At 37.1% G+C, this 72,089-nt stretch overlaps 2 pseudogenes; both read left to right on the forward strand.

The window, feature by feature from the left end:
* The first annotated feature begins 15,905 nt into the window (after positions 1-15,905).
* On the forward strand, positions 15,906-26,966 carry LOC149254706 (protein NRT1/ PTR FAMILY 5.6-like; annotated as a pseudogene).
* A 2,835-nt stretch (positions 26,967-29,801) lies between these two features.
* LOC149254707 (protein NRT1/ PTR FAMILY 8.2 pseudogene) lies at positions 29,802-30,215 on the forward strand (annotated as a pseudogene).
* The last annotated feature ends 41,874 nt before the right edge of the window (positions 30,216-72,089 follow it).

A 72,089-nucleotide genomic window follows, 5' to 3' on the forward strand; every position in this document is an offset into this window, starting at 1 on the left:
TAAATGATTGGCATAGTGAATAGTGAATAATTTTTTCCATACTATGGCATGTGATTCTTTGTCAGTTATTTATCCATTAGGCATCTTTGTTAGCATTACCATCACATTTTGTGAATTGTGGAGTTAGGAAAGGAATTTCAAATTTGAAACACCCATTAAATTTGATAGCTTCTACAACTCTATGCGCATCTTGATTATTTTAAAACGTAATGTGGCTGGGCATGGAATTTTCTTGGTTGTATTTAACAGGACAAACACCTTGTGATGGGAAATTTGTTCGTCAAATTTTGTAATTCTATCCCTAGATGGAGTAAGTGAAATGGGGAAAGAAGTTTAAATATTAAATTCTAGGGGACAATCTGTTTGAGTGTTAAATTCAAAATATAAACGTTGTAGTATACCACCTCTCATTTGACCAAGAGTCTATTTCAAAAACACATTATTTAGTTCGAATTGATGCAGGGTAATCATAGAAAGTAGAGCAACAACCTACAAAAATGAAAAGATGATTCATAAAGGATATTGCATTGTAGTATATGTTCTTTGTATTTTTCTCATTGTTGCAACCGATCTTGAAATAATCTCTTGAACACTCGGTGGTCACTGAATTTTCTACATGTGATTTCTCTACCAACAATTTTACATGTGATCTTCATCCATCATCAGATCATTAAGGGAACCTTGGATAACCGTTAAAAGTGATATCATAATCTGGTATAAGGGTTTGAGCAATTTAGTTGAAATTGGTATTATTGCTTCTAAAAAGTAATTATGGTTCTTTACCAAGGTATGTAAAAACATAAAAATTTCCCCTTCTGCCCAGAAGATAAACTCCTCACTTAACCCTTTTCCTATAATATCCTTTCTAGAAGACGGTAAATTAAGCATTCTAGCTGTGGCTTTCTCAAAAATTTCTAAGAATATTTTACTATTATAGGGATAAACAATTATCCCAATCTTCTTGTGAAAGTTCTCGGTAAGTAAAAATATAATATAAAGGTCATAATGGAAAACTGGTAGGGTTGCATGTAGCAACCCCTTTTGTATTATAAATTCGTCAAAGCTAGCAAGGATACCAAAATCCAATTGCACTCTTAGAGTATATATATCATTGCTTTCTACTACAGTATCCCTAATTTGGATTAGGGGGTTGATAAGGATTTCACCTAAAGGGTCATGAATCATCTCTTTATCCTGAATTGGCATGAAGACAACTTATGAGAAAACTAAAATTATCTAATGGTGGAAGTTGGGGTACTAACTTGCCTCTTCAGGTCGGTCACTTTTCTTTTTATCACGGTTCAGAGGGTTCGACAATGCAGTAGGATCAACTAGAATGCGAGTTAAGTTTTGAATTTACCCCTTTCATTAAACCTTTTGTATTGGCTAGCCAATTTGGTTGCTACAGGTCATAGCAACAACATATCGGGCCAGCTCGGGGTTTTTAACTCCCATGCACCTAGCATTCCAATATATCATGGTAGTTGTTCATATGCATTACTCACAACCATTGGATCATATTGCTCGATGAAAAGACATTATAAAAGCATCATCTTCTCATCCAACATGAAACATCAACCATTGGATGGAATGAGTGTGGGTCGTCAGATCACCTCGGGAGTTAAAAGCACATTTAAATGTGTGTGAGTTTGTGGGAAATGCACCTTATCAGTCGTAAGATTGAGGGATTTACAATCACTTGATGAATTTGGATGCAAAGATTTGAGTGATGGTTGAACAATATGATGGGAGGTGTTAGCCCCATCATTGGGTTGACATGGTGTCATGCTGATGGGTATTCATTGTAGAAGAATGCCAGAAAAGCCACCACTTGATTGATGTGATACCGCCTATCAAAACGAGGAATCCTACTTCTTTGAATATAATTTTTTTTAGTAGTCCATTAACCATCATAATTTTGATGCAAAACCTGTTGGATACACAAAGGGGATGTTGGATTCACCCCTTAATTCTAGTGGCTAAAATTCTAGGTCATTGGACAAACTGTCAGCTTCCCAAAATAGAAAGGTCGGAAGTGGTAGTCAGATGTATAATGTAGCAGTTGGAAGCACAACAGTAGTCGTCAATTTTTCGACCTCCAAAGATCAAAACTGGTCATTAGATATAGAGCACATCCTTCATATTATTCCATTGGTGTTTCGATAATGGTGCATCAAAAAACCTAGTGGGCTTACAACTTGGCCTTTGGTTCACCACTAGAGGTTCATCGACAATCTGATGCATGTCGTTGGAATCTTATCGTCGAATTTGTGGACTTCCCAGTGGGGATTCATCAAATATCTTATGAGCATGGGGTAAGATACCCGATATACCATTCATATGCTATTTTTCATTTATTCGACTAGAGGCTAAAATATTTCCCATCAACTATTTCATGCCTCATTGTTGGATTCTGATCGTCTAATTTGTGGATTGTTTGGCAGGATGTCATGGGTTATCTGTTGGACGTCACGTCAGATACTTGATGGAGTATTCATGTTCTTGTCGTTGTTTATCTGACTAGAGGCTATAGGAGGATATCTGATGGCCATTTTTCCTTCCAATTATTTGACCAAGTTCCACTAACAAGCCTAGAAAATGAGGCTCGTCACAGTCACAAAAAAATTATTTTAAATGCCCAACACTAGGTCATTAGATTTTAGTGGACTATGTAGTAGTGTCACAATTTTCCCACCACTCATTAATAATTCATGGATGATATTAAGTTATTTGGTGAGCCAACTATTCAAGAGATACGAGGATTAGTATGATCCTCTCAAATTTTCAAGTTGCCTCTGGCATGACGATAAATGGGGAGAAATCTAGTATGTATTTATTCAATACCAATAATTTGGTGCAAAGGAATTTGGCGAGAAATATTGAATTTCAAATGGGTTCCCTACCAACCAAATACCTTTGGCATCCCTCTTGTCGCTAATTCACTGCAAGTTTCATGTTGGTTGGAGATAATGGAAAAGATCTCTAGGGGGTTGGAAAATTAGACCTTCAAAGCATTGAATCTTCCCATTCACATTACTCTACTCAAGGTTGTTCTACAAGCCATTCTGATTTATAAGTTGTTAATCTACTTGAACCCAAGGGAGTATATAAGAATATCATTTCTAGTTTTTATAAATTCTTGTGGCAAAGGGATCAACAAGCCAAAAAATGGACTCTAGTGTAGGTAGTTGGAAAATTAGACCTTCAAAACGTTGAATCTTCCCATTCACATTACTCTGCTCAAGGTTGTTCTAAAAGCCATTCTTATTTATTAGTTGTCAATCTACTTGAAACCAAGGGAGTATATAAGAACATCATTTATAGTTTTCAAAAATTCTTGTGGCAAGGGGGTCAACAAGCCAAAAAATGGACTCTAGTGTCTTGGGAGAAGGTGTTTTTTCCAAAATGGGGTGGTGGTCTTGGTTTGAGGGACCCTAGAATTCTTTTTTTTTTTTTTAAAAGAGTCGGTTGCTATATATTGATAAAAAAAAGTGATAAGGCATAAAGCCGTACAAAATTTGCTTCAAGAGCATTGCATGTCCAAGGATAGAGCATGAGTTTCCTATCCCTGAGGTGATTTCTGAAGATTCTAACTACTGAAGAGCTAATACTACTATAGATCCGGACGAACTGATGACACAAAAATTTGCATTTGCAATACATAATTAGTCAATGGAAATATGACTGATATTTCTCGCTGTAGAGTCCTCGGGGTGCTGCTCTTCTTCCATTGGCTTCGCGCTTGAAGATGTTGATTTCTCCTTCTGCTTTGTTTCCAAAATTTCCCTTAGAATTACCAGCGACTCCTCGGCATGGATGCATCTGTTGTTGAGCCCGTTGAACTGCTCCTGAAGTGAGTGAACCCTGTGGAGAAACAGATTCATTTCTGTACGGTATTTAGCATGGAGATTTCTGAACTGCTCCTCGAATTTAGCTTCCACACTTCGAATCTGCTCAGCATGTCTAGCTTCCATATGTCGCACTTGATCTTCCAGGATGCGTTGTTGAGTTCTGACCTCGTCGAATTCAGCTTGGAGGTCGCGGCAGTGAAAACATTGCTCAGAGCGAGCCATTGCAATAGAGGGATAGGTTCTAGGAGGAACAGATTCACAAGGATGGTCTGATGAATCCTTCTTACTGCAAAGGATTAAGGGCCGGGTAATAGTGCGCAAATTATTGACAGAAAGAGAACAGAGAATCGATCTCGCCGCCTTTAGTATCAAAAAGAGGTAGATAGGAAAAATATGAGAGATAGTGCGCAGAGCTGAAAGATAATTTCTTGAGGATATGGGAGATGAGCGCAGGTTCTTGGCAGAAGAAAGACAGAGGGGCGAGCCCACCGATCTGAGTTTCAGAGAGAGATGAATAGGAAGAACCTGAAATCTTGAAAATAGGAGAGAAGAGCCGGAAAGATGCAAGCTGAGAAAGCAAGATGAGAGGCAGGGGGACGGCCAGCAAGGTAGATGAGAGTGAAGAAGGGGATCTGGATCTCCAGGTTTCCCTTCAAAGCTTTCCCTGAAAAAGACCGAAGGATTAATTAGAGAAAATTTATGCAAAGGATAGGGAGCCGATACCAGAGCAAACGGTCTCCTTCGTGGCTGATCCTGAGCGCTTTCTCCACTTTCACGGGGCTGCTCTTGGTCGCAGAGATGATAGACCATGAAGTGCTTTCCTAGACTCGTATTTATGGATCGGTTCCAGCTGCAGCAACCTGGATTCTTATCAGAGATCCGATCCTCAGTGATAATTAGATATTTTCCAATATCTTTAGGACGATTGTCTGCAGTAGCAGAATCATTCCTCCGTCCTTCACTATAATTATGAAAATCCCTTGGGATGTCAGCTGATCTGAGGGCCGTATTCTCACTGAGATTGCTTGAGATTTTCGAAATTTGCCCAAGGGCAGTTTTTGCTATCCCCTTCACGCGCTTGCTGAGTTTGCGTGCTTGGGTATTTCCCGAGTCGTCCTGGTTCATGGCAGAGGTTGGAAGAAGGCTCGTTGACTGTGCCTCAGTGTTCCTTCCTGATGTCCAACTGCTTTATTAGCATGTTTATCCGCTTCCCCATTGTATGTGCGAAGGATATGGCAGAATCGGATTTTTTCAAAGTGATTGGTGAGGAGGCTGATGCGTTGAAGATGCTGTTGAAGACTACTGTTTGAGGATATCCTGTAATGGTTCATGTAGCCAATGATTATAGAGGAGTCTCCTAGAACAAGTGCATTTTTGATTCCCCTATTTTTTAGTTGCAGCAGTCCTTGATACAGAGCAAGAGCCTCGGCGTTATTATTTGTTTTTTCCCCTAAACTCCATTCGTAGCTGCATATTTCTTCTCCTGATTCGCCTAAAATAATACCTCCTGCACCTGCTGGTCCTGGGTTGGACTTGGAGGCTCCGTCAAAGAATAGGATTGGACAATTATTACTCGTTAGCCATCTTTTAAATTCCTGAGATGGTAGCCTTATTTCCCATTCTTTGGTCTTATGATTGAGTTTCATGACTTTTCTCTGAATTCTCTGATGATGGCTTGGATTGCCTAGAATATGCCTGATCATGATCCGCTCTTCAATTGTATAATCAGTTGCTTTAGTTATTCCTGAGCATTTAACAATCATCGTCTCCTGAGCCAGAAGGTGAGCGCTGCTACATGTTTCCCAGATATTGCCTTCTTTATTTTGGAATATTTTCTTGTTTCTAGTGAGCCAGATTTTCCAGAGGAGGTTGTGGGGGATGATGTCCCAGGTTCTTTTAACAATCTTGCTTCGCTTATCTTTCCAAGGACAATTCCTTCTCCAGTGTTGAATTGTCTCAGCAATGTTTTGCTGGGGATGCCAAGTTATGCTGCCCAGGTTGGCCATGATGTTCCAGCATTTCTTCGCAAAGGCACAATCAAGAAATAGGTGGTGGATGGTTTCCTCCTCGGAGCAGCAGTTAGGACAGATTGAGGGACCATGTATCCCTCTCTTTCTCAAATTTTCCGAGGTGAGAATTCTACCCTTGAGCAGCAGCCAGATGAAGAATTTGACCTTTGGGATTGCCTCAGAATTCCAAATTATTTTCCAATGATTCCAGATGGGAGCCTGATAAGTATTATTGCAGAGGAATTGGTAACCGGATTTGATGGAGTAACCTGAACCCGTGGGATCCCATCTAAGCCCATCTAATGCTCCTTTTTTTATAGGGGCTCTGTTTTGAAGATTTTTAAGAAGAACTTGGAAGCTTGAATCCAAGTTTGGGGGAATAAATGGGAATTCCCAGCTAAGCCAAGCACCGCTCTCAGCATCCCATTTTGAGATTTGGTCCAGCCTTTGAAGGCCTTTGCTATGAAGGTAAAGGATGATGGGAATGGCATCTTCAACAGTGTTTAATGGTTGGAGGCCCATGATTTTGTCAGTGGCATAATTGATACTGCTTCCACCCCCCGGAATCTTTGAGGTGTTTTGAATAAGAGTGGGGATTGCTTTCTTGCAAAGTTGCCAAATTTTGGTGGAATCTCTTATAGGAATATCAGATTCAAGAAGTCTTTGTCTATGGTCCGAAAGATATTTGCATTCAAAGACCTGTTTCCACCAGGCTTTTGGTTCACTTATAAGTCTCCAAGCCATTTTAATCCCAAAGGCGAGATTCAGAATCTTGGGCGTTCTGATTCCCAATCCACCTCTGTCTGGAGATTGAATTACATTTTTCCAGTTGACCAGATTGTATCTATTTTTTTCTTTTTTCCCTCCTTGCCATAAAAAATTGCGGAGTGCAACTTCTAGCTTGTTATGGAACGAAGCAGGAGCTTGGTAAAGAGTGAAGCGATATAAAGGTAAGGAGGAAATACCTGATTTAAGCAGGATAAGTCTGCCCGCTGGGTTAAGCCATTGGGTACCCCATTGCTGAATCTTCCTTTTGACTTTGTCGATTATTTCATTCCAGGTGGACGCTTTGAGAGCACCCAGGGTGACCGGCATCCCAAGATAGGTGAAGTGATCCCAGTTTTCTTTATAGGCTACTCCAAAGATATTGGCAATATTGTGAGCTGTTTGATTAGAGATGTTCCATCCATAGATGCAGCTTTTCTGAAAGTTAACTTCTCCTCCAGAGCACTCCATAAATTGATCGAGGAGGTTTTTGAAACGCCTTGCTATTGTGGTGGAGGCCCCGCCAATGAGCAGGGTATCATCAGCAAATTGTGAATGATTGATATTTTTGACTCCATTCCCAAACTTGATACCAGAGATGAGGCCGACTCTTCTGTTGTAATCAAGGTTGCTGCTGAGGGATTCAGCCATCAAGATGAATAGATAGGGTGAGAGAGGGCAGCCTTGCCTTAGTCCTCTTGAAGATTGAAAAGCTTCACAAGGGCGACCATTTATGAGAGGCGAGATCCAGGGACCAGAGATGCAAGCGGCAATGGTGCTTATGAAGTCAGAATTAAAGCCCATTTTTCTCATGACAGCGTACAAGAAGGAGTGTCTTACTCGGTCAAAAGCGTTGGCTAAATCAAGCTTGAGGACGAAACCTTTCTCTTGTCTAGAGGTGCTAGAGTGAATAGCTTCTTGAACCAAAGAGATGGAGTCGTGAATTTGCCTATTGGTCATGAAACCCCCCTGATTTTCAGATATGATGGAAGGAAGCAGAGGCTGGAGTCTAGCTGCTATGATTTTTGCAAAAATCTTATAAGAAGTGTTGCACAAGGAGATTGGTCTAAATCTCGAGAAGGAAGTGGGCCTGGTTTCCTTGGGAATGAGGGCAAGAAAAGTTGAATTTGTAAAACCCCCCATTTTCTTTTTTCTTTGGATTCCTTTCATCATTTTTACAAGATCTTTCTTTATCAAATGCCAATGGTCCCTGTAAAAATTAATAGTAAAGCCATCTGGACCTGGAGATTTGTCTGGTTGAAGAGTCCAGATTGCTTTTCTTATCTCTTCCTCAGTTATATCGTTGTTCATCCTCTCATTTTCCTCAACAGAGATTTTCCCTGGGAGGTGCCGAAGAAAGGCCGAATAGTCCATGGCGCTTTGATTTTCAGTGAGAAGGCACTTGTAATGTTGGAAGGCAGCTCTTTTAATAGCTTCCTGATCATCATGCTGGTTACCTTGACTATCTGTAATAGTAGTAACAATATTCCTTGATTTTTTTACTGTAGCCTGCTTATGGAAGTATGCCGTATTTTTATCGCCTTCCTTTAGCCATATTTCTCGCGACTTGAGCCTCCATTTGATTTCTTCCGCCCTCTTAATTTGAGTTAGCTGTCCCTGCACTTCCCATTCCTTACTTTTTAGTTGATTTGTGTATCCATGATCTTCTATTTGTTTGTGAATATCTTCCAAACTCTGCTGCATTTTTTCTTTTATTTTTTCTGGTTCTTGGTAACTGACTTTTGCCCAATCCTTAAGAGCTTTCCTAGTGTTTCGAATTTTGGTTTCCCAAATGTAGTTTGGAGAACCTTCCACGTGATTCTTCCAGGTATCTTCTATAATTGACTCGGCCTCGATGCTATCTCTCCACAATGGATTGTATCTGAAAGGGATTGGTCCCAAATTAGCGTGAGATTCCAATGTTAATAAAATGGGAAAATGATCAGAGGCTGTGGCGCTAAGAATTTTGGTGTGACCTGCTGCAAAGGAGGAAAGAAGGGTAACATTAACCAAAATTCTGTCCAGCCTTTCCATAATGTTACCTGGTCCCAGACGTCTATTGTTCCAAGTGTATTTTCTATTTTTAGGAATGATGTCCATCAATTCGTGTTCAGCCATGATAATTTCCAGCTGCCTTCTGAAAGGGTCGGGGTTGAAGACGCCCCCCCTTTTCTCATTAGCATGGAGAATTAAATTAAGATCTCCAGCAAGGATAACATTTGAGTTCTGTTCCTTGTCTATTTCCTGCTTCAATTCATTCCAGCATTGTTCTTTTTCCCGGAAATGGTTGGGAATATAGACATTGTAAATAATTAAATCCCAACTTTCTTCCTTGTTGACGAGGTTGGTTCTAATCCAATTTGGATTGAGGACAGAGGATTTGCAATTCCATTGCTGCTTATTCCACATGGTGGTGATTCCTCCAGAAGCTCCTCTGGAATTACTACTGATCCCTATAAAGGAATTTTGAGCTTCTATGATTAACTGCATATCAATCTGATTTTGCTTGGTTTCCTGAATTAGAACAATTTCAGGTCTTTCTGAATGAAGAAGGTCTCTTAGGGCGGCTGATTTAGAGGGGTGCCCCATACCCCTGCTGTTCCAAGATAAGAGCTTCGTCATAAAAAGTTCGAGCGAGGAGGTGCTCGCCTCTCAAATTCTTTAGCTGCTGTGTCTTTCTCTTGAGAGCCTATAATGAAGGAATCCATGGGGGTTTGTAACCCTAAAGCTATGTCCTTTTGCGTGCTTTCTTCCCGATGCTGCTTGGCTGATTTTCTGCCTGGTCCAGATTTCTTAAGGGTATCACCGGATGCACCAAGGTCCTTGGAGGAACTTCTGGTAATTCTGATGGGCTGATTTCCATGGGCTGGCTGAGATGGATTCGGGGCGATCAGTAAGGGATCAATACAGGTCAACACTGGTTGATCAGGATGAGGGCCATCATCGGGCATTTTCGATTTATTTTTGGATAAATTCCTTTCCACTGATTGCGGGGGGGAAGCTTGGTGAGGGGAGGAGGGAGAGATTCTGGGGCCTTTGGGGGAGGGTGGGGGAGAAGGGTGGTCCTCTGAAGCAAGGGATCCAAAGGGGTTGGAGGACGAAGGGAAGACAGGGGGGGAGGGAGGGGTTCCGGAGTGAGGCGCCTCAGGCTCAGGGGGGGGGTTTGATTTCTTCTTTTTCCTTACTATTTCCCATGCTTCCTCATGAGTTCCAGAGTTATTGATATTGGTTTCAGATTTAGATTTAGGACATCTATTAGCAAAATGACCGTACTCATGACATACCTTACACTTGAAGGGAAGTTGTTCATAGTCCACCTGTTGAATATGCGTCCACTGGTCCACTCTGAGTTTAACAGCTTCTGGAAGACCTTTGCCCAAGTCTACCTCAACACAGATCCTCGCACATGCATACATATTTTCCTTTGGTTCAGATCTGTCCACATATTTACCTATTGCATTTCCAATCGCCCGAACAGTTTCATCAGCCCAGCAGTGAAGCGGCAGGTGCGGAAGGCGAACCCATACAGGAACTGCGTTGGGTACATCCATTTCTGGATCGAAATCCGGGGTCCAACGATTGAGATAGAGGCCTCTTGTGTCCATGAAGTACGGCCCATTCCTGAAAATTAGGTTGCGATCCTCCACTGATTCGAAGAGAAAGGTGAAAAAACCTCTTCCACAGAACCTTATGGCAATTTTCCCCTGGACCATGGCATTCCAATTTCTCTCCACCCAACGTTGGACGGTTCGAGGGGAGGGCCATAGCCCCGTAAACTGGCCAACCAATCCCCGTTCAGCTAAGGCTATAGCCGATCTCCTTGGAAGAGAAAGAGGAAGAGGGATTTCCGGAATTTCATCAAGTTTTTTGATAAATTTAGAGGCAGAAGGTCGGATCCTTTCAGAGTTGTTCTCAGGGACGAGAGAAGCAAAGGCTTTCTCAAAATCGGGTTGAGAAGAGGCATGAAGATCCATCGAGCTGGATCGCTCGGCAGGAGGAAAGAAAGGGAGGGGCAGGAGCCCCAGGAAAGAGAGGCGCAGCAGAGGGCTGCCCTCAGGGAAGCTCGAGCAGCAAGAAGCAGGCAGGAGGCCCAGGAAGCAGATCAGTGAGGGGGGCGCAGCAGGGGAAGCCCGTAAGGGCCAGCAAGCCCGGCAGCAAGGCTGCCAAGCTCGAACGGGGGCGGTCAAGGGTTACAGAGGCGGGGGAGCTCCATCTCCAACGCGCGCGATGGTGATTTTTTCCGAGGGACCCTAGAATTCTTAATGAAACCATGGGAGCCAAATTATGGTGGAGATGGCTCCAGGGAGGTCAAGAGTTGTGGAAACTAATATGGAATAATAAATACAACCAGGTTGATCGCTCAAGCTAATAAAGTGTGATAGTGATATTTCCCATCAGGGTCATCAATATGAAATCTAACATTGGAAGAAAAGCCTTTTATACAAGATCACCTGTTCTAGGAGATTACATATGACGGAACAACCAAGTTTTAGGAAAATTCTTGGCAACAACTCCCAAGGATGGAGAGAGGGGAGGAGTTAAGATGTCTTAAAGAGTACACCATAGGGGCAAGGGCAATATTAGTCCCTAATTTCTGGAAATAAATATCCTCGCAAGATTAGTGGTGAGAATGGAAATGCAGGATCACTAGGATGAGGAACATTTTTCACAGGAATAATAGATTATGGATACACAACTAAAATACAAAAAGATTTAGGTAGTGCGAGGGGGAGACAAGATGAGATGGGGATATCAAACATAGGGTGTGTTCACCATCAAAGAGACTTATGGAATTATGGAAAATCAGAAGGAAATCCCAAAGGATCCCCTCTAGTGGAAGATTTGGGAAGGAAAGTTATGGTCAAAGGTATTGAGCTTCCTCTAGTTAGTTGGTTGACGTTGACTCCTAACATGAGACCTTTCGAGGAGAAAAGGCTATATAGGACCATTGTGGTTCCCCATCTCTCAACAATATGAGGAAAGCATTAACCATCTGTTCAACACTTGTGCAAGCATGGAAATTCTCTGGTCCAACCTTTTTGGGTATTTAGACTGCTCCCCTAAGATTTTTTGGGAAACAATTGAATCTTGGCACCCCTCTCTTTTCAAAAATTTGATTGTGAATGGGGCGTGTGGTTTGGTTTTGGGTTTCGTTTTGTGGAACGTATGAAAAGAACACAATAGAATCATATTCAAGGATCTAAATAACAAAAAGGATTCTATATGGAAATACATGAAGCTTAATATGAAAGAAATGATACTGAATAAGAAGTGGGCAAAAGACGGTTGGAATGTGGAAGGCGAGGAAGCTCGAATTTTAGGAGACTTAGAAATCTTGGAAAATATGGTAGCATTAGATGTTTCTCAGTGACTTAGTGGTCTTGGCTTATCTCCAACAGCCTTTACCCTTCCTCCATAAGGATTGATCAAGGTTAATTTCGATGGGGTCTCTAAAGGAAATCCTGGGCCTGTTGGGTATGGGAGAATATTTCATGATGATCGCGGCCATCCTTTTATGTTTTATGTTGGATACTTTGGGTATACTAGTAATAACATGGAAGAATTCAAAGCTCTTTAAAGAGGTATATTCCTAGCTCATGAAGTGGGATATAACAAGTAATAGACTAATGGAGATTCATAGTTGGTTGTGAATGTGGTTAAGAAAATAAGCAATGGATCTCTAGTTCAAAAAGTCATTAAGAGTTCGCGCCTTGATCTTTTGGTGAATAGAACTCAAAACCTAGTGCTCTCCTTCCATTTCATCACCACGGCACATTCAAAATGAGTGAGGAACAAAGCAGTGGATTTTTTGGCGAATTTGGGAAGCCAAGATTCTAGCCTGGGGCTCACTCAAAATTGGCTACCCTAAAATTTCAATATTTGGACAAAGCAGTTGAGTAGTATCCTGGAGAGTGACACAAAGTCCCCAGTGGAGGTAGATGATTGAGGTCAAATAGGGGATGGGGTAGGGGCTAATCCCCATCTCATTATTTGAACTGGGGTACATGTTGTGTATGGGCAACATGCATAACATAACACATGGAAGTTTCGAGATCTTGGGTGGTAGGTTTATATGCAGGATGATGAGATTAATATTGGTGTTTGCAAGCTTGGGTATGGGTGTTTGTGATTGTGGAAAAGGATGTGAAGATTTTTCACAGGTCACCAACCTGTACATGTTCCTTAGATTATGGTACTCTGCAATAAAGGGTTTTGTATGAAAGTGCGGATTTCGGTGTGGTATTGTTGGAGGCCAGTCATACCAAGTTTGGGACCTTAGTGAGGCTAATAATAGGGGTTTGTGTTGCCACTAGAAAAGTTGAGAGCGATGAAGGCACACCCTAAATTTGACAATTGGTGGGGTGTTTCTGAGCTGGTGTTCTGCATCAATCAATCTGGTAAGCTTCCTTGGTTTTTCCCTTGGCCTTCATAGTGTAGTTCTTTTCTTTAGTCAAGGGGGGGGGGGGGGGGGGGGGGAAGTCATTTAGCTATGTTTGCATCTTGCGCTCCCATTTTTTGTTGAGGGAAGCTTGGGTTTTAGAGGCTACAAGGTCAATTGTGGTTGCAATTGAGGGCCAGAAGCATATGTGTCGTCCCTGGGGTTTGAGTTGATTATATGGGAGTTTGGTATGGCTTCAAGGCCCTCCATTTGAGGGCGGAGATAGGGTTTGACGTGGTAGTATGCATAGGGAGCCCAATGTTCTTTTCCAAGTGTATTTATGTTTATGCGATTATCCTGTAAGCGAGACTCCCCATCCTAGTGTTGATGGTTGTAGACCCCCTCTCTGATCTATAAAAAATGGGTCATCTTGTTTGTAATCATAGCTTTTGGATCAACAATTCTATTATGGGGTTTTTTTTGTTAATTTGGCTAGTGACAAAGTCATTGGGGGGAAGAGGATGTTTCCATCTTGTGAAATCAATTCAACAAATAAAGGTAACATCTCTTGCTGCGGGTTGCCTTTCTTAAGAGAGGTTTGGAATTGGCTTTGCCAGAAATTTACTGTCGGGTACTAGGGTTTGGAGGTATTGTCTGGTCTTCGTGTATTACTGGAGGTAAGTTGTTGGTATCAGTAGGCTAGGGTTGGTTTGAAAATGTACAAGATGTGTGACAGAGTGCATAAAGGTATAGGACCAAGAGGGCATTGAGTTGAGCACATTGTGGGAAGTTGTGGAGATGGAGGGAGAAGGAGGAATGGAAGCAGAGTTAGAGGAGGAGGTGGTCCATAATCTCGCCCTTCTCTTGGTCATGTAGTTCTTCCTTCACCTTTTGGCACCTTGAAGTGCTAGTTGTGGCATGCCACCCTTCTCCTTGAACAACTAGGACAAAACCATCATGATGATCGTAATTAAGTCATAATTTCATGAATGAATTGTAGCACAATCAATGGAATATGGAGGATCGTTTGACTTCACTTTGGTGGGCCAAAGGAGACTATCTGAGATCTTGGAACACATGGATGGAAGATTGACTCATTTAGAATTCCATGTCCATGGGGAATTGAGGCCTCCAGATTCACTAAGCAACCATGTGGTTAATCCTCTTGCACTTTGATTTATGTGGGTTTTCTTTATCTTAGGGATCTTTTGGACATTATGGTCTTTCTGTTTTTGGGTTCTTAGTCAATTCAAACACTTTGTAATTAGTTTTTATGCTTCTCTTCTGGCCAACAAATTAGGTAGGAGAGAGGCCGAAAGAATAGTGAATATTGGACATCCATGGTGTAATTATTGGATGAATTAATAGAAGCATTTAGCCGAATATATATATATATATATATATATATATATATATAGACACACAAACCAACAACACATATCAATATCAACATGTCAATACATCAATTTATAACAATATATCAGTTTATACATGTGCTCATTTTGACGTGGCTTAATATAATATGTTATTGTCTAGTAAAGTTTGTACAATGGTCATGTATTTTGGTGGATAGTGTGGCTAGAATCATTGAAAATGGGTTTATAAAGGCTCTTATCTATGACTGCATACATGATGGTATGGATATACATTTTGTTTTAGTTGGTATATATACATGTATATATATCATACATATACCTAGTGTATACATCATCATAACATCTCAACATATATATTGATATCTCATAAAATGATCATTTAGTCTATTAGTTAGACTATGTCTTTTATTTTTGGTTGAGAGTGATAATGAAATATTATTACTAAATTGTAATGTCAACAAAAAAAATCTAGTAAACATAATAAAAGTGAGATTATTTATATTTTATAATGTTTTTAATTAAGAAAAACTACAAACCAAAAAAATATGTTTATAAATAAATTGACTTGCGATGAGTGTTGGAGCCAACTACTCTATGGAGTACGATAACTATTTATTCACCCAAATTACAACGCGTTAACCATTTGAGTCTGCATTTATTGCCTTGGACAGGTATTATCTGCGGGTCGGTTTAGCCTATTAGGTTGAATTGATTGGAGTCGTCTATCAATGCCTTGAGTTCCATATAGACAGCGTGGAGATAATGAAAGATGCCAGAGTTAAACTTATGGCTTTAATGAAATCATTATGACAATATATAATAGAGTTGTAGAGTTGTTTTTAGTGGGATTTTTTGGTAGGTTTTTCTAGGTCTAATTTTTCTAAAATCTAACTAGAATTTATTGAAATCACAAATTTTATTGGTAACCCCTGTACAATCTAAGTGCCGTAGGAGTTTTTTAGAGTGCTGAATCTATACATATGGTCAAAAAATCAATTTAAATAACACAAATCAAATTTTAACCTCAAATTTTTCCACCAACACGAAAAAATCTAAAAAATCACACTAAAAACAACTCCATAAACAATTCTGATAACAAATCTCAATGTCCATCTTTGTAAACAAAGACAGATAGTAAGACCCAAATAACCAGATAAGTATGTAATGAGAAACTGCGATTGAAATAAGGGTGGCCCAATGGACATGCATCGGAGACAATAAACAATTAGGATGGACATGCATCAGAAACAATAAACAATTGCAAGTATTATAATTAGTTTCAACGTGTAATTACCACAGGATACAATTATATATGATTCTATATTGTCATCATCTAGCCCTATGGATTTGGCTGTGTGAGAGGTGGGGATGATTCTCACATGGATCTGTTTTAAGTCCAAATCTTTATATATATATATATATATATATATATATATATATATATATATATATATATATATGAGAACGAGTATATGGAAGTCAGTCGTTAGAACAGTTTGAAAATTTGGTGGTGTTAGGGATAGTTATGAAATTTCAACCTTTCAAGGAATGGGTGGAGTTTTGGAAGACACCCTTGCAACCAGAGATAGGAAGAAATGATGAGCAATTAGATTGGGTTAGTAATGGATCAGTAGATGTCAGAGGAAGGCCCGTTCTCAGGGAAAAATCTAGTGGATGGAAGGCTTCTATTTTCATTCTTGGTAAGTATTCTTTAGCTTAACATGATTTTTGGATATGGAATGTAAGGACAATTTAATGTTGCCCGCTGAGTGATTATTAGTACTTTTATTTTGTTGGTATATTTTTGAAATATCTGGAATTTTTTTTTTGCTGGTGCAAGAGACGAACCTTCTATAGCATTAATTCAAAAAATAACTTACATATATTACAACCACTCACGCACCGAGTGGACACAAAACCAAGGTGTTGTCTACTAATGGTACTAACTTATAACCCAAAACAAATGGACGACAGACCCGAAAGGAGACAAACGAACAGACAAAAGCTTAACGAACAGTTGTCCGTAGCAGCACTCTCTAAAAATGCCAAAAAAGACATGATCTAAACTATATCATAAACCAACGGCGGAGATGAACATCTGACCAGGAACGGCTAACCGAACTTAACACCCCGGCCCCACAAAGATGCCTGAAAAAGCCCGACCGTTGATCTCAATCAACAGATCCAACGGCGGAAAAGAAAATCGCACAACCCCACATGCCGCTATTTAACGTGCGATCACGATGGTTTTCCAAATGGTCCCCCTGCCACGTGTTATTCACTGAATGGGATCGCTGCAAAAAAGGTGAAACCGCTTCCTGCTCGCGGGGCTTGTGATCACTCCAAAACCGCTCAGGATACGGAAAACCTCTCAGAGGCGAGAGATTAAGGATGTCGGGGGCGCCAAGAGCTCCCTGCTCCCGACCGCACGACAAACCAACTCTGCCAGTGACATTGTGAGAAGAGGCCACTGCCAGCCTATCTGAAACCCTCAGAGAAAAGCCACCCGCTTTGCCACCACTAAAGCCCTGATTGAGCTCACTTCTCCAAACATTAAACCGCCACAGCTCACTATTCGCTGTAAAACCAAAAATGTACACTCCTCTGCTCATCACGCTTCTGAGTTATCTGTGCTGCCCTCCATGGTCCTGCTTCTGAACATCAACCAATCTTCCTCGGCCTGATCATGGCATTTCGCCTTGAGACTGAGTTGAGGTAGCTCTTGCCATTTTGTTGCAAACTTTTCTGCTACGCAATTCACTCCTTGATTAGCCAGGAGATCTGCCAGCTTATTGGCCGATCTTCGAACATGTTTAAAAGTTATTGTACGGAGGCCTAGAAGGTGGTTGTGGATCCATTGAAAGATCTGGATGAGCCTCCAATTCTTTGAGACCTTTTCCGGTGCCGTACCCCAGCTGATTCTCTTGGCTGAGTTAATGATTAACTCAGAATCAGCTTCAACAATCACATTGTGTCAATTATCTTGAAGCAAGAATTCTAAACAATGTTCCATAGCCAGAATTTCTGCCATATTATTGGTGGCCTTTCCAAGATGACCATGGAAAATAAACAGGATGTTTCCTTTTTCATCCCTTAAAACTCCGCCATGACCCGCTGTGCCCGGGTTGCCCTTTGAGGCTCCGTCAATGTTGAACTTCAAAAAACCCTTGGGGGGAGGTTGCCAAAAATCGAGCTCAGAGTCTCTAAAGAGATTCTTCCCGCCCAGGCTCTGAGGAATAAAACCCTATAATCCTAGCTGGCATAGAATCCTCCACTCAGGAGCCGAGGGAGGATTCTCAGGGAGATTTCGGACAATAGAACCCACAGTCTCTTGAAGCTGTTTTAGGATCTGATCAAAAAGGTAAAGGGGTGGTTTTTTTTCCTCCTTGAAAATCCTGTTATTCCTTTCTTTCCAAGTGTTCCAGATGATGAAGCCCGGCGTTAGAGCCCAGGCAATGCTAAGGACTTCGTTATTCGTAAAATTGCTTCTCCACTTGCTTAGGGTGTTGATGATGCTTCCTTGGTCTCTATCCGACTACTGGAAGATGGAGGCGAAAGAATCCCACAGCTTGGAGGAAAAGGAGCAGTTGTTGAGAAGATGCTCCGTTGTTTCCTCTTGCACTTCACATAGCTGGCACCTGGAAGGCCCCAAAACACCTCTTTTCCTAATATTGTCCCAAGTCAAAATCTTCCTGTGTTGCACCAGCCACATGAAGAGTTTAATTTTCATCCAGCCTTGTTGTCTCCAAAGTCTTTGCCATGCTTTGTCCGGAGCCTGGGAAGCCAAACCAAGGAGAATTATTTTAGCATCCTTAAGATTAAAGGTGCCCTCATTGTTACTGCCCCATCTTAGCTGGTCATTCCCTTCTAAAATTAGAATTTTCCTTCGATCTAACTCTTGCATTAGCATTTCAGCTTTGTCTTTTAAAGGGTTGTTATCCCTAAGATCAAATTTCCTCCATTTTCTCCACTTTCCTACACTGTTGGTTTGATCCCAGAAATCCTTAACTTTGATTAATCCTTTAGCATCTGCCTCTGTCTTAAGCTCCTTCAATTCTTCTTTTAAAAGAATGGGTTCCTGTTGCCATCTGTCCTCCCAAAACAGAGCTAAGTTTCCCTCTCTAATTTCCCAGAAACCATTATCTTGGACTAGACCTCTATTGTCCCAAGCCTTGTTCCATATGTATGATCCCTTGATATTACCATCCATTCTTATGTGATCCTCACTTGGCCATGAACTGGCATATTTTTCTTTCCAAATTGTAGCCCACTGAGCCTTTGGTTCTTTTAGCCATCGCCACCATAATTTAGCCCCTAGAGCTTTGCTTAAAATTTCAGGATCATCCAATCCTAGGCCTCCATGATTTCTGGGTTTGCAGATTTTTTCCCAGGCTACCAAGGCCCATTTTTTCTTTTCTTCCCCCTTTCCCCAAAGAAAGTTTCTTTGTATGTTTCTGAAAAGTTGCAAGACTCCTTTAGGAGCTGGGAGAGCAGAAAGCATAAAAACTGGGATTGATTGTAGAATAGCCTTTGTGAGCACTAATTTGCTAGCCAGGTTTAAGGACCTTATCGTCCATTTTCTTATTTTATATTGCAGTTTATTGATCACCGGTTCCCAGATGCTTTTGTGAAGAGGCTTAGTAGTTAGTGGAATCCCCAAATATTTTGAGGGGAGAGAATCTCTTTGAAAGCCCAGAATTTTAGCAATGTTCTTTTGAATGGAAATATTAGTATTGAAGAAAAAGATCTTGGATTTGGAGAGATTAACTTCCATACCTGAAGCCTTGGAAAAATCGGTTAGGATCTGTTTGAATGCATGAGCTTCTTTAACTGTGGGGATTCCTTGCAGCATGGTGTCATCCACAAACTGTTGATGCGTCCAAGCCTGTCCCCTATCAGAAAGTTGGAGACCTTTGATCTTACCTACTTCTTTAGCATGTTTGATAGACCGACCCAATCCTTCCATCATGAGGATGAAGAGAAAGGGAGAGAGTGGGTCCCCCTGTCTGAGGCCTCTAGAGGGTAGAAAAGTTTCAGAAGGAGAGCCATTGACCAGAATAGAGAAACTGGAGGAGGTGACCAGGGCCAAGATCCATCTCACCCAGTTGTGATCAAACCCAAAAGCTATGAGTATTTTCCTGATATAGTTCCAGCTCAGTTTATCATAGGCCTTAGCAATGTCCAATTGCATGATCATACCAGCCTTTCGGTTGATAGTCAGAGAATGAACCACCTCATGTGCTTGAATGATATTGTTGAGAATTTTCCTTCCTTCCACATATCCAGATTGTTCCACAGAAACCAGGGAAGGAAGGAGAGGTTTGAGTCTATTGGCCACCACCTTTGATATTATCTTGTAGACCACATTACATAAAGCTATTGGTCTAAACTTGTCAGGAGTCTGAGCAGCCTCCTGCTTGGGGATAAGGGCAATGAAGGAAGTGTTCAGAGCTTTTAGAATAGTTTTATTCATCCTGGAATCTTCTACCACATTCAGAATATCCTATTTAACAATACTCCAGCAGGCCTTGAAGAAATCAACGTTGAAACCATCTGGGCCAGGTGCTTTACCATTTTGCATTTCTTTGAGCACTTCACTGACTTCATCTTCGGTTACTGGCTTGTTGAGGTTGAAATTGTCCTCACTGGACACCAGCCTAGGAATGTGTCTTGTGAAGTTTCTGATGGAATTCTCTCTGTCATAACAAGTTTCTTTGGCAATGCCTTGAAAGTGCTTGACAAGAGCTTTTTCTATCTCTGCATGAGAGTTGTGAAGAATACCTCTCTCATCCTTGATCACTGAAATTCTGTTGTGAACTCTGTTTGCCATAGTGGATCTATGGAAGAATCTAGTATTTCTTTCTCCCTCTTTGAGCCATTGAACCCTCAATTTTTGCCTCCAAAATATTTCCTCTTGTTTGCATAATTCCTCCCATTCTTGATGGCAGTTGGTGACCTGAACATTCCTGGTTTCATCAAAGCCATCTGTGATAAGGGCTTGGTTGAGTTCCTGCATTTTACCCTCTACTGCTTTTTTAGCTACAAAAATGTTGCCATGTTCATTCTTGTTCCATTCCTTGAGCCTAAGCTTGATGTGTTTTAGTCTTTTTTGAAGAAGGAACATTCTGGTGCCCTGAATGTTCAAATCTTCTGACCACCATTTGGCAATGTTACTGTTGAAATCTGGATGGGAAAGCCAGATGTTTTCAAAGCGAAAAGGTCTATTCTTTGGAGTACCAATACTCTGCACCTCCAGATGAATCGACCAGTGGTTAGATCCTCCAAAGGGTAGAATTCTTGCTGATATTTCCTTATTATTGAGCATAAGGTCTTCAGATATCATGAATCTGTCTAATTTTGAAGCCACCTGAGATTCTCCTCCTCTTTTGTTGTTCCAAGTAAATATGCCATTACTAGTTACAATGTCCACTAACTTCATAATATCTGTAAAAGACTGAAACTTCAGAGAGTCTTTACTTTGAACTCTGGTTCCACCTTTTTTCTCTGAAAGCGATTTAATCATGTTGAAATCTCCTCCCAGTATCCATGGCATGCCTGCATGTCTGTCTCTGAGTTCCTCCAGAGAATCAAGAAATTTTAGTTTTCCTTCCAGTCTTTGGGGTCCATACACATTAGTGATCAGGTAGGTTTCCTTATCTCTGATAGGCTGGATGACCACAAAAAGATATTCTCGAGATGCCTCAGCATCTAAAATATCTATTTTCTTAGGATTCCAAAGGGTGAGTATACCTCCTGCTGTATTCTCCGCTTTGACTTCCAGAAACTCATAACAATTGAGCCACTTGCTATGAATCTCTTTTAATTTTTGAATGGAACATTTGGTTTCCTGGATGAAGATCACATCCAGAGCTATTTGTTTCATTCTGTTACTAATCAGTCTCTGTTTTCTTTTACTACCAAGACCTCTGATATTCCAAGAAGTGAACTTCATTATTAAAGATTGGTAAAGGAGTAGCTAGTTAGGTCTTTCATCTTACCTGAGTCTATCATTAGCTTTCCACATTCCATTAATAGCTCGTTCTGCTTTTTCCTACCTCTTTTTTTTCTTGGGTTTCTGGGTGCTAATCCAGGTATGGGTTTTGCCATTTTTACCCCTTCACTGCTCTGCTTTTCCTTGCTTCTTTGCCTCTCCAGTCCTTTGTTTTGGGTTTTCCATATGTATAGTTGCTGGACTCTATTGAACTCCTCTGGAGGTAAAGAGTCTATCCCGTCTTTAGTTCCTTGAATCAAGAAATCCTCCAGATCAAGATTCTCTTTCTCAAGAATCGCCTGAAGTTCTTGGTCCTCCGTTTCCATCTCACTTTGGGTCATCTCATGATCCATTTCTGTTTCTGCATCGCTCACCATCGTTTCTGTTTGCAGATTCTTATCTGGTGTTTGTTCCTTGTCCTCTTCTTTTCCTTCTTCCATTAACTCTTCTCCCTTCGTCTGGTCTGTTGTAATAACTTCTTCTTCCTCTTCCAGGACTTGGAACCTGTTTTGGCTGGTTTGTTGTCCTTCATATTCTGTGCCTTTGACCCCTTCTTGCTTCCTTTTCCTTTGTTTGCCACTTTGTGAAAGCTTTCGGAGTCTTTCATTGTGTTAGCTTTACTCTTATTCTCTATTTTAGTGAGAGGGCAATCCCTGAATAGGTGCCCATGTTCATGACATTTGTGACATCTGAACGGAATATGTTCATAATCTACAGTTTGAACCCATTCTTCATCATAAACTTCCAAGATTATCTCATCTGGAAGAGCTCCAGAGAGATCCATCTCCACACATATCCGAGCAAAGGAAGTATACTTTCCCCTCCTAGAGGCTTTAGAAACTTTAACAAACCGTCTTAACTTATTTCTTATGGCTGTTAAGGACTTTGTTTGCCAATAATCAAGCGGAAGAGAATAGAGCCTTACCCAAACAGGGACTGAAGTAAAGGTCTCATGTTCCGAGACAAAATTCATGATCCAAGGTCTCATATAGAGACCTGCAGCAGCAAAGAAGTAAGGCCTGCCTTCAAAAACTCTATCCTTATCTTCGATGTTCGCAAAAACCACGGTAAAGAAACCCTTTGATCCTAGGTGTAGGTCAATGCTTCCTTTTGGTTTCCAGTGGTATCTTATCCACATTTGTAAGGCTTTTTCAGTGGGCCATAAACCCATGAATTTGCAAATGATTGCATAGGTTTGCATATGGTCCCTGTGCTCCTGCAGAGCAGGCTCATTTAACGTAACTCTGGGAGTTACAGCAGCTTTGGGCTTACATGGGCCCATGTGTGCTTTGTTTTTTGTTCCCTGTTCCTTGTCCTCTTCCTCATTTTCTTTATTAATAATATTCTCCTTGGATTTCTGTCCATCTTGTTCCTCTTCACTGTTCCTATTCCTTCCCTTTGAAGGTCCTCTATCATATTCCATAGGTTTTTTTCCCCTGCTGGTCACGGCATGTTTGAAGGAGGGAGTGGAGCTCCCTCCTTTGCGCCCCTCCATGGATTGCCACCCCGGCAACAACTCGGAAACCCTAGTTTTTTAATTTTTGGCCTTCAACTCCCTCAGACTGATCCAACCGGAAGCCGCTTTCTTCGAAATATCTGGAAATTGATTCAGTTGTTTTTTTGAAATTTTATGGTATTTTTTAAATTTACAATCAAAATAAGTTTAATAGTCTTTTCACTTTCTTTTGGGAAAAAATCATAATTTTATTAGTGAAAACAAAATTATATGTTGTATATGTTAAATGGTGCATTATATTGACAAGTCCATGACTCCTGATTAAAGATCATGCAATAAAAACAAACTAATATACAAATGAAGAGAAAAGTCAAGTTTTTCTCTCTTTCTTTTTCTCTACCTTAAACCATTCTCCTTGTAACCGCCACACGAAAAAACCAGAGCAAACTGATTTCCAATATCAAGTCTTGCATTGTCCTTATCTAAATCTGAGGTGTCTGAAGCATCTAGGCGCTTGATTCCAATGGTATCCATTGCTTCTAGAATCTTTGCCGAAAAACTGTGTGGTTCAATTGTATCTTGTATCCACAGTCCTTCCACTTATCATCAAAAACTTAAACAGTCTCTCCACCTATCATTGAGAACTTAATTAGCTATATTCTTTATATTATAAATTGTATAAATTCAGGAAACTTAAAAGAAATGGTTTTTTTTAATGATCACTCCATCTCTGATTAAAAAAGATGGAAGGAATTGTGATTTTATTATCATGTTCTGTGTGCTCAGAATCCAGGCCTTTCAAAGAGATTTCATAAGAACTAATCACACATTTGTGCATGATTTGTGAACAGTGTTTGTATTCAGCGAGGCTCTCGCTTACGTTGCGATTGCATTAAACATGATCATCTATCTAACCACTGTGTTGGACGAAGGGGTTGCAACTGCTTTAAAAAATGTGAACTACTGGGCAGGCACCACATGCGTTATGCCTCTTATAGGGGGGTTTATGGCAGATGTTTACTTTGGACGTTACAAGATGGTCCTCATTTCCTCAACCGCTTATGTCTTGGTGAGTTTACAAGTTTGAAAATTAGATCATCTTTAATGATTTCAGCGAAGATTTCAAAATATTTAAATAGGCAGGATAATTTTTAAATCTATTTTAAATATTAAAATTTTAGAGATTCAAGTTGGAGTTGGAGTTGGTAATGAGACTTGTTTTCATATTGTTTGTAATTTTTTATACTGTTGTTTCGAAAAGAATATTAGTGAAATTACTTGCAAATCGATTCCAAACACCAAAATTCCAGAAATTAGAATTAGTTATCTAAATATTTTAAAATCTACATTAAAAATTTTACAGGTCTTTATACATTCTTTTTATATTTTTATATTGATTACTTACAGATTCAGGGAATATCCCAAAATCTAACTATCAGGAGAAAGGCTGAACAATTAACCCTGTTCTCTCCTCGTTATCAAATTCAGAAATATTCCCCAAAACTAAGATGGACATAAATTCAAAATTCCTATCATTTATGCTGCAATTTCTTTGACTCTGATTAAATGTTGATTTCAGGGATTACTATTGCTGACGCTGTCAGTGTCTCTCCCAGCCCTGAAGAAAAATGATGTTGTTTATTTCTCGGCCTTGTATTTGATATCCTTTGGGTTGGGTGGCCACAAACCTTCTCTGGAGCCCTTTGGTGTAGACCAGTTTGACAAGGAAGACAAAAGTGAAATGCTTCAGAAGAATTCTTTCTTTAATCACTGGTTTTGCTGGCTCTGTGCTGGATTGTTCTTAGCAGTTACAGTTATTGCGTACGTCCAGGAGAACATAAGTTGGGGATTTGGATTCGGGATAGTTACAGTGGCCATGACTATTTCCACTCTTATATTTCTGTGTGGGACTCCATTTTATAGAAACAAGCTTCCTGGAGGCAGCCCAGTCACTGGTGTGGCTCAAGTTGTAGTTGCTGCTGTAAGAAAAAGAAATATCAGCATGCCTTCAGATACGAGCTTGCTTTACGAGAAGGATGCTCAGTTAGTAAAATCCGGGCAGAGGTTGCTGATGCATACAGACAATTTTCAGTGAGTCATAGTTTTTTTCTTATTTATTTATTGAACGTTTTAAGTGAAAGTACTCTGTAAATTGCTTTGTTTTTTTTTTTCAATGTACAGAAACGTTCTGTTACACTACATTTCTACTTAAAATTCATAAACTAGGCATTCTGAATTGGGTTCTTGGTAAGCATTATAGTCCATTTTTGTTTTCATGAAGTTGATGATACGGTCTATCAGACTTTAAAAAAAATAAAATTATTTGGAAATTTTTAGCTTTTTTATTTCTAAACTAGGCATTCTGAATTGGGTTCTTGGTAAGCATTATAGTCCATTTTTGTTTTCATGAAGTTGATGATACGGTCTATCAGACTTTAAAAAAAATAAAATTATTTGGAAATTTTTAGCTTTTTTATTTCTATGTTCTAGAAATATTTCAAAATTATTATAATTTGGATTTGAAAAGTTAAGAAAATTGACCGTGACAAGTATTTTGAAAATATAAAATAGATAATCTAAGAGAAAGTGTAAGTTTTCATCTTCAATCTTTTTAGTGATCTATAGTAACATTATTTCATCTTATAGTACCTTGGGAATTGACCAATGTTCAGTTACATTATAAAGCTCGAGAATTTGTTTTTTAATTTCACAATGTTCATTGTCTTTTTATATTATTTAAGATAGAAATAATTTTGATTTTTGAGATTGGAATTGATTCCCTCATAACATCTTAGTTTATTTTTCTGTAACATATTATAAAAGAAAATTGAAAGTTAATAGAATAATAATAAAAAAGAAGTTGAGTGTGCATATTTTCAGTGAGAATTCATGTTCTTAATCTGTTTTTTTCTTGAAGAAACTATATATCTAGATTGAAATGACCTCAATTTTGAGTGGATGCTCTACTCGTCATTAGAGAGACAACAATGAGTGAAACTCAATCAAAACACATTTTTTCTCCAAAAGAAAAAACAGATTGACAACAATAACAGTTGACAACCATAAGGAACTTTTAAAGACTCAGATAACAATCTAAGAGGAACTAATCTCTTTGTTTTCACACAAATTCAATGCTAGATAAATTCATTTTTGTGGGCAGAGAAAGCCAGGTCATTCTGTCAACAGGCCGCAATCATATTATTCTGATATCTCTTTTTTGGTTGGCAACGGATTAGGTTTCTGGACAAAGCAGCCATAATGGTGCCAGGCCCTTCAGGATGGATTACTGATGAACAGCAAAGCAAGAAACCAAATCCATGGATTGTTTGCTTAGTAACTCAAGTAGAGGAAACCAAGATTATATTAAGGATGGTGCCCATCTGGCTCTCATGCTTAATCTTTGCAATGACAGCATTGCAGAGCAATTAGCTCTTCGTAAAGCAAGGCAACACCATAGATAGAAGTCTGGGTCCCATTTCCAAATCCCGCCAGCTTCTCTTCTGGCCTTTCAAATAGTTGGTTCAATTATTTTCGTGATTGTATATGAACGTTATCTTATGGCATTGGCCAGAAGAATAACATGCAACAAGCGAGGAATAACTGTTCTTCAGAGGATTGGGATTGGAATCCTCTTTTCTGTTCTGTCCATGGTCACTGCAGCTCTAATGGAAAACATGAGAATCCATGTAGCAAAAACTCATGGCTTACTTGACAGCCCTAAAACTACAATCCCTCTCAGTGTTTTCTGGTTTCTTCCTCAGTTTCTTTTGATGGGAATAGCAGAGGTGTTTGCTATAGTGGGACTGCAGGAATATTTCTATGATCAAATGCCTGATAGCATGAGAAGCATGGGTATCGCTTTCTATCTCAGTGCTTTGGGTGTCTCCAGTTTTATGGGCGGTTTACTCGTCACCATCGTTCAGGGGTTAAGCAAACGAAACGGACAGGGAGGATGGCTGGCCAACAATTTAAACAGAGCTAAATTAGGTTATTTTTATTGGCTTCTGGCAATTCTTAGTGTTATCAATTTATTCGGCTATGTTTATGTGGCACGAATGTACACATACAAAAATGTCCAGCAAATCATATCTGATATCGCAGATGCCTCCGAAGCGGTTCAAGAGTGTAATAGGGTTTAGCTATTTTTAATTCAAATATTGATTTTGAAAATATTTTGAAATCAAACCTAGTAAAAAAAATTGACCTCAACTATGTTAGGAATCCCCAATCCAATAAGTTTAGCCACAAGGTTTGAGTATGAATGCCCCAAATAAAAATGTCACTATGAATTTGACATTGATTATTATTGTACACAATATTTATGTTTAATTTTAATAGTTCTAATAGTTAAGAAATATGTGTTTTCTGACCAGAAATTACAACTTTTAAATAAAAGAAGATTTATTCCATATATTTATTATTATACATAATATTTATGTATAATTTAAATATAATTTAATATTTAAAAAATTTATTTTTTATTCAAAACTATAGATTAAAAAAAATAGAATATAATATATTTTTTTACATTTTAATAATTAAATTACATTTTTATAATTTTATTTCGCAAATTAAAAAAAAATCAATTTAATATCTAACTTGACCCTGAACTTAAAAATTAAATTATTGTAAAATATACTTTAAAAAATCAATTTAATATCTAACTTGACCTTGACCTTAAAAATTGAATTATTGTAAAATAACAACTGTGTACTCATCCTCTTGCTTCAAAAAATTATGTTTAAAGGCATTCATGGCGTGGCTCCGTGATATTCAATCTATTTGTCATCTTCTTTTTGACATATCACTATACCCGTGACAGCGACTTCATATCCCTACCTCCCTGTCATTGATTCCGCTGCAATTATTGAAAATTTGTAGACCTTTGGCCCAAATAAACCTTATTTAAAGGTTGTTGATTGCTTTATTTATTTTTTAATTTCGTACGATTAGACTATTAATTTTAGTCATAGTTCTTTAGTGGATGGTGATATTTTAGAGGGTGATATTTTAGGATTTAAATTTATTAAAGTTGTATTTAGTGAGATTTTTTTGGTAGGTTTTTTTTGTTTAATTTCTCTAAAATTTTAATAGATAATTCTTGTATAATCCAAATGCCTTAAGAGTTTTTCATAGTATTAAATTTATATATACAATAAAAAATACTAGTTTAAATAATACAAATCAAAATTTCACTTCAAATTTTTTTTAGCTAAATTCTACCACCCGAAAATCTAAAAAATCAATCTAATAACAATTCTAAATTTATTTAAATAATACTATATAAATTTTTTTGAAAATAAGTAATCTCCTCAGTTGCTTTCAAGAAATTTAAAGAATCCCTCATTACCACAGTTGTGTGTGCGGGGCATTCAACTATGCATAACGACATTAAAAGATTCTTACATGCATTTAACTTATTAATTATAATATAGAGTCAAACATTTCTAGCCTCGCAAATTAATTCAACCAAATCAAACTTATTAATTATAATATAGAGTCAAACATTTTGTAGCCTCACGGTTGATTTGATTAATATAGAGTCAATAATATAATGATTTGATTTGGTTGAATTAATTTGCGAGGTACAAAATGTTTCACGGTGCATGAAACATTTTGTAGCCTCGCAAATTAATTCAACCAAATCAAATCATTATATTTCATGAAAGTTAATTAGTGTTATAATTAATTAAATATAATTATTAATCAATATTGTAATATAATATAATTATTAAAAAAATTTAGGGCACTAGAATTATATAAATTAAATTAAATATTTAAATTACAATTTTTAAAAATCTTTGCTATATTTTAGTTAAAATTAACCAAAAAAATGCTTTAAAAATAGTCATTTCATTTGCAGTTTTTTTTTCTACTTTTTTACATATTTTTTGGTTCAATTTGCTCTTAGCTATTTTAATTTGTTTAGCATTTCCCAAAGATTTCTTGGAATCACAAGTTTGAGCTATAAACTTTCACAATTCCAGTGTCTAAGGGGTTTTCAGGGGCTAAATCTATATATGCAAAGAAATACCCGTTTTAAACAACAAAATTTAAGATTTAACCAAAAAAAAATAGCCTCCAAGTCACATTTTAACCTAATCTACACACAGTCTAACTAATAAATGAAATGACCTTTTTAGAGAATTTTTTCTAGTCAAATTGATTCAAAATCTAGTATGGATTTTTAAAATTCATAAGTTATTTAATTTGCAAAGATTGAGGACATCATAGATTTTTTAGGGTGATGAATCTATTTATGCATTCAAAAATTGTATTTTAAACAAGAAGAAATAATGATTTCATTAGAAATTATATTTTATTTATGCCAAAAAAACCATTTATTCTATTAATTAAACTATTATATATATATGAATTTTAATATTATTATTATCATATATATTAAATTTATAAATATTTATAGTTTTGTATAATACAGGTAGTGGCATTATCAAACTAACTATAAAAGTCAACAAATGTAGGGTTAAAATCTTGTGATCACCATTATTTTATTGACATCACCTCTAACCTCGATTTTCTAGGCAATTGTGTTAAATGGCTTTGAGAATTTCTTAATTATGCTTGTAGTAGACTCTATAGAAAAAAAGGAGGTGCACTAGGTAGAGTGTCCACCTACGTTTTAAGTGGACACTCTATTATTTTTCTGTGATTTCTGTGATGATGAATGAAGAGTCCACACAAACTTAAATCATTTCAATCAAAATACATAAACCATAAAAAAACATATTAACAACACGAAGGAGCTTTCAAAAACTCAAATCACTATTTACTAGCTGGAACTAATCTCATTTAATTATTGTCCTTGTTTTCACACAAATTGGAAAAAAATGCTAGATAGATTCATTTTTGTGGCCAGAGAAGCCAGATCGTTTTGTCAACAAGCTGCAATCATATTAATCTGACATCTTCTTTTTGGTTGGCAACGGATTAGGGTTCTGGACAAAGCAGCCATAATGGTGTCAGGCCCTTCAGGATGGATTACTGATGAACGAGAAAGCAAGAAACCAAATGCATGGATTGTTTGCCCAGTAACTCAAGTAGAGGAAACCAAGATTATATTAAGGATGGTGCCCCTCTGGTTCTCTTATTTAATCTTTGCAATGACATCATTGCAGAGCAATTCGCTCTTCGTAAAGCAAGGCAGCACCATGGATAGAAGTATGGGTCCCCATTTCCAAATCCCACCAGCTTCTCTTTTGGCCTTTCAAACCGTTGGTTCAATTATTTTCGTGATTGTATATGATGGTTACATTATGGAATTGGCCAGAAGAATAACAGGCAATGAACGAGGAATCAATGTTCTCCAGAGGATTGGTATTGGAATCCTCTTTTCTGTTCTGTCCATTGTCACTGCAGCTCAAATATAATGGAAAACATGAGAATCCATGTAGCAAAAACCCATGGCTTATTTGACAGCCCTAAAACTAGAATCCCTCTCAGTGTTTTTTGGTTAATTCCACAATTTGTTTTGATGGGAATAGCAGAGGTGTCTGCTGTAGTGGGACTGCAGGAATATTTCTATGATCAAATGCCTGATAGCATGAGAAGCTTGGGTATTGCCTTCAATCTGAGTGTTCTGGGTGTCTCCAGTTTTCTGGGTGGTTTTCTTGTCACCATTGTTCAGGGCTTAAGCAAACGAAACGGACATGGAGGATGGCTGGCCAACAATTTAAACAGAGCTAAATTAGGTTATTTTTATTAGCTTCTGGCCATTCTTAGTGTCATCAATTTATTAGGCTAGGTTAGTGTGGCTGGAATGTACACATACAAAAATGTCCAGCAAATTACCTTTGATATGGCAGATTCCTCGGAAGGTGTTCAGGATTTTAACATGGTTTAAAGTTCGATTTTGAGAATATTTTGTTTAGGAATCTGCAATCAAGTAAGTTCAGATACAAGGTTTGAGCTTGAATGTTCTAAATAAAAATGTTTTTCCAGTAGAGAAGTTATAACTTCAAATGGAAAGGAAGTAGAGTATGTACAAGGTTTGAGCTTGAATGTTCTAAATAAAAATGTTTTTCCAGGAGAGAAGTTATAATTTCAAATGGAAAGGAAGTAGAGTATGTACAAGGTTTGAGCTTGAAGTAGAGTATGTACATTATTGTAGACTTTAACAATCAAATTACAATGTTAAAGTGGATTTTTGTTTAGAAATAAACAAAGAAAATGCACCAACTTAATATTTAGCTTGACACTAGCTTTAAAATTAATAATTTAACAAGTATTCGATATCTTTATTATTGTAAATAATATATATGTATAGTTTCAGTGAGTTTAATAGTTAAGAAATATGTTTTTTCTGGTCTAGATTATTTGTTCAAATTGAAAAAAATAAAGTAAGTAAATCATTGTAAATTTTAACAATCAAACCAGAAAATTAAAACTAATCTTTATCTCACCAATAAATAAAAAAAATTATATCAATTTAATATCTTACTTGATAATAACCTTAAAATTAAATTATTATTATTGTAAAAACCATATATAAAAACCATATGCTCATTATGTTACTAAAAAAGTTTACGATTTGTCAAATGCATTCATGGCGTGGCTCCGTGATCTTCAATCTATTTGTCATCCTCTTTTTTAACTTTATCACTATACCCGTGACAGCGACTTCATAAACGTTCTTTAAAGGTTCTTGGTTAATTTATTTATTTTTTAATTTCGGTGCAACTAAACTATGAAATTTATTCATCGTTCTTTAGTCAATGGTGATGTTTCACGAGGAATATTTATTTAAGTAATACCATAAAAAAAAATTAGGAAATGGATTGGTCGCCGTAGTTGCTTTCAAAAAATTTAAACAATCGCCACTTAACACGGGTCGTGTGCGGTGCAGTCAACTAGGGATAACGACATTAAGAGATTCTTACATGCATTTAACTTATTAATTATAATATAGAGTCAGACATTTATAGCATTTGAAATTAATTCAACCAAATCGAATTTCTCTAGATTCTTATATGCATTTAACTTATTAATCGTAATATTGCAAATTAATTTAATTAAATTGAATTTCTCTTTTTTTCACAAAGAAAAAATAACACATTTTTATTATAAATTCGGCCTGGAGTATGCCGTAAAACTGCTTCTGCTTGGCTAAGAGCTCGTCTTCCTCGGACGTAAGGAAACAGGTTAACGGCCCAAGACCCAGAGGCATCTGGCAGGAGTGAGAGCCTGCTCCCGATTACGGACCACCAGCAGGGTTATGCCAGGTGGCGTGGTTTTCCTATTTAACAGTGATGAGTCAAACCTAGCATTCGCGGATAGCAGCCAGAGATGGCTGTCCCCATTGTTGGTTTGACACCTGAGTTGATAGGTTTTACCACCTTCGGAAAAAAAAAAAAACACATTTTTATTATAAAATGAAGTTGTTATATTAAGCAAAATTTTCTTGTATCTTATTCTACAACTATAAATTTTGTAAAAATGTTAAAAAAAAACATATATCATAAGTTGACAAGAATTAATGAGTGAACAGAAGTCATGGACCTCACTTAACTGAACAAAACACACTACAAAAACCTCTGCATATGGTAGTAGAGGACCAAGAGAGGTGGGTCTAAGTCCAAAAAGAATAATAAAAAAACATGGTTGGCAGCCTCAAATATATCAGACAAAGATGCAAACCATTATGAAAAAATGAAGAATCTTGAGTTTATGACAGAGTCCTGAACCAAACATTCGTAATGAAAATACCCAGGAAGTGCCGATGCCCCACGCTTGGAGAGATGGCCCGCTAATGTGTTATACTCCCTAAAAATGTGGCAAAATGATAAGGAGCGAAAACTATCGCTCATATTGTTGATCTGCTCCAACCGACGACCCAAAGTTGGAACATCAAGAGAGTAGGAATCCAATGCTCGACCGATTGTCACTTTCGAATCCCCAAAGATGACAATCTCTTCCACCGCGAGCCATAGAGCACAATGAAGGACTCCCCAAAGGGCAACCACCTTGACACACATATTAATGTCAGAACCACCAAAATAGAAGAGACAATGATGAGAAGAGGAAAGGGAAATGACTGCACCACAACCATAAGCACCCCCATAGAGTCGCCATAAAAAAGTCCCCTAGGGAAATTATGCTTAATATCTTTGAATGTCCCACCAATCTTAAAACTGTTAGATAATAGAGGACCTATCTCCAAAAAATACCCAATAGTTATGAGAATAATATGCATAAAATTCAGAACTACGTGGTCTAAAATGCAACATTCAGACAATGCCAAATCCCCCAATTAATTAATTAATTAAAACTAATTTTAACTAAAAATAATTAACTTTCATTAAATACTTTCTCACATAACCAAATCGAATCATTATATTTAATGAAAGTTAATTATTGTTTAGTTAAAATTAACTATAATTCTTAATCAACATTACAATGTAATATAATTACTAAAATATAATAATTCAATATAAGTTACTTAAGATGTTGTTCTAATATAATCATTAAACAAAGTGACAATTTAATCTAATCTTAAATAAAGTGTAATATGCAACCTTGCTACTTAGTACCTAACCTATTATGGGTAATTGATAACAAAACTTATTGTAACTAGGATAAAAATAATACTAGTACTACTTTAAAGAAAAATGTTTATATTTATAGTGATTTTTTAACCCAACTTTTTAAAAACATATTTCTATTTTTTTACACCACCAACTATCTTTTTAATTTATTATAAAAATATATTTATTATTAATTTTTAATGAAATTATAATTTATTTAATTAACATTTGCTTAGTTTTTTAAAAATAATGATTTTACTAACCTTTTAAAACAAAGCATAGACTTGTATTATGGTCAATTGTTAATTATAATATAAATATTATTACAATTAAAATATGACAATAATTATTTTATGGTCTTTTTTATTGAAATTTCACAATATAATTTTCAGTGAGAATGTAGCTTTTGATTGTTTAAATTGTATTTTTGACATGTCTAGAAAACTTCTTTAACACTGAAATTGTGCAAACTACACCACTGAAACTTATATTTCCAACCAATTTATTCTAGATTTCATACGAAAAGATGAAAAATATACCTTAAAATACTAAAATATAAAACAATAAACTATATTAAAATAATGTAAAATTAATAATAAACATGGTAACAATTTTTTTTTTTTTTTTTTTTAATTTGAATATGTTATTAATAAATGCTATACATTTAATATAAGATATTATATTATATCATATTGGATGGGATATTATATTATATTTCTAAATTTATCTTAATGGTATATTTGCTTATAATTTGACTATTTTTTAACTTAAAAAAAGCAACAACTTAAGATTCACATATTCTAATAAAATAATATTAATGTGAAAATAGTACATAGGGTACAAATTATTTAATAAAAATAATGATACATGTTCTTTAAGGGTATTTAATTTATATATACATAGTATTATTAAAGTGTCACTTGGAGTTAGATCAATTTTTTTATTTTTTTAATTAAATCAAATTTTTATAAATATTGAGATTTGATGTGTGTACGGATAATGACACTTTGTGGCATATAGATTTTTTTTGTATTTTTATTTTTAAAATAATTTTTATTTACAAATGCTATTTACAAGCCCATAAAATTAGTCATTTCAAGGAAATAAGAAATTAGAAATTTAAATTTAAAAAATTTCAAATTTTATTTTTTATTTTCAAAACATTTAGTTATATATATATATATATATATATATATATATATATATTTTCAAAACCTTCATAGACTTTATAAAATTTGTTTAAATTTGTCCAAACTAATTAAAAGTCAAACATTTTTTTACTAAAAACAAAAACAATAGGCTTTTAAGCAAAGCAACGCCCATACATTAATGAATTATTTTAAATTCACCCAATTTTCAATTTAAATACCAAAAATAAACTATTTGAAAAGACAAAAATAATATTTTTTTTTAGTAAAAATTATATTACTTTTAATATAAACAATAAAATAAATTAATTGAAAAGGCAAAAATAATAAAATCGTTTTTATTAAAAAACAATAAAATATTTTTATAAAAAAAATATAGTTATTAACATTACAATAATACTATAAGGATATATTATTCTATTTTGATATCATAGTTATAATATAAAATGTACTATTCTATTTAAATTAAGAGGGAAAGGACTATTGTTTGCTGGGTAGCTCAAGTGGCAATGGTCGTAGAATGAAGTCTCAGTGAACCAGAGATCTTGGATTTGAATCTTGTGCTACCCTCCCCCTGTAGGGGATGCCAAACTTACAAAAAAGAAAAGAAAAGAAAAGGCTACTAACAAAGCAACACCCATACATTAATGAATTATTTTAGATTTATCTAATTTTAAATTTAAATGCCAAAAATTTAAATTATTTGAAAAGTAAAAAATAATAAAATAAATACAACTTATTTTGTTTTTGTGTTAGCTTGGTAGGATCCTTTTTCTATTGATATTTCATGAAGATAAGTATGATTTCTACAAAATTGCAAGTGGCCTCAACCTACCCGCAGGAAACCAGGACTGTTGGCCACCTATCTACATCGAATGCTATCCAAAATTTATAAAGAGTTTTCCTTACCATCCATGCTACATTGACAACTTTATCTACTATATAGTTCTTATTAAAACAATAAATGCTAGCCATCATATAGAAAAAACTATATTGACACGACTGCGTTAGTCATCTGATGAGTCCACAGGGGATAGGGCTTTCGCACTTGAACCCAGGATTTCACTTCTCTTCATATCCTGAAGGCTTTATTCAATCCTGTTCACAATGAGGTTGTTGTGATATAGTTGTAATTGGACAGATTGTATCTCCCTTTGCAGGTCCTTCATACTTGGCTCAACTGGTCTATCTTCCTCTAGGTCTTCCCTTTCCTTATACGTTGTCATTGCGTGGGCCAAGAAGTTTTTCATGACCCAATACTGCTGGATAGTTTGGCGGAACAACGTTTGGCATCCTCTGGTATTCTCGGGGTCTTTAACAATTGTTTCCCATTCCTCTGCCTCAATCTCTTGATTTTCTATGTTATTGTTTATTTCTCTTTCCCATTTGGAAATTACTGCTTTCACCTCAGGCGGTGTTCCTACGAAGTATGCATTGATCAGGTTCTGCATATTGTCCTTCCCTGTTTTCCTGCCTCTTTTGCTCGGTCCTTTGATTGAAGTCGGTTCCAAACCTTTAATCTTTTTAAAGGCCTTTCCCTATGTTTCCTTTCTTTCTTGGTTGGTTACCTTCCTTCGCCATCCTATTATCCTTTCAACTTTTTTCCTCCCTTTCTGAGCAACGCACCTGTACTTGGGCTGAATCATAGTTTGAGTGCTGAGGCTTTGGAGTTCTCTGCACTTTGCTTTTTATATTACCTAAAACAAAAACCGGGAATGCAACATTGTAAGTCATCATCATATTAATCAAAGTGGCCTCAAGCTTCTCCCATTCTAGGTGGGACTTCTTTGGTGCGAGCTTTTTCAATCGCTCTGTGCCCTGAGAACTATGATAAACCCCATTGACAACTTGATTCCCCCCTCCCTCCTCACAGAATTGGAGGATAGTGACCTCCCCTTTGTTCTGATAGCTTCCCATAGGAATTTGAAGAGACTAGTTACCCAGTTCCCATGAGGCTTCCCTACACCTCCACCCTATTGTAATTGCAACCCTACCCTAGGTATCACCACCTTAGCGAGCAAGGGATTTCTTCTCAATCTCCCACCAAGCTACAAATCTCATACCAGTCCACGAGAGAGCTATCCTTCTCCATTGGGTCCCATCGAAGGAGGTAAGCAAAAGCTTTCTCAGAGCAATTTCCCTCCCCCAATTGCAATCCCAGTTACTGCCTCTATTTCCGTGGACCTTATCCAGGTCCAAGCTCAGCTCTAGATTGAGGAATATCAGCCTTATCAACAGTTCAAAGGAAACTTCTAATCCTCTGCACATTACTAAGACACCTTCCTTCCCGAGCCACATTCTCAACCAAAACAGCTTTTTAGGATTGTTACTACAACCACTATGGAAACCCCTAAGGATATCCCAGTGGATCGCATTATGACTCAACTTTCTGCCCTTACCTCAGGACCTATCTACCTTAAGGCCAAGACCAGGGTTCCCAAACCCCCTTCCTTGGGTGACAAGCCTACCGAATTCTCCCCAGGATAACAGGCCAAAACCCCAAGAGAAATAGGATACCTCAATAGTGAACACATCCAGGGGCATCATTACCATTAACTAGTGTTCTGCTTCTAAAATCGTATTTTCTAGACAGTCGTGAGTGAGAGTCGAGAGGACATACTAGTTCTTGCAGACGAAATCCGAACGCAACTCGATGTCCTCCAACCCTCATCTTTCACCACCTTCAGCTGCACATCCTACCTTGTCTTGCTGCATGCAAATGTCGCTTAGCGTAGCTTTCTTCCCTTTTTGTCTTTCTGTCCACCTGCCCCACTTACCGTCCAAAGGACTCACCACGTGCCTTCTTCCTCCGTCAGCCGCCCTTTCTCTCGCATGATTGTCTCGGGATGGGGTTCCCCTGACTTCCTTATAATTTCCCTGCGTTAATTCTCTCCTATCGCTGGCTGCTCCTGCCGTGAATTTACTCCAGCTACCTTGCCACTTGCCGGCTGTCGTTGCCTTCCTCCCTTTGCTAATCTTGACACCTGGCCATCCTCTCTCACCTCTGCCCACTTGAAAAACTATCTCTTCCCTGTACTTCCCACTGCCCCACTGCCATTTTCATGCTCTCATGGCCCCTGGCCAACTTCTTCTCCCTCTTCCCGTCGCCACAGCTAGGCGTCTGATCCCCCTCAGCCCACCATGACCACTGACCTTCCTCTCCCTCGTTTAATCCACACTTACTTTCGCACCCTAATCGAGGGTTTTCTCCCTTCTCCTTGTCTATTCTTAGGATTTCCTCTAGACTTCTCATGCCTTCCATTTGGCCTAATTCCTCTCCCCTTATATCAAGGTTGCTACCTGCCTGCCCACACCCCTAGTTGGCTAGGTTATCTACTAGCATGTTACCTAAACCAGGTGGATATTGGTGGCCAACTGCTAATTCCACTTGGACCCCCACCATTGTTTCTTTCAGTTTTTTAGTTTCCTTAATTGTAGCACAATTTACTATTTTTAGCAGTTTTTTAGGTCCTAAACTTCTAGAGCCGTTTTGAGGCCCTAAATGATGTTTTTTTGGCAATCTACCGCCAACAATTAATTTTCTAAAATCATCTTTTCCATCGTAGTACTCGGAGAGATCTTTCCAATGGGTTATCATGCACGTCAAATGGAGATAATATAACCAAGTCACAACCCTGAGAAGTTGGATGTCCAACTCACCCCAATGAGGCCCACAAACTCTTGTTGTTACATCTCCTCGGGTTAGGGTTTTGGTTGTTTAAGGTTTGCTCTTATTGTTCAATAATAAAAAGGCCCCTGAGCCTCATTGTAACGTAGTTTAGAGGCATGTAGCCGCCACATCTCTTCTGAGAGATAAGCTACCATTGCCCGAGCTAGTCTTATTTCCATTCTGTTTGTAAGCAAATTTCAGAATTTGATATTAATGAAATGAAGTGTTATTTCTATTGCATCTTTGTATTTATGGTTATATCTATAATTTGTTGCGTTCCTATTTAAATCTGGATCAGTGGTATCAGAGCGGTCTGCTCTTTCTCTGTTTTTCTTTGCATGTCCCCAATGAGGTCGGGATATAAGGAGTTAGGGCTTGAATTGGTCGAAAATTTGCAAGACCAGCCTCACAAATCCCGACGACCTCCCATGGCGGATGAAAAGAAAGATGAGGGGGCAAGAGGTCCTATAAAAATCTTGCTCGAGGAAGCCCTCGAGTGGAAAAGGAACACGATGATGGACAACTTTGCCTAGATCCTTCAACGGTTACCCAGGGGCGACGCATCGAATTCCGACAGCTACTCTGGAAGTGCCACACCTTTTAAGGTACAAGTTAACTTTAACATTCCCATATTTTAGGGTTATATAGATGTAGACGCTGTAGATAAATGGTTAAATTTGCTAGAAGGATATTTTTCCGCTCATGATTTTTCTAGTTGGGAAAAGATCACCTTTGCTCTTCTCAAAGTAGCCCCCCACGTCAAGGACTGGTGGGAAACCTACTGTGAGTAGAAGGATGAAAGTACGAACTCACTTTTTTCATCTGCACCCACTTGTAACTTGTTCCGGGATGCCATCAAGGAGCAGAACCACCCTGTCAGGAGCTATGAGGATAAATACATAAAGTGGACAACGCTGCGACAGGGAAGGGACTAAGATGTGCCAAATTTTACCATTGTTTTTCATACCCTTCGCACAAAGTTGGGTATCAAGGATTATGAGAAGAATTTGGTTCTCAAGTACCTCGACTGCCTGCATAGGTACATCCTGGACGAGATGGAATTCCTGGACATCTCCTCACTCGACACGACATAACGATATGCGGTCAAGATCAAGAAAAAGTTTAAACAGAAGAAGCGAGACTTTGGATCTGCGAATCTGAAGTAAGGGAAAGGTGCCCCCAAACTGCAAAACAAAGGACAAAGCCAAGGCGGGGCGGCCCAGGACAACCCGCCAAAGCCACAAGCAAAGAACAACATCACAAAGCCGAAGAAGGACAAGAGAAAGTGGTGTGAGTTCCATAAGAGCTCCAACACAAGTGAGTGTTGGGCTAAGCAGTCACTGGTGGCCGAACTAAAGGCTTCAAAATCAGATGCATGTTAGGACTCTGAGTCAGAACCTGACAAGGGGAATGAAAAAGGGAAGAAGATTATCGATGCGGAGCCCAACGCCACCGTTGCCACCATGAAGATCCAGAAGGAGAACCCGAAGATCCAGAGGAGGAGGAGCGCCTCTTCCACTCCCAGATGTGGGTAAAAGGTTCCCAGCTACAGTTCATTGTCGATAGCGGGAGCCAAAAGAACCTCATTTCGGCAGAGGTCGTGAAGCGGCTTGGCTTATTGCCACATCACCTCCATAACCATACACCATCGGGTGGCTTCACCAAGGATAGGATCTTTGCTTGAACCAGGAGTGTCGCCATCCATACAACATCAGGCCCTTCACAGATGAGGTATTATGTGACGTTGCTCCCCTTGATGTTTGTGATGTATTATTAGGCCAACCATACTTATGGAAGCGACATGTTGTGCATGAGTTAAGGCCTCATGCTGTTATTGTTACTTTGGGAAATAAGTTGTACAGGATATCGAAGGTAGCACCGCCTACCGCCATCTCTTTGGTTACTACAAGACAATGCAGTAGGCTCATTTCCAAAACCTAGAAATTTGTTTTCCTAATGATATGCCCTCAGGGAAAGAAGAAGACGGTGGCCATGACCTCCAAACAGGGCCCCTCCACACGACAACAACAGATGGACAAGGTCATGGAGGAGTATGAGGACATCTTCACCTCCCTCACGTGGGTGCCTCTGCACTGTCAGGTCAAGCACTCCATTGATCTGACCCTAGGTGCGGCGCTGCCCAATGGACCAATCTATCGACACTCCATTCTAGAGAACGACAAAATCAAGAGGAAGATTAAGGAGCTGCTACAGAAAGGTCACATCCGTTTGAGTTCATCGCCCTATGGGAGCCCGATCGTGTTGGTACAGAAGAAGGATGGGACTTGGAGACTCTGTATTGACTACCGGGTGTTGAACAAGATCATTGTCCAAAATAGGTACCTGATCCCATGGATTGATGACCTTCTGGACCAACTGAAGGGCGAAAAATATTTCAGAAATATCGACTTGAAGTCTGGCTATCACCAGGTACCAATCGAACCCTCCAATGTGTGGAAGACTGCCTTCAAATCCAAGGAGGGACTTTTCAAATGGTTGGTTATGCCTTTTGGGTTGATGAATGCTCCTGCAACCTTCATGAGGCTGATGGATAACATCTTGCGGCCATTCACCAACTCATTTGTAGTGGTATACTTGGATGACATCTTGATCTTCATCCAGAGTTGGGAAGACCACCTCCACCACATCTGACAGGTTCTCCAAACACTACGGCAACACAAGCTGTGTGCCAATTTGGAGAAATGCACTTTTGGCATGACCTAGGTTTAGTATCTGGGATACATTATTGATGAACGAGGGGTGCATGTGGATCCAACCAAGATCCAAGTCATTCGGGATTGGCTAGCCCCAACCACTCTGACAGATCTTCGTAGCTTTCTGGGTCTTGCCAATTTCTATCGTAGGTTCGTGTTGGGATTCTCTCATATCACTTGGCCCTTGAGTCAAGTCACCAAGGGAGGAGCGAAAGCAAAATTATTTTGGTCTGAATCCCAACAGAAGACATTCACAGAGTTGAAACATCACCTTTGCTTTGCACTAGTGCTCACTTTACCAGACTTGCAACAACCATTTGAGATCGAGACAAATGCCTCTGACTATGCTATTGGGGCAGTCCTTACTCAACAGGGGCATCTAGTGGCATATCACATTGAAACACTTTTAGACATAGTCTGGAAGTATCCCACTTATGACAAAGAGATGTATTCCATTGTGCAGGCTTGCCGACAATGGAAGGATTACATTTTGGGGAAGGAAATGGTCATCCACGCATACCACCGATCCCTGCAGTTCATACAGACATAAGGGAAGTTGCAGAATGATTGCCATCAAAAGTGGTCCACATACCTGCAACAATTCCATTTGAATATCAAGTATAAGAAGGGTAGCACCAATAATGTTGCAGACTGCCTTAGCCGACCACTGATCATGGCGTTAACCATCGTGCTCAACTCTTGTGGGCATGAGACTTCTGATTGGCCACTTCTCTAAAAAAGCGACTCAAAGTTCAGCCACACATACCAGATGCTCTTGGAGGGTCAACAAGTTGCAGATTTTCACCTCTAGGATGCCCCGCTATGCCACCTGGGACACCTTTTTGTTCCTTCAAGCGAGCAAGCCAAGATGATTTGGGAAGCCCACTACAGTCAAGCCACTGGGCATTTCGGGGTCGAGAAAACAGTGGAAGTACTGCAGAAGTATTTATACTGGCCGAATCTTCGACATGATGTCGGGAAGTACATCAGATCTTGCACTGCCTGCGCCATTTCCAAACCGACCATCAAGAAGAAATGCCTCTGTACTTTGCTGCCTACCCCTAGTCTACCTTGGGAATCCATCTCCATGGATTACATGTCGAGCATTCCTTCTAATAAGAATGGCAGGGACTGTGTTTTTATGGTCGTCGACAGATTCTCGAAGATGGCCATTTTGGTGGCTTGCAAGAAGAATATCACAGCAGAAGCCATTGCTAAACTCTTCTTTGAATGAGTGTGGGTACACTTTGGGATCCCACAGTCCATTATCTCAGATCGGGACAACAGGTTCCTCAGTACATTTTGGTCCAGTCTCTGGTTGATGCTAGACACTAAGCTCACTAAGTCCACAACTTTCCATCCCCAAATTGATGGCCAGACAGAGGTTGTCAACAAGATGATCGTACACATTCTGCGCATGTACAACTCAAAGCATCCACGCACATGGGATGAGAGCCTTCCCTATGTCCAACACAACTATAACCAGGCTCTCCACAGCTCGACTGGCCATGTGGGCTTGGGATTCCAGCCACTATGTCCCATTGATGTGGCCATACCGTTTGCAACTACTCAGGCAGATTCATCTCATGTCTAGTCGGAAGCCGATAAGGCAAACAACTTCATTGAGCACATCCAACATATCCGCCAGTAGGTCCATGACATTCTATAGAAATCAAATGCCAAGTACAAGCAACGACATGATCAACATTGGGTGCCACACAAGTTTTGGGTGGGTGATAAAGTCTGGTTGCATTTGTAGAAGTAGCACCTTACCGGAGCCTATCGTAAACTCGGACCACTCCGATATGGTCCTTACACCATTAATAAGATTGTGGGAGATAATGCATTTGAGCTCAACATTTCCCCCATTCCTTGGCCTGCACCTAGTGTTCAATGTGGGCTGCTTTCGACCATACTTCCCACCATTACTGGACACATCAGAGATTGCAGGACAACTCACACCTACAGAGTTAAATCCAGATTACATGGATCAAGCCACAACTTATCTGATCATGGACATGCAGATCAAGAACACTCACCAACAAAAGATCCAACTGTATCGAGTTGTCAAAGCAGGCCAACTCCTTCACCAGGGCAAGTGTTCACCAGAGACCAAGTTCAGCCGAAGCTTCCTCATCTCATGGAGGAACTCAATGCAATGGGGAAAATTTATTCCTAAGGAGGGAGAAATGATCCAGGTGGATATTGGTGGCCACTCGCCAATTCCACTTGGACCCCCACCATTATTTCTTTCAGTGTTTCAGTCCTTAATTGTAGCACAATTTACTATTTTTAGCAGTTTTTCGGGTCCTAAACTTCTGGAGCTGTTTTGAGGCCCTAAATGACGTTTTTTTGGCAATCTACTGCCAGCGATTATCTGTCTAAAATCATCTTTTCTGATGTAGTCCTCGGAGAGATATATCCAATGGGTTATCATGTGCGTCAAACAGAGATGATATGACCAAGTCACGACCCCGGGAAGTTGGCTATCCAACTCACCCCAACTCATAAACTCTTGGTGTTACATATCCTTGAGTTAGGGTTTTGGTTGTTTAGGGTTTAATCTTATTGTTCAATAATAAAAAGGCCCTTGAGCTTCATTGTAACACAGTACAAAAGCATGTAGCCACCACATCTCTTCTCAAAGATAAGCTACCATCACCCAAGCTAGTCTTATTTCCATTCTGTTTGTAAGCATATTTCAGTATTTGATTTCAATGAAACAAAGTGTTATTTCTACTACATCTTTGTATTTATGGTTATATCTATAATTTGTTGCATTCTTGTTTAAATCTGGATCATTACTAGATCTGCGGGCACGCGTCGGGATAATGTAGTCTATCCTTCGTATTAGATTTCCTATTTCTTGGAATAGCCATGTCGTCCTCCAACTTTGGCTTATTTCTCCCATCTAGTTCCTTGCTGTAGTTTTTTCACCATTTCTATTGCTAGCTTCGAGTCTCCCTCCACCTAAATTCTCTGAAATCTTTCCCTCTTTGCGATTTCTAACTGCCTCTTCAACGCATATATCTCAGCTTCATTATTGCTCGCAATACCACAATCCATAGAAAATAGACTGATGGCATTGTCTTTGGAATCTCTGAACACGCCTTTGGATCCAGCTGCCCTCAGGTTCCCTTTTGATGCTTCGTCAAAGTTAAGTTTGATGAAGTCTTTCTGAGGGCACATGAAAATGTTTGGAGAATCATTGGGTGGGGATTTCTATTTCCAAGAGTTAGTATTCAACATGTTGGGTTTTAGGCTTAATCCTGCCATTATTTGACCTTGCTGAGGATTCGTTTCCCAATCCTCTGGGTACCAGTTCTCTGCTAGGATTGTTTATCTTATATTATGGACAATCATTCCCCATAATTCTACTACTGTTCTCTTTTCCACTTTAAATATTCTTTTGTTTCTTTCCTTCCACACCTGCCAGAGTAGGAATCCCAATGATATCTACCATGCACGGTTCAGAATTGTATTATGGTAAGGCTTCCTTCTCCATTTATCCATTGTTGATTTCATGCTTGTTTGATCCCTATCGCTAAGGTTGAAAAGTTTCTCATGGTTTTGCCATAGTATTTCGCTATAGCTACAGGTGTATGTTAGAAGTTCCAATGATTCTGAGTGTCCACCACAAGTGCAATAGGCTGATGGTCCCTACAACCCCTTTATTTGAAGTTTATCCCAAGTGAGTGCTCTACCATGCCGAGTTATCCACAGGAAGAAAGGAATTTTTGGCCAAAATTTGTCTTGCTAGATTTGATCCCATATGGGTGGTCCTTGCTACTGGTGGTGTGTTGCTTGTAGGTGGTAGCCTTCTTGTATGGTGAACATCCCTTTGATTTTGTACTCCCACCTTATTATATCCGGGCCTTCTGACATTGAAATTTTTTCAGGACTCCATATCCTTCTCATATGTTTCCCACTGAATGGATTCTAGAGCGTCCAACCAGTCTTGTTTCTGCTTCCATTTTCTCCAATGTTCTCCCGTGTTCGGGCTCCAAAAATTTTTCACTATCAGATTTGCAGGGTTATTGGTGAATTGACATAGTCCCCCCAGATCAGGTCTATTATGTAATTTTTCTCTCTACTGCCATGCCTCATTCCAGAAATTGGCTGTCTCCTCCCCTTATTTCCCAGAAGATGTGAGTTCTTATCAGTTCCCTATTTTCTGATTCTAAATTCCATATGGCCAATCCCTTGATGTTTTCCTGGACTATTAGCCTTCCTTCGATTGATCATGGCATTCCATATTTTCTCCCCCATATTTCTTTCCATAGATCTGTTCCTCCTTGGATCCATCTCTACCATAGATTGGCCCCCATGACCTGGTTTAGAATATAAGGGTCTTTGAGACCCAACCCTCCTGCTTTTAATGGCTTGCTGAGCCAATGCCAGGATAGAAGGGCCCAACTTTTTTTTTTGGCCCCTGCCACAAAAATTTCTTAAAGATATCGATCATCGCTTGACACACCATTTTTGGAACAACTTGACTAGTTAATTGGTAGATCGAGATTGACTGAAGCACATATTTCAACAATATTACTCGACTTGCCATATTTAGTGATCTGAAAGTCCAGTTCTGCATTCTCCATTGGATTTTCACCAACAAAGTCTTCCAGTTTGCCACTCTAATTTGGTGGAGACTTAGTGGGATCCCTAAGTATTTCGAAGGGAAATTACCTATGAGGAAGCCTATAATTCTTGCTAGAAAGGCTTGGGATGGGGCTGTAGTATTGAAGAAAAAGATGTCCAACTTATCCTTATTGATCTCCGTCCCAGAGGAGCTCGTGAAATCGTTTAGGATTTCCATTAGGGCTCTGGCTTCATTTAGGGTTGCTTGCCCAAACATCATTATATCATCAAAAAACGGTTGATGCGTTAATGACAAATCATTGCCCCACATTCTGAGACCTGTAAATTGATCACCTTGCACTTTTTATTTTACATATCTTCCTAATCCTTCAACAACCAATATGAAAAAGAATGGGGACATTGGATCGCCTTGTCTAAGCCCCCTAGATGCATTGAACGCCTCCGTAGGAGATCCATTTAGGAGAATTGAGAACACCAGGGTTGAGATCATCGACGATATCCATCTTATCCATCTAGAATCAAAGCCAAACGCCTTTAGGATACTTTGTAGGTACTTCTAGCTCAAGTAGTCATAAGATTTCGATAGGTCTAGTTTAATCATCATACCTTTAGTTTTTTGGCTCTTCATGGAGTGAATTGCCTCTTGAGTCATAAAAATTCCATCCACAATTTTCCTCCCTTTGACAAAGCCTATCTACTCTTGGGAGATTAATTTAAGCAAGATAGGTTTGAGGTGATTCACCATGATTGTGGCCATGATTTTATATATTACATTGTAGAGAGCTATTGGTTTGAATCCTTGCAATTCTTTTGAGTGGCCAGTTTTGGGGATAAGAGCAAGGAAAGTGGAATTCAAGGCTGTATGCATTCTTTTATTGCATCGAGACTCCTCCACGATTTCCACAATATCTTCTCCCATAAAATACCAAGTTGCCTGAAAGAACTCGGTTTTGAACCTGTCCAGGCCCAAAGCTTTGTTCTTTGCAAGGCCTTTGAGAACGTCTTCCACCTCAAACTTAGTGATTTCCCTTAGTATGGCTAGGTTTTGATACCGACTCACTAATTGGGGGATATGCCAAGTTATTCTGGATATGTTCTCTGTCCTATATATATTGGGTTTTGTCAGCAAGTTTTGGAAGTGGTGGACTAGCAAGTTATCCATATCTTCCTTTTGAGTGACACGATTTCCTTCTTGGTCCACTAGGGAGAAGATCCTGTTATGCTACTGGTGTTGAATCATTGCTATTTGAAAAAATCTAGTATTCCTTTCCCCTTCCTTCAGCCACTGAATTCTTGATTTTTGTTTCCACAGGATCTCTTCTTGCTACCTCCTTTCCTCCAAATTGTTTAGCAGTTGTCCTTCTGCCTCCACTAGCGTTTCAGTTCTTCCTTCATTTATTATCTGTTGTTGCATCTTCCTCATCTTTTCCTGAAGCAGTTCATGATCCTTTTGAATGTCACCAAACTCTTCCTTGTTCTATTTTTTAATTTTGTCTTTAAGTTCTTTGAGGCGGAGTTGGAAAGTATGCATTAGGTTTCTTCCTTCTTTCTCACTTTCTTTCCACCACTCCTTCAGTTTTCCAAGGAAGGTCGGGTCTCTTAACCAGAAAGCTTCAAACCTGAAGGGTCTCTTAATTTTCCCTTGTTTCATATCCACTTCTAGTCTAATCAGCCAATGGTACAAACTCAAGTAGGGTAGGATGGATGCATCGTAGTAAACATCTTTGTTGATTAGGTTTTCTCTTGCCAAAAATTTGTCTAGGCGAGATGCTATTTTCCTATTTCATCCTCTTCTATTGTTCCACATGTACCTTCCATTGATTTTTGGGATGTCCACCAGATGTAGCTCTTCTTGGATGTCCCTAAATTGTTCCATTTCGGGCTCCTCCCTTCTAATCCCTCCGTTTTTCTCCTCTAATGATGTTATCAGGTTGAAGTCACCTGCAATCATCCAGAGCTTTTCGTCATGCCTTTCGTTTAGGGTCTTTATATTTTTTAAGAAGTTTTCCTTTTCAATTGGGATGTGTGGGCCATATACTGCTGAGAGCATGAAACATTCTTTAGTTCCTATGTTTTGGAACCGAACTGTGAGGATGCGCTGCATCCCTATCCAATAATATGCTTTTACTTCTACTGGGTTCCATATTATTGCTATCCCTCCTGCACTTCCTTTTTCATCCATTGCTACTGCCTCATATCTTGGTTTCATCTTCCTCAAAATATATTCTAGTTTTTCTCCTGTTATCTTAGTTTCTTGGAGAAGCATAATTTGTGGTTTTTCTTTTTTCAATTTCTCCATTAAGTATCTCTGTTTTCCTCGATTGTTTAGGCCTCTTTTATTCCAATATATTACTATCATTGGGAAACTTTGTTAAGTTGTTGGTATACCACTAATAGCGGTACCACCCTACCCGTTTTCACCAACATCTCTCCCATTATTTGTATCGATTCCTGTGAATTTATCGGCCTCTTTTCTTTTCACCTTTTGCTCTATTTTGGTTCTCCTAGGGGTTTTCCTGGTGCATACCCAGTTGCTCTACGATCTCAACCTGCCCCTTTCCTTGTTTGGCCTTATATTGTTGAAAGGTCTCTTTGTACAGTTTCTTTTGGTCCCCCGGTATAAATCTTTCGTCTAAGTGCCTCCATTCATTTAAAAATTTCTTAAGGACTTCCTCTTCAATGTTTAGCTCCTCCCCCTTGCTTGGGTCAATTTTCATTGTAGTGGTTTCCATCCCTACTTGTTCATATTTATCTATGAGATCTATTTGAGCTTTCCACTTAGGTGTTGTTTTTGCTTGACTAGAACTACTCTCTTTTCCCTTTTCCTGGTAATCCATGGGTTGGGTTTCATTTTCTGATTCTTCTTCCACCTGTAGTACTTCATATCTATTTTTACTACTCAACTAAGATTGTTTATAATTTTATGGGTTGTGGAGTCCATTTGGTGGCATTCTCTTGTTATTAACCTCTTGGAACCCCTAATTTCCTTCCTGTGGGGTTTTCGGTTGTTTTTCCTTTAGCTCCTGACATTCCTGGTTCAGTGGGAACTATTTAAATAAATGGCCATATTGATGGAACCTTCGGCATCTAAACAAAATATGCTCATAGTACAGGGTCTGTTGCCATATGTATTCATATGTCTGAATTCTTTGATATGCTGAAGTGTGCTGATTGAGCTCCCATGATCGAGTCCATGCTCCCCCTAAGCATAAGCAAAGTCTGCAAAAATATGTTCTAAAAGAAGAACATGACTCTATACATACATCACAAATGAACTTCCTATCACCAATGACTCGTACATACATCCATCTCCCAACCAAGTGGGGATATACCAAATTTGACTCATCCACCCAATCAAGTGGGGATATATCAATTATTTATACATGTCAAAAATAAGAAAAATTACATCATTCATCCCATCCATAGTGGGTTTATAAATTAGGTCTTTTCATGACCGTTACATTAAAAGATATATATTGTTAGAAAAATTTATATATGACAGAGAAATGCAAGACATATAATATGCGGAAAACACAAACACATAAAACCAGAGAGACATAGATATACGTGGTTCACCCAGTTTGGGCTACGTCCACCCCAAACAACCAGTCCTTCCTTTTTATTATCCAGCAAAATGAAGAGACACAACCTACAACAGATCCACTGTAATATCCTCTGTTTTCTCTCACATTCTCACCTATCTGTTTCTCGCTTTGAGAATACACATCTATTACTCAGCCTCAATACAATGCCCTCATACAAAGAGAGGGGTTGCCTTCTAGGGAAAAAACCTTAAACTAAACATAAATTCTACCGTTAGATCATTTGCCTAATGAACGGCCCAGATTGGCCCTTCTGGACCCGATCTTTACATTTGCTACCATACCCACATGCCCCTTCCTCAGCTTGCAACTTCCTACCATGGGAATGCTTCCATCTCTACTAATTGTGCCCCCCAGGGTCCCTATTAGTGCTTTTTCTGCCATACAAATGCAATTTCCAGGGATTTCTCAGCAGAGTACTTCCATTGTCGGTATCGCGTCCCCCTACCCGCGAATCTGGTTTATCTCTCTCAGCTTCACTCAACCCCCCCACCATGCCTTGCCCGCTATCACCAATTCCCATGATTGGGATAACAAGTATGGGCTTGTAGCTTCGCTCAACCCCATCAAATCCATGCTATTGCCAAAATTTTGGCTCAAAAGCCAAAGGGTTGAATCGCAGATCCGGGCCATGGCCCTCCCACTCCTCCCCTGGTTCCTTCTTGACTAGGTTAAGCTCCATTGGGATGACTCTTTGCCTCTCCCTCCTCTTAGCAGAACCCCCACCATGGCATGAAATTGTCACAAAAATGTAACCAAAGCTTAGAAATTGACCAGGAGCGAGATCATACTACATACCAGAAAGTTGTCGCTAGCTCGCATACCACAGGGGCTTTATTGGAAGAGAAATATCACACCATGTGGGTTCATATTGGGGGATATATATTGAGGGAAAAATGAAATAATATATTGAGCATATAATATGGGGTAAAGGCTTTTATATTGGCAAGTATAAAAAATGGAGCTCAAAGTTAATGAAAAAATATAAAGGGGTATAAAAAATGTTAATGAAAAAATGGATACCTACAATATCTAGTGAAAGTAGGGGTTTTTTATATTGGGAAGGTGTATTGGTTTCATATTGGTAGGGGGTTAGATAATGTTATTTTTAGAGTTATTTTTCAATATGTGGTCAAATTAAGGGTATTGTTTAGTATGCCACGAATGCACGTGCTATGTCAGAGGTTCATTGAGTGAAGCCCTCGTGCCGCATACACGGTTCCGCCTTCTCTCTTCCGCTCAGAGCTTCCTCCCTTCTCCTCTGCAGAATTCACTTGCCCGACACATCGAATACCTTCCCCGTCTTCACCACCTTGCCTTATCTCTCCCTCTGCCACCTTGCCAACCCACATCCCATGCATTCATGAGTGAGGACACCACAACCCCTACCTTAAGCATGTGGGGGGCAGTTGCCATAAACATTTAGGTACTGACCATGTCCAATAGAGGTCTGTCGCCCCTGACACCACGTCGCATCCCGGTCGGGAGTATATTACTTTAAATATAAAGTATAAAAATAATAAAATATTTTTTAAGAATAAAAATAATAAAATATTTTTATAAAAAAATATTGTTATTAACATTACAGTAATACTATAAAGATATAGTATTCTAGATAAATGTCATTCAGAATAATCACATCATTAGGATTTGGTCGATGTTTCGAACCAACTAATGTGGTTCATCCTCAGGACAAGGTGAAAGAAATCGTACAATCTTCAGGAATAAATAGTAAGGATGCATCATTTCCGAGGGTTAGCCGTTAAAAACTAGTCATTGAAAACTAGCCATTGGAGAATAGTCAAACAAGTTAATAAAATATTATTTTTATTTAAAAATTAGTTTTAATATTTTAATATTATTTTAATATACTTTAAAAGCCCAATTTTTTTAGATGTAATGATTTTAATTTAAAAAGGGGAGTTTTAATATTTCTAATATTATCTAACATCCTGAACAAAAAGATTAAAAAAAAGTTTAATATTATTTTAATATAATTTAAAAACCCAATTTTTTAGATGTAATGATTTTAATTTAAAAAGGGGAGTTTTAATATTTCTAATATTATCTAACATCCAAAAAAAATGATATAAATTTTTAATATTCTTAATTTTTTTGATATAAATTTTTAATATTCTTAATTTAGTAATAAAGTAGTAGTTAGGGTCACAGATGATGTTAAGGAAATAAATAAGGGGGTTAAAAATTGGTGAATAATGAAAATAGGGGTGATAAAATAAAAATAGTAGTATACTAAATATTGGAATATGATAAGGTAAAGAAAGGATTCCAAAAATATGTAAAGGGAGACAGGAATAAATAAAAATAATAATAATGATAAGAAAACATATTAATTATTAAGGAGGTAAGGAAAAGCTATGAGGCCTCATAGGGCGATTATAAGGAAAAAATAAAACCCATAACGTTTGGATAAAAATAACATATATTAAAAAAAAAAGGTAAATACTATGAAAGTAATTAGGAGTCCAATAATAAACTAGGGTTAAAAATGAGGAACTAAAGTAAGGATATATGTTATAAGAGAGGAATTAATAGTATTTATTTTAATTAAGATACAAATAATATGCTATACATAAATAAAAATAAAGAAAAATAAAAATGTAAAAGATGTAAGAAAGGGGGGAAAAGGAGACAAGAGGATCATAAGGAGAGGGCCAGACTCCAACTTTTGCTAAATTTCCAACCATCATCTTTGTTGAGATTATTAGCATGACTTTCAATCTCCATGGCCTCTCTAAGCTTCCTATGGTGGAAATGGTCAACCCTAGCAATGACTTTATAATCCTCTATACAAACATGGTGCTTGGACTTCTTAGCATGCTCAACTAGAGCCGAAGAGCGGGAACGATTATGCCTTATGTCTGCTATGTGTTTATGGATCCTTTGGTTGATTGATCGACCCATTTCCACAATATATGGAGTACCACATGAAAATGGAATCAGGTAAGCACCTTTCATGTCCTTTGGGTCAATGGTATCTTTAACAGAACCAAGAGAATTTCTAATGGTTCTAAGAGGTTTGAATGAAGAGGAAACATTATTCCACCTAAGGATATGAGCAATGTTATCCAAGGTCCCTTGAATAAACGAGAGATGAACCTTGGAGATAGGATCAACACGAGCAGTTTTCTCTCTAGAATCTTTACATGCTATTTGAAAATCTTTGAGGCTCCGAGTTCTGCTATATCCATTATTCTTAAAAACTTGAAGGAGATGAGATTTCTCTTGCTCTAGGTGGTTATCATCAGATATTCTCAGAGCACAGATAGTAAGGGTGTTGAGAACACCAAATTTCTGAGCAATCCCCTCACCCATACAATTTATGGTCTGCCCAAGATTCATAAATCTGCCCCCCCCCCGAGACCTATTGTCAACACAATAGGTGGGCCTACTTATCTTCTTCCTAAATTCTTAGCTCTTAAGCTCAAACCTCTTTTGGGTCGAACTGATTCCTATGTTAAGGACTCGACATTCTTTGTCAAGGAATGAAAATATGTAAAGTTAGACCCAAGGGATCTGCTTGTTAGCTTTGATGTGGTTTCCCTTTATACCAAAATCCCCATTCAAGAGGTCATTGATGTCATAAGCAAGATCACTGACCAGGACACAACCAAACTAGGTAGCCTCTGGCTCACTTCAACATTTTTCAGTTTCCAAGGAGAATTCTATGAGCAAACTTGTGGTGTTTCCATGGGTTCCCCTCTTTCCCCCATTGTTGCCAATCTGTTTATGGAAGATTTTGAGATCAAGGCCTTAACCTCAGCTCAATTCTGCCCTAAGAAGTGGAAGAGTTTGTTGATGACACTTGTGTCATCTGGCCCCATGGTCATGAGAAGTTGGATCTGTTTCTGAACCACCTTAACTCTCAATCTGAATCCATAAAGTTCACAATGGAGGTTGAGGTAGATAGATGCCTTCCTTTCCTTGACATTCTCATCTCTAGAATGGATGATGGTTCCATTTCTCACCAAGTTTTTTGTAAGAAAACTCACACGGAACAATATCTTCATGCTAGTTCTCATCATTTTCCTGCTCAGAAATTTGGTGTTCTCAACACCCTTGCTACCCGTGCTATGAGAATCTATGATGATAATCACCTAGAGCAGGATAAATCTCATCTCCTTGAAGTTTTTAAGAATAATGGATACAACAGAACTTAGAGCCTCAAAGATTTTCAAAAAGCATGTAAATATTCTAGAGAGAAAAATTTTCGTGTTGATCTTATCTCCAAGGTTCATCTCCCATTAATTCAAGGGACCTCAGATAAGATTGCTCATATCCTTAGGCGGAATAATGTTTCCTCTTCATTCAAACCTCTTAGAACCATTAGAAATTCTCTTGGTTTTGTTAAAGATCCCATTGACTTGAAAGACATAAAAGGTGTTTACTTGATTCCATGTTCATGTGGTACTCCATATATTGGGGAAACGGGTCGATCAATCAACCAAAGGATCAATGAACATGTAGCAGACATAAGGCATAATCTTTCCCGCTCTTCAGCGCTAGCTGAGCATGCCGAGAAGTCCAAGCACCATGTTTGTATAGAGGATTCTAATGTCATTGCTAGGGTTGACTATTTCCACCATAGGAAGCTTAGAGAGGCCATTGAGATTGAAAGGCATGCTAAGAATCTCAACAGAGATGATGGTTGGATATTGAGCAAAAGTTGGAGTCTGGCCCTCTCCTTATGATCCTCTTTTCTCCTTTCCCCCCCTTTTTTTACATCTTTTACATTTTTAGTTTCCTTTCTTTTTATTTATGTATATCATATTATTTGTATCTTAATTAAAATAAACACTATTAATCCCTCTCTTATAACATATATCCTTACTTTAGTTCCTCATGTTTAACCCTAGTTTTATTATTGGACTCCTAATTACTTTCATAGTATTTAACTTTTTTTTTTAAATACATGTTATTTTTATCTAAACCTTATGGCTTTTATTTTTTCCTTATAGTCACCCTATAAGGGCTCACAGCCTTTCCTTACCTCCTTAATAATTAATATGTTTTCTTATCATTATTATTATTTTTATTTATTCCTATCCCCCTTTAGATATTTTTTGGAATCCTTTCTTTACCTTATCATATTCGAATATTTAGTATACTACTATTTTTATTTTATCCCCCTATAACTTTGTTTTCATTATTCACCAATTTTTAACCCCCTTATTTATTTCCTTAACATCATCCGTGACCCTAACTACTACTTTATTACTAAATTAAGAATATTAAAAATGTATATCAAAAAATTAAGAATATTAAAAATTTATATCAATTTTTTTTGGATGTTAGATATTATTAGAAATATTAAAACTCCCTTTTTAAATTAAAATCATTAACTACTACTTTATTACTAAAGGATATTAAAAATGTATATCAAAAAATTAAGAATATTAAAAATTTATATCAAATTTTTTTTGGATGTTAGATATTATTAGAAATATTAAAACTCCCATTTTAAATTAAAATCATTACATCTAAAATATTGGGTTTTTAAATTATATTAAAATATTAAAACTAATTTTTAAATAAAAATAATATTTTATTAACTTGTTTGACTATTCTCCAATGATTAGTTTTCAACGGCAAACCCTGCGCAATGATGCATCCTTACTATTTATTCCTCAAGATTGTATGATTTCTTTCACCTTTCCTAAGGATAGACCACATTGTTTGTTTCGACCTCCCAATGATGTGATTTTTCTGAAAGACATTTATCTACAATATAGATCACAAAAGTCTCAGATCTAATATAGTATTCTATTTAAATAAAAAAGAAAAATGACAAAACAACACTTAACCTAAATTTGATTCTTAATCTACATAATTTTCAATTTAAATATTAAAAATAAATTAGTTAGAAGACAAAATAATAATAATAATAAGATACATATTCAAATAAAAAATAAAAATGACAAAGCAATACCCATTAATAAGTTATTCTAAATTTGATTCTTAATATGTATAATTTTCAATTTAAATATTAAAAATAAACTAGTTAAAAGACAAAAAAATAAAATAATAAGATATATAAATTCTCAACAAAATATTATATTGTTATTAATATCACTACTAAATGTGCATTGTGAATAATTTCATATATATATATATATATATATATATATATATATATATATGATAATTACACTATGATTTATATAATTTAAATTACACCCTATTGATTTTATTAATTAATGTATTAATAATAATAATTATAACCTAAAGATTAATTATAATACAATAACTATATTTATTCTTTTATTAATTAATATATTAAATTTCAAGTATAAATCCTTATAAAATATTTTATTATCAAATTTATTAATTAATATATTAACTTTAGAGTACAAATCCTTTTTATAATAAATATTGTTTGTAAAGTATAGATAAAAACTCATCTAAAAACATATAGGTAATAGATGCCTTGTTGCAATCTAATTCCATATATATATATATATATATATATATATATAAAATTGTTGAAAGACTTCTTATTTCAACTTAAGGTGGATGAGGATCTATTGACTTTTTTATTTTTATTTTTTTTAATTGATGACCTAATTCTCAAGGGAATATGCTCATCATATGCTAAGTCTTAATGCCTATCAATAGTGTGTTACACAATTTGTTAGGTTGCATTGACTTTTAATAAATTTTAAAAATTAGATTCATGCCACATGGATCCCTGCCCACAAATTTCATATCTAATTAGATGGGGAAATTAATATATAAGCAAATTTTATTTAGCAAAATGGTCCATTTTACAATAAGATATGCAATTCCTTTTTTTTCTTTCTCAAATTAAATTAGATTCTTGCCACATGGCTCCCAACTCATCAATTTCCTCGGGATGTGAGATTATTCCAATTCTAATAAATTCATATTCTAATTAGATGGAGAAATTAATATATAAGCAAATTTTATAATACATTCTTTGTGTTGCACTATTTTTTTTGCTATATTTATAAATCCTTTGGGTATATCAACCATATTAATATTTTTAATGTGGTTGTACTAATATACATAACAATTTAAACAAAAAAAAAATTATGTGACATTAATCAAACCACACTCAACTTTAATGCTCCACAATTGTAATATAAAAAATATTATAAAATAATATTAAAAAAAATAAGTACATAAATACAAATATTTTTTAAAGAGTAGATGGTACACTATAATAAATATGGTACATATGTCGAGTACATATTGATATAATAAGGGTTGTATAGATTGTGCACATGTCAATTTTTACATATTTTTCTCAAATTTATATTTTTTAAAATTATTTAAAAAAAAATACAAATTTTTAATTTAAAAAATTTAAAAAATAATTTTAATTTTTGGAAAAATCAATTTAATATAATAATTTTTTAGAAATTTTATAAAACTTTGGAAAAAAATTTATAAAACAAAAAATGGAAGTATTTTTGAGTGTAAAGTGATTACAATATAACAAATAAAAACACACACATAAAACTAAAATTATGTTGTAACATATTGTAATCATAAAATATGAATTTTAATAATATTATTATTATATATATTTAAATTTATAAATATTTATGGTTTTTATAATATGTGTCATGTCACTATCAAATTGGCGATAGAAATTGACAAAAGAAGGGGATTTTTTTTTATTTGCCATATTCTGACACCATCTCTATCCTAAACTGGGGTTTGTAGGAAATTCAAGTGTCAAAATGACTTTGAGAAACTATTAATTATGCTTGTAGTAGACTTAATGGAGGAAGAGGAGGTGGACTACGACAATGACATCTCCAATGCCTTAGCAATCTTTTACTCTAATTCTTGATTTTACTAATTGCAACAAGCTAGGATGGATCATTCCTTGGCGTAATCTAATCGGTCAATCATGCTACCTTGCTCTCATACATCGATTATGGATTCTTCAGATATTAAAACTTTAATGCCATGCAATGGGATTACTTCAAGATGTGGCTCCCCCATTCCTCTTTGTTTCTCTCAAAGACTCTCCCTTACCCTCTCCTAGAACTCCCAGGTCTGGCACATTTCCTCCCCTTGTAGTGTTGCAACACTCTTGCCTGAAAGTTAGCCTTAAGACACAAAATCTCTCTTTGTGAACTTAGGTGCTAAGGGAATTAAGGAAAATAAATTTTGTTCATGATAGGAGAGATAAAATAAAAAATGGTTAGGGGTGAAGATGTTAAATTGGAAAATATCCCTCATATAATGGATAAAACTACAATTGTTATATTATACAGAAAGACTGTGCACTTGGAAACCATAGCGAAACATATTGGAGACAATTGGATCCAAAATTAGGTTATTACATGAAATTTCATATTTTGTCCAAACACTAGATAATTGGCTCCCCAATTAGGTTATTTCCAGAAATTTTATTTTTTGTGTCCAAAGGATGACTATATTTCAAATTTAGAACTAGTGAGGACTTGATTTTTGTACTGAAGTGTAATTGGAGCTAGAGTCCTTCTAGTCTAGTCCTCATGGAATCCGAGGTTAGTTTCAACCCCACAAAGAAGTCAATATCTTCAATTATGTATTTGGGCCATTCTTCTAGGATGCCATCTTATTTTCTAGCATGTGGAGAATTTGGAATTTATAGGGAATAAAATTGGGTAGTTCATCAAACTAGAACAAGGCTAGGATATTGTAGAAATATGGTGATAGCATTGCACCTGCTCAAGAAATTCAATCTAAATCAAGATACATAATTCTATTCTATTGCTTTGCAGAAATTAATTCAAAATTTAGAAAAAGCATTCGCAAACATGCATCAATAACATACACAAGTACACATATTTATTTAGGGAAACCAACTAGTAAAAACCCCTTAAGTCTACTTGCATTAATCAGAGGAATAGAGAATGTATTACAATTTCTTGCTTGCTCTAAGCTCAACTTGCAAATGAATAAATGTTCTCTCTGCTCAATAAAAATCTCTGACCCAAACTTGGTCAATTTTTGCCTCCACCTGAGCTCCTATTTCCTTTCGTAAATCTTGAGGAAATTAAGCCCCTATTTTTTAGGAATTTCCTCCAATTGATTGTGCAATTCCCAAGGATTGATCATTGATTGCATGCAACACCTGTACACTCAAGACTAGTCTACAACTGATGTTACACTGCCTTGGAATATCCATCACAATTGAGAAATTCAAATTTCTTGCATGCATGAGCTATTTTTGGTTGATTGATCAGTTAACTGGATGATCTTTGAGTTAGACTACTGTCCTACTGCACAACTAACCTCCAACTAGTTCTATCAACAATTAGAATTAGTTTAACTAAATACAACTAGAAATAACTGAACTAGATTGCTACAAATTAGAAATCACACATCAATAAATGTGCTCCAAGGTCTCTAACTTGAATTTACTTAGATAACTGGGTGACAAGAGCCATGTCACCTCAGTTAACTGTCTCCAATTTGTCTGCTGATGTGGAAATTTCAAATTTACTCAATTTGGCCAAGGCAAAGTTAAATTGAGCCTTTCTTGCTACACCTCTCCACAGATACCGAGCCCAATCACCATTACATCTGGGTAAAAGTTGAAGTTGAATTGAAAGAAACTTTATTGGAAGAAATTGAGTTAGTAAGTGGTAGCTTCTCTTGGACCTAGAAGATAGATTACTAGAGAATACCCTTCACATATTATAGTTGTCATGAATTTAACCATATTTAGGTGCATTGCAATAAATATTCTTTCCATAAGCCCCCCTTGGGAATTTTTTAAGGATGCAAATTTTCCTTAAAGTATAGAAATCTTGATGAATCTTACTATGTTGAAAAATGAAGCAAGAATATCTCAAATTGATTTTTCCTTGATTAAATTGAGAAAATTTGAATTTCCACATCAACAAACAACTTGGATGCAATTAACTTGTGTGGCATGGCTTGTGTCACCTAGTTTACTTAGTAAAATCGAGTTGGAGGAGTTAGAGTTCAGTTAAACATGTGTGATTTCTAATTTTTAGCAATCAAAGTCAGTTATCTCAAGTTGTTTTTAGTTAAACTAGTTCCAAATGTTGGAGGAACTAGTGGAAGGTCAGTTGTGTAGTGGGACTTCAGTCAAACTCAGTGATCATAAAGTTAACTAATAAATCAACCCAAAATAACTAGTGAATGCAAAGAATTCAAGTTCCCTAGTTATGGTGGAGATTCCAAGGCAGTGTAACACCAATTGTAGACTAGTCTTGAGTGTGCAGGTGTTGCATGTAGTCAAATGATCATGTAGGCAATAGATTTTCAGGAACTGACCATTTACTGGTAGTTCCAGTGATTCTCCTTCCAAGTTTTAGAGAAGATAGGTGTTATTTCCTTTCTCTTTAGATATTTTGAAAGGTTTGAACCACAACGAATCAAATTTCCTATGCTTTCCTTTATCCTCCCTTCTAACATCCCATCATAGGACCAAATCACCCAGATGTAAAGGTTTGTCTTTGGCCTTCTTGTCAAACAAAGACTTCATTTTCAGCTAATAATTGACCAATTTTGCTCTTACTTATTCTTTGCTCTCGTTGAGTTCAACCAACTGATTTATCCTTTGAGTCATAGCATTCGATTCCTCTTCTGCTTCCTGCAATAACTTCGTGACTAAAATTGCCAATTGGATTGGGCATATTGCTGCCTTGCCATATACCAGATTGAAGGGTGACTTTCTAGTGGACCGTTTAGGAGTTACTCTGTTAGCCCAGAGAGCGAATTTCAGCTGTGTATCCCATTTTCTTTGATTTTTTGTAATGATTTTATTCAACACTCTTACCACTATTTTATTAGAGGACTCGGCTAACCCATTCCCTTGAGGGTAGTAGGTAGTGGAATGCCCGATTATGATATTAAAATTTTGGCAGAAACTGATAAATTTAGTGGACTTAGTAAGTTGGGCGTTGTCTGTTATGATCTTTGTAGGGAAACCAAAATGAGACATGACATTCTCCTACAGAATTTAATCACCACAGAATCAGTAGCATTTCGAGTTGGGATGGCCTCCACCCACTTTGTGAAATAGTTAGTGGCAGTTAGTATTCTTTTATGTTGATCACTAGAGGGCGAGTTTATCTCTCTTATGAAATCCATCCCGAATTGTCTAAAAGGATCTTCCACATGTCTTGGGATCAGAGGGAGAGGGGCGAGCTTTTTCTTTTAGTGAAAACTTGACATTTCTGACATGCCCAGACCTGAGAATGAACTTCTCCAAAGAGTGTGGATCAGTAGAATTTGGCTTTCAAGATCTTGCGAGCAATGGTTTTCCAACTGTAGTGACCTCCACAAACACCTCTGTGGAATTCTTCAATTACTTTGTGAGTTTCTCCTTCCACTAAGCATAACAACAGGATCTCCACGGGGTCTTTCCAATAGAGTTGGTCATTTGATATGATCAACTTTTGAGCTTGCAGCCTCAATGTTCGTTAGCTTTATTTAGGAAGAATTTGAGTGATTTACATAATATTTTAATAACATAACAACTAGTTTATAATATTTCATTTTAAAAATAAATCTTATTAAATTATTTTTTAAGTGTAAATTATAAACATATTTACTTTAATAATTATTTAAATATTAACTATTTAAATTATTATTTTTATTTAGAATTACAACATTTAGCTTGAAAATATTTTTCTAAAAGTTTATGTTTTAGAATTACAACATTTAGCTTCAACATAATTTTGTTAAAAAATCATGTTTTTTTAGTTTACTTGAGTTATGCTTCACTAATTAATTATATTGAGAAGCACATTTCTTATACACATTCTTTCTTTCTTTTATATATTATGTCTGTGCATAAAAGTTATTTATATATATTTCTTTCTATATATTATGTCTTTGCATAATTCATGGAAAAGAAGATTAAATAATGATAATTTTATCAAACTAAAATTAAAATAATATAATGTGATGTATTATGAAAATTACACATTTGTTATGCTTGGAAGATTATTATTTATCTTTTTCAAATTGTAAGTGAGTAAAAATTCAAATTGTTTTTAAGAAAATAAATATTTGTAAAGTTTAGTAATGTTGTATATTAGATTTTAATGATATATAGTTGTACGTGATGTTGATATTGAAAAACATAATAATAATATCTATAAAATTTAATAAGAAAATTTTAATAATGATTTTAACAAAATAGTTATTCTAAAAGTTTGATATTTAAATGGAAGAAAAACTATATTATAACAAATTATTTTAAAAACCTTTTTAAAGTGGAGTGATGTTTTTTTTTTCAACTTAAAATAAATATAGCAAAGTAAAATAAGAGAAATAAAAGTAACTTCCAAAGCATTGTAACTTTTCTATCTCCTTTTATTCTCCCCATCTTTATTGTTGTCACTGCAATGCAACATAATTTTAAGGTTAGCTATATGGGTTTTTTTGAATATAAGCAATATGTGTAGCCTTGGCCTCATAAAGATAATTTCTCTATATATATGACCAATATGCATTTATTTAGAAGGTTAATAAAGGTAATATTATTCCAATGTTTTCACCATGCATAATCAATGTTTAAATGATGCAAAAATGAAGTTTGATATGGGTTGACATATGTTGTTGATAATAATTCCGAATGGTGTAGTAATAGTGCAAGATTCCTCCTATCAATGTCTATGAGAGTTTCTCATAACTGAAAAAATAACCACAATAACGTGGGATTCTCCCAATCAATTTTAATGAGGATTTCCCTTCATCAATGTTATTGAAGTTTGCTCATAATTGAAAGTGGGACGATAATAACTTGAGATCCTACTAATATTTTGGCATTTAGTTATTAAATTTCTATTGTTATATTAGTCTTATCCTTGTTGGTTGGTTTTGTGTATCCTTTGTCTCCCATATATACCACGAATACCTAGTTTTAGAAGCCATCCCATCTTTTACATTTGTTATATTGTAAAAGGAAGTTATATTTATTGTATTGTTATATTTAACAAATGTGAAGAACATAAAGATTAAGTCCCAAGATCATTGATCACTGAAAGATCCACATCAATGGGCATTCAATGCAACACCAAGGAACTACTTGATTACCAATAATGATTTGAGAAATAATTGATGGTAAATATGCTCTAAAATTTATATTTTGTGTAGCCATTCTTTAATAACCCTGAGTTCTAACTTTACACACTCTAACTCTTGCATCCCTGTATTTATAATCTGATCAATATTTTTGGTATCGATGGAAGATGTTATATACCTAGGGGGGATAATATGGGGTACCAAGGGAGGTACCCAAGGTAATAATGTAATAATGGGATGGGCCATAGTAATAAATAAGGTGGTTAACCCATATCATGTAAGGGACCACAAGTAGTTGGTAATAATGTAATGGGCCCATGGTATTAGTTTGATGGTATGAGGGAACCATGGTAATGACCCATGGTATTGTATGTATGAGGCCTATATAGAGGCTAGAGACTCCATGTCAAGGAATATTGTCAAAGGATTATTGTATGAATAGGCATATGGCTTGTGGAGTGTTCTCCTTCCTTAAGGAGTGAATGTAGGTGTTGCCCTACCTTAAGAGTTTTGATATCAATAAAGTGAAGCATTTCTATATTTGGATCTTATTATTCTTGGGTTTATTTATATTCTCATATATTTCTGGGTTAGATCTATAACAAGTGGTATCAGAGCACTTTCTTGGGCAGATCTGTGCTGCAGCTCTCCGCCGTCACCAAAATTTCTGCAAAAAAGAGCTGATTTTAAATCAGCGATATCTCCCTCATCCGGACTCCGATTTGACTGATTTTTTTTTTTTGAAATTGAGTGTTTTTTCTCATAGAATCCAGATCTACAATTAGATTTTGCAGATCTTGCACCAAGACATCCATATCTGTGCCGCAAATTCGCTGCCCCGAAAAATTGTCTGCAACCCCACTGATTTTTAAATCAGCGATATCTCCTTCATCCAGACTCCGATTCAACCAATTTTTTTTTGAAATCGGCTATTTTTTTATAAATAATCCAGATCTTCAATTAGATTTAGCAGGTCTTGCACCAAAACGTACATATCTGATCTATAAACTCGCCGCCCCTGAAATCCTAAAAAAAAAAATAAAAAAAAAAAAAAAAAAAATTCTCCACTTTTGTGCCCAAGAAAGTGCTCTGATACCACTTGTTATAGCTCTGATACCACTTGTTATAGCTCTGATACCACTTGTTATAGCTCTGATACTACTTGTTATAGATTTGATCCAAAAATATAAGATAATGCAAATAAACCTAGAAATAATATGAAGTGATTATTTATTGATCAAACCCTTAAGGTAGGGCAACACCATACATTCACTCCTTAAGGAAGGAGAACACTCCATAAGCCATATGCCTATTCATGCAATAATCCTTGACTATCTTCCTTGACATTGAGTCTCTAGCCTTTATATAAGCTTCATACATACAATACCATGGGTCATTACCATGGTTCCCTCATACCATCAACTAATACCATGGGCCCATTACATTATTACTAACTACTTGTGGTCCCTTACATGATATGGGTTAACCACCTTATTTATTACTATGGCCCATCCCATTATTACATTATTACCTTGGGTGCCTCCCTTGGTACCCCATATTATCCCCCTAGGTATATAACAGAAGAAATATTTTGTATATGCACACATTGAAACTATATTCACTTCCATTTATGTGGTGCTTCTATATGTTTTCCACCTCGATATATGTCCCAACTTCCATATATGAACCAATTCCATATATAGAACCAAGCTTCCATATATGTGCTTCATGGAAGCTATATATATGCATTGCTCCCGTATATGTTCTTACACTTTCATATATTTGCACATATACATATATATGTGTGTATATACAATAGTATATTATAGATTCATGTATATAGAAGTGATGCATATACAACAGTTAATGAATATACCAAAGTGACACATATACAAAACTACAATTGCATATACAAAAGTATAAATAGCTTTCATTTGTGCATATAAGAAATCCTGCTTCCATACATGTGTGGCTTCTATATGTGTATATATACATAATATACATAATTGTGAATGCGTGAAAGAGTATAGAAGGCCTCCCATCTTGTACAAAATGCATCATGTTTATATATGCATCACTTCTATATAACTACTTTTTGACAATATTGCAGGATTCACATTTCTCCTGTTTATTTTTATATTGGGATTGATTTCAGCCTCTTTTACACCGTTTCTTGCACCATCCCACATTGCAGTAGCACCTAAGGTGATTTTATTTCAACCCCTAGCAATGCCCAAGGCAACTTCGTATATCCATGTATATACAAAATATATATTAGAATTGGGGTGAAAAGCATATGCTTGGTCCCCAGAGTTTGAGTTGGTTATATGGGCGATTGGTCTGACAATATATAGAATATACATAATTGTGCATATATAAAAAAGTGCATACACTCTTCTTTTCATATATGGATGCTCAAGTATCTTCCACATGTCAATGTATATATGGAAGTGCACATATACAAAAGAGCATGCTCTTTTGTATCTTCAATATAAGTCTACATATTTTGGTTTGGATTCAATCAATATATTATTCATCATCCATTTTTATGGTTTTAGAGTGGAACAATATAATCCTTTTCCCATTCACAAATCCATCAGTACCAAAAAAGATTGATTAGGTTCTAAATACAAGGACATAAGAGTTATCTTTTATAAAGTTAGCACATGGGTTATGTCAAAGAATGGTTCCATATAGAATATAAAATTGATAGGATATTTACCATCAAATTTCCTCAAATCAATCTATGTAATCAAGTAGCTCCTTGGTGCTGCATTGAACCCCGTTGATTTGGATCATTGAGTGATGAATTATTTTGGGGCTTAATCTTTATGTTCTCCACCTTTGTTAAAATATAACTTCATTTTACAATATAGCAAAATGTACAAGATGGGATGCCTTCTGCACTTTCATATATGCACAATTTTGTATATTCCATATATGCGCACATATGTAAAAGATGCACATATATGGAAGTAAGATTCGTATATGCACACACGAAATATATATATACTTTCATATGTTGGCCACCTTCAAATATGTAATTTCACTTTCATATATGTGTCACTTTCGTATATGTGTCAACTTCTATATACACATCACTTATATATACATGAATCTATAAGATACTCTTCTATATGTATGATTGCATATAATATTCTATATATGCATGCATTTACTAAATCACATTGGGCATTGTTGGAGATTAGTGCTGACACTAGTGGGCGAGAGGTTGAGCTCATCAATCTCGTGAGAAAAATGAAGTATAGAGCTATCACACCCCTATTCAACAAGAAAAAAATGAAGTAGAGAGATATCACGTCCCCATTCAACAAAAAGTTGTAGAAATTCCATGCGTAATTTTTCAATTTGAAATCCCAGGTGCAAAGACATTTGAAATCCTTGGTCCAAAGGTAGCATTGAATGCATTTAAATTCATGTCTTATCCACCACTTCCATTGGCTTGTGGGAGTTAGAGCTGTCGATATGTCGAAAATCAAGAGAACTATGGAGTCGCTAGAATATTGAAAGTGTTGTGGAGGTCTCCAAAAATCCAGAGAATTGTGTGGCTACAAAAAATTCCATGGTCATGTATGACCATCTATTAGCTTTTTTATGATCATTTAATACCATGCACTAAGCTAAATGATTGGCATAGTGAATAGTGAATAATGTTTTCCATACTATGGCATGTGATTCTTTGTTAATTCTTTATCCATTAGGCATCTTTGTTAGCATTACCATCACATTTTGTGAATGGTGGAGTTAGGAAAGGAATTTCAAATTTGAAACACCCATTAAATTTGATAGTTTATACAACTTTATGCGCATCTTGATTATTTAAAAACATAATGTGGCTGGGCATGGAAATTTCCTGGTTGTATTTAAAAGGACAAACACCTTGTGATGGGAAATTTGTTCGTCAAATTTTGTAATTCTATCCCTAGATGGAGTAAGTGAAACGGGGAAAGAAGTTTAAATATTAAATTTCAGGGGACAATCTGTTTGAGTGTCAAATTCAAAATATAAACATTGTAGTATACCACCTCTCATTTGACCAAGAGTCTATTTCTAAAACACATTATTTAGTTCGAATTGATGCAGGGTAATCATAGAAAGTAGAGCAACAGCCTACAAAAATGACAAGATGATTCATAAAGGATATTGCATTGTAGTATATGTTCTTTGTATTTTTCTCATTGTTGCAACCGATCTTGAAATAATCTCTTGAACACTTGGTGGTCACTGAGTTTTCTACATGTGATTTCTCTACCAACAATTTTACATGTGATCTTCATCCATCATCAGATCATTAAGGCAACCTTGGATAACCGTTAAAAGTGATATCATAATCTGGTATAAGGGTTTGAGAAATTTAGTTTAAATTGGTAATATTGCTTCTAAAAAGTAATTAGGGTTCTTTACCAAGGTATGTAAAAACATAAAAACTTCCCCTTCTGCCCGGAAGATAAACTCCTCACTTAACCCTTTTCCTATAATATCCTTTCCAGAAGAGGGTAAATTAAGCATTCTAGCTATGGCTTTCTCAAAAGTTTCTAAGAATATTTTACTATTATAGGGATAAACAATTATCCCAATCTTCTTGTGAAAGTTCTTGGTAAGTAAAAATATAATATCAAGGTCACAATGGAAAACTGGTACGGTTGCTTGTAGCAACCCCTTTTGTATTATAAATTCGTCAAAGCTAGCAAGGATACCAAAATCCAATTGCACTCTCAGAGTATATATATCATTGCTTTCTACTACAGTATCCCTAATTTGGGTTAGGGGGTTGATAAGGAATTCACCTAAAGGGTCTTGACTCATCCCTTTATCCTAAATTGGAATGAAGACAACTTATAAGAAAACTAAAATTATCTAATGGTGGAAGTTGGGGTATTGAATTGCCTCTTTAGGTCGGTCACTTTTATTTTTATCACGGTTCAGAGGGTTCGACAATGCAATAGGATCAACTAGAATGCGAGTTAAATTTTGAATTTACCCCTTTCATTAAACCTTTTGTACTGGATAGCCAATTTGGTTGCTACATGTCATAGCAACAACATATCGGCCCAGGTCAGGGTTTTTAACTCCCATGCACCTAGCATTCCAATATATCATGACAGTTGTTCATATGCATCACTCACAACCATTGGATCATATTGCTTGATGAAAAGACATTATAAAAGCATCATCTTGTCATCCAACATGAAACATCGACCATTGGATGGAATGAGTGTGGGTCGTAAGATCACGTCGGGAGTTAAAAGCACATTTAAATGTCTGTGAGTTTGTGGGAAATGCACCTTATTAGCCGTAAGATTGAGGGATTTACTATCACTTGATGAATATGGATGCAAATATGCAAGCGACGGTTGAACAATATGATGGGAGGTGTTAGCCCCATCATTGGGTCGACATGGTGTCATGCTGATGGGTATTCATTGTAGAAGAATGCCTGAAAAGCCACCCCTTGATTGATGTGATACCGCCTATCAAAACAAGGAATCCTATTTCTCTGAATATCATTTTTTTTAGTAATCCATTAACCATCATAATTTTGACGCAAAACCTGTTGGATACACAGAGGGAATGTTGGATTCACCCCTTAATTCTAGTGGTTAAAAATCTAGGTCGTTGGACAAATTGTCAGCTTCCCGAAACAGAAAGTTCGGAAGTGGTAGTCAGATGTATAATGTAGCAGTCAGAAGCACAACAATAGTCGTCGATTTTTTGACCTCCAAAGATCAAAACTAGTCATTAGATATAGAGCACATCCTTCATATTATTCCATTGGTGTTTCGATAATGGCGCATTGAAAAACCTAGTAGGCTTACAACTTGGCCTTTGGTTCACCACTAGAGGTTCATCGACAATCTGATGCATGTCGCTGGAATCTTATCGTCGAATTTGTGGAATTCCTAGTGGGGCTTCATCAAATATCTTATGAGAATGGGGTAAGATATCTGATAGACCATTCATCTGCTATTTTTCATTTATCCGACTGGAGGCTAAAATATTTCCCATCGACTATTTCATGCCTCATTGTTGGATTCTGATTGTCTAATTTGTGGATTGTTTAGCAAGATGTCGTGGGTTATCTGTTGGACGTCACGTCAGATACTTGATGGAGTATTCATGTTCTTGTCATTGTTTATCTGACTAGAGGCTATAGGAGGATATCTGATGGCCATTTTTCCTTCCAATTATTCGACGACCAAGTTCCACCGACAAGCCTGGAAAATGAGGCTCGTTAGACTCACGAAAAAATTATTTTAAATGCCTAACACTAGGTCATCAGATTTTAGTGGACTATGTAGTAGTGTCACAATTTTCCCATCACTCGTTAATAATTCGTGGATGATATTAAGTTATTATTGGTGAGCCAACAATTCAAGAGATAAGAGGATTAGATATGATCCTCTAAAATTTTCAAGTTGCCTCTGGCATGACGATAAATGGGGAAAAATCTAGTATGTATTTATTCAATACCAATAATTTGGTGCAAAGGAATTTGGTGAGAAATATTGAATTTCAAATGGGTTCCCTACCAACCAAATACCTTTGGCATCCCTCTTGTCGCTAATTCATTGCGAGTTTCATGTTGGTTGGAGATAATGGAAAATATCTCTAGGGGTTGGAAAATTAGACCTTCAAAGCGTTGAATCTTCCCATTCACATTACTCTGCTCAAGTTTGTTCTACAAGTCATTTTGATTTATAAGTTGTTAATCTACTTGAACCCAAGGGAGTATATAGGAACATCATTTCTAGTTTTTATAAATTCTTGTGGTAAGGGGATCAACAAGCCAAAAAATGGACTCTAGTGTAGGCAGTTGAAAAATTAGACCTTCAAAGCGTTGAATCTTCCCATTCACATTACTCTGCTCAAGGTTGTTCTAAAAGCCATTCTTATTTATTAGTTGTCAATCTTCTTGAACCCAAGGGAGTATATAAGAACATCATTTATAGTTTTCATAAATTCTTGTGGCAAGGGGATCAACAAGCCAAAAAATGGACTCTAGTGTCTTGGGAGAAGGTGTTTTTGCCAAAATGGGGTGGTGGTCTTGGTTTGAGGGACCCTAGAATTCTTAATGAAACCATGGGAGCCAAATTATGGTGGAGATGGCTCCAGGGAGGTCAAGAGTTGTGGAAACTAATATGGAATAGGAAATATAACCAGGTGATTGCTCAAGCTAATAAAGTGTGATAGTGATATTTCCCATAAGGGTCATCAATATGAAATCTAACATTGGAAGAAAAGCCTTTTATACAAGAATACCTATTCTGGGAGATTATATATGATGGAACAACCAAGTTTTAGGAAAATTCTTGGTAACAACTCCCAAGGATGGAGAGAGGGGAGGAGTTAAGATGTCTTAAAGAGTACACCACAGGGACAAGGGTAATATTAGTCCCTAATTTTTGGAAAGAAATATCCTCACAAGATTAGTGGTGAGAATGGAAACGCAGGATCACTAGGATGAGGAACATTTTTCACAAGAATAATAGATTATGGATACACAACTTAAAGACAAAAAGATTTAGGGAGTGCGAAGGGGAGACAAGATGAGATGGGGATATCAAACATAGGGTGTGTTCACCATCAAAGAGAATTATGGAATTATGGAAAATCAGAAGGAAATCCCAAAGGATCCCCTCTAGTGGAAGATTTGGGAAGGAAAATTATGGTCAAAGGTATTGCGCTTCCTCTAGTTAGTTGGTTGACGTTGACTCCTAACATGAGACCTTTAGAGGAGAAAAGGCTATATAGGACCATTGTGGTTCCCCATCTCTCCACAATATGAAGAAAGCATTAACCATCTGTTCAACACTTGTGCAAGCATGGAAATTCTCTGGTCCAACCTTTTTGGCTATTTAGATTGCTCCCCCAAGAGTTTTTGGGAAACAATTGAATCTTGGCATCCCTCTCTTTTCAAAAATCTGATTGTGAATAGGGCATGTGGTTTGGTTTTGGGTTTCCTTTTGTGGAACGTATGAAAATAACACAATAGAATCATATTCAAGGATCTAAATAACACAAAGGATTCTATATGGAAATACATGAAGCTTAATATGAAAGAAATGATACTGAATAAGAAGTGGGCAAAAGACGATTGGAATGTGGAAGGCGAGGAAGCTCGAATTTTACGAGACTTAGAAATCTTGGAAAATATGGTAGCATTAGATGTCTCTCAGTGACTTAGTGGTCTTGGCTTATCTCCAATAGCCTTTACCCTTCCTCCATAAGGATTGATGAAGGTTAATTTCGATGGGGTCTCTAAAGGAAATCCTGGGCCTGTTGGATATGGGGGAATATTTCATGATGATCGCGACCATCCTTTTATGTTTTATGTTGGATACTTTGGGTATACTAGTAATAACATGGAAGAATTCAAAGCTCTTTAAAGAGGTATATTCCTAGCTCATGAAGTGGGATATAACAAGTAATAGACTAATGGAGATTCATAGTTTGTTGTGAATGTGGTTAAAAAAAAAGCAATGGATCTCTAGTTCAAAAAGTCATTAAGAGTTCACACCTTGATCTTTTGGTGAATAGAACTCAAAACCTGGTGCTCTTCTTCCCTTTCGTCATCACGACACATTCAAAATGAGTGGGGAACAAAGCAATGGATTTGTTGGCAAATTTGGGAAGCCAAGATTCTGACCTGGGGCTCACTCAAAATTGGCTACCCTAAAATTTCAATATTTGGACCGAGCAGTTGGGTAGTATCCTGGAGAGTGACACAAAGCCCCCAATGGAGGTAGATGATCGAGGTCAAATAGGAGATGGTGTAGGGGCTAATCCCCCTCTCATTATTTGAACTGGGGTACATGTTGTGTATTAGTATCCTCGAGAGTGACACAAAGCCCCCAATGGAGGTAGATGATCAAGGTCAAATAGGGGATGGGGTAGGGGCTAATCCCCCTCTCATTATTTGAACTGGGGTACATGTTGTGTATGGGCAACATGCATAACATAACACATGGAAGTTTTGAGATCTTGGGTGCTAGGTTTATATGCAGGATGACGAGATTAATATTGGTGTTTGCAAACTTGGGTATGGGTGTTTGTGATGGTAGAAAAGGATGTGAAGAGTTTTCACAGGTCACCAACCAGTACATGCTCCTTAGATTATGGTACTCTGCAATAAAGGGTTTTGTATGCAAGTGGGGATTTCCGTGTGGTATTGTTGGAGGCCAGTCATACCAAGTTTGGGACCTTAGCGAGGCTAATAACAGGGGTTTGTGTTGCCACTAGAAATGTTGCTAGCGAGGAAGGCACACCCTAAATTTGAAAACTGGTGGTTGTTTCTGAGCTGGTGTTCTGTATCAATCAATCTGGTAAGCTTCCTTGGTTTTTCCCTTAGCCTTCATAATGTAGTTCTTTTCTTTAGTCGGGGGGTCGGGAGTCATTTAGCTATGTTTGCATCTTGCGCTCCCTTTTTTTGTTGAGGGAAGCTTGGGTTTTAAAGACTACAAGGTCAATTGTGGTTGCAATTGAGGGCCAGAAGCATATGCGTCGTCCCCAGGGTTTGAGTTGGTTATATGGGAGTTTGGTATGGCTTCAACGCCCTCCATTTGAGGTCGGATATAGGGTTTGATGTGGTAGTATGCATAGGGATCCCAATGTTCTTTTCCATGTGTATTTATGTTTATGCGATTGTCTTGCAAGCGAGACTTCCCATCCTAGTGTTGATGGTTGTAGACCCCCTCTCTGATCTATAAAAATTGGGTCATCTTGTTTGTAATCATAGCTTTTGGATCAACAATTCTGTTCTAGGGTTTTTTTTGTTAATTTGGCTGGTGACAAAGTCATTAGGGGGAAGAGGATGTTGCCATTCTGTGAAAGCAATTCGAAAAATAAAGGTAACATCTCTTGTTGCAAGTTGCCTTTCTCAAGAGAGGTTTGGAATTGGCTTTGCCAGAAATTTACTATCG

This window comes from Pinus tabuliformis, chromosome 7, assembly GCF_031772625.1.
Source record: "Pinus tabuliformis cultivar Carrire ecotype Pingquan chromosome 7, CPIR1, whole genome shotgun sequence".
In the NCBI taxonomy this organism is placed as follows: Eukaryota; Viridiplantae; Streptophyta; class Pinopsida; order Pinales; family Pinaceae; genus Pinus; species Pinus tabuliformis.